At 37.9% G+C, this 72,089-nt stretch overlaps 2 protein-coding genes across 2 annotated transcripts; one reads left to right on the top strand and one right to left on the bottom strand.

Annotated features, from left to right (window-relative positions):
- Nucleotides 1–4,174: 4,174 nt before the first annotated feature.
- On the top strand, nt 4,175–6,534 carry dpm3 (dolichyl-phosphate mannosyltransferase subunit 3, regulatory). The gene is made up of 2 exons (XM_056479992.1): nt 4,175–4,233; nt 5,582–6,534. Exon 2 carries the CDS (start codon nt 5,625–5,627, stop codon nt 5,901–5,903), a length of 279 nt encoding a protein of 92 aa, XP_056335967.1. The 5' UTR covers nt 4,175–4,233; nt 5,582–5,624; the 3' UTR covers nt 5,904–6,534.
- Nucleotides 6,535–25,193: 18,659 nt separating this feature from the next.
- Nucleotides 25,194–47,565, bottom strand: efna1a (ephrin-A1a). The gene is made up of 5 exons (XM_056480001.1): nt 47,291–47,565; nt 31,432–31,727; nt 30,620–30,685; nt 30,454–30,537; nt 25,194–28,482 (listed from the first exon to the last, which is right to left on the bottom strand). The coding sequence occupies exons 1-5, from the start codon at nt 47,386–47,388 to the stop codon at nt 28,358–28,360; spliced, it is 669 nt and encodes a 222-aa protein (XP_056335976.1). The 5' UTR covers nt 47,389–47,565; the 3' UTR covers nt 25,194–28,357.
- Nucleotides 47,566–72,089: the final 24,524 nt, after the last annotated feature.

The raw sequence follows: 72,089 nt of genomic DNA, 5'->3' as shown, positions 1-72,089 counted from the left end.
TTTTTTCTTATCCATTTTATGTGTAATAAATGTTTAATGCCTTCCATAGAACTATTCAACACAACATTTTTAGATTAGATAGATTATTTGTTTTTTTTCCAAATGATGCCCTTGGATGTCCCCCAAATGAGTCGTTGTCCAATTTAGTTCACACCTGGTGACATTTTTGGACCCAAAGCTAAGTAAACCTACACACACTCACACACACGCAGATCTCATCTCGCTGGGTGGTGGCAGGGGACCAGAGTTTAAGCATGTAAGCTATTTAAGCATCTGGATTTAATGCACCATTAAGGTCAACGGCTGACCAGTCTGCACCTGTAGCCTCTCCACTAAACCCAGCAGCCCCTCCTCTCAATCTGCTGCCAGTCTTCTCTGCTTTCTCTCATACATTTCACAAAAAAAAGCTTAATGTTCTAACTACAAAGATTCCTGTTAAACAAAAAAGTGCAGATAGTTTACTTTAAAGGAACGCTCCACTTTCTTTTTCTTTTTTTGAAAACAGGCTAATTTTTAAACTCCCCTAGTGTTAAAATGTTGATGTTTACCATTTTTTAAATTCATTTAGTCAATCTTCGGGTCGGAGCACTTTTTGCTTAGCTTAACATAGATAGCTAATGAGACTGAATCAGATTAGACCATTAGCATCTCGCTCAAAAATGACCAGAGTTTCATATTTAAAGCCTAACTATTCTATGGTTACATCGTATACCGACAAACAATGAAAAGTTGTTGTTTTGTAGGCTGACATGTCTAGGAACTATACTCTCATATCAGCGTAATAATCAAGGAACTTTGTTGCTGTACCATGGCTGCAGTAGGCGCAACGATATTATGCAGTACTTGAAATCTGCAAATTTCCATCAATATAACCAGCGTTAACATCTTCTTGCACAGAGAGTGTGCTTTGCAGCCATGGAGACATTTGTTAAAGACGATTCAGAACATATTTATTTTGGTGCAGATCCAGAACCATATGTATTTAAAATGGAATACGTCGAAGTTTGCAGATTTCAGGGACTGTGTAACATTGTACATACTGCAGCCATGGTACTGTAGCAAAGTTCCATGATTATTACACCAGAATAAGAGTATAGATCCTAGCCATGTTAGCCTAAACAGTGTTGGCTGAAGTTACTTTTGAAAGTAATGCATTACAATATTGAGTTGCTACTCAAAAAAGTATCTAGTTGCATTGCCTGGTTTATTTTTATGGTAAGTAATGTGCTATAATACTTTTGAGTTTCTTTTGCATAACTCATTGAGTGTTATGATACTTTTGAGTTACTTTTACGTAACTCTCATTAAGTGTTACGATACTTTTGAGTTACTTTTGCGTAACTCATTAAGTGTGACGATACTTTTCAGTTACTTTCACATAACTCATTGAGTTTAACAATACTTTTGTGTTACTTTTGCGTAACTCTCATTGAGTGTTACGATACTTTTGAGTTACTTTTGCGTAACTCTCATTGAGTTTAATGATACTTTTGAGTTATTTTTACGTAACTCATTGAGTTTAACGATACGTTTGAGTTACTTTTGCGTAGCTCTCATTGAGTGTTACGATACTTTTGAGTTATTTTTGTGAAACTCCCATTGAGTGTTACGATACTTTTGAGTTACTTTTGCGTAACTCTCATTGAGTTTAATGATACTTTTGAGTTATTTTTACGTAACTCATTGAGTTTAACGATACGTTTGAGTTACTTTTGCGTAGCTCTCATTGAGTGTTACGATACTTTTGAGTTACTTTTGTGAAACTCTCATTGAGTGAGAGATTCAATGTAACTATGTTAATTTTATTTCAGCAATTTAAAAAAAAGATAATTAATTCAAGTAAAAATTAACTCGTGTTACATTTTTTAAAAAGTTACTCAAATATTATTACTTAATTTTAACACTGAGCCTAGATAATAGCAACTTTAAATTTTCTGTTGACCTTAATACATGATGTAACTATAGAAGTGTCAACCTTTAAATAAGAAAATTATTTAAACTCGTTTGTCTTTTTTGAGCAAGATGCTAATGCTCTATTCTGATTCAATGATCTATGCTAAACTAAGATAAAAGCAGCTCTGTCTAGAGATCAGCTGAATAGATTTCAAAATGGTAAAACTTAACTGTTTAGGGAAATAGTAAAATTAGTCCATTTTAAAAAAAGTCACCATGTCCCAGCTTCAAACCATTCTATTTCCCTTTTGACCTTCATGTTCTGGTCTCGTTCTTTAAGTTGTGGGTGTTGTTCTGCTCCATCGCCCCCTCTATCTCAGTGCAGCCTGTTCTGTTGTGTCTGCCAACTGCTCTCTGCTGGATCACAGGTTTCCTGAGCTGGAGAGCAGGGACTGGCAGTCTCAAACACTGTGAACGGCCAACTTGCTTTTTTCCCACTGCGCTTCGTGTATGTTCTGTTCACTGAACACACACTCCTACGCAAACACCCCGGCAGAAGAGAATCACACTGATTATGAAGAGAATCACAGCAATCACTGACAGACATAGACAGACAGATAGACAGACAGATAGACAAATGGAGATTAAATGATAGATAGATAGATAGATAGATAGATAGATAGATAGATAGATAGATAGATAGATAGATAGATAGATAGATAGATAGATAGATAGATAGATAGATAGATAGATAAAATAAATGATAAACAATTGAACAATAGCTAGAATGATAGATAGAACGATAGATGGATTAAAAGAATGATAGATAGAATGATCAAAAGATAGATAGAATGATAGATGGATAAAATGAACAATAAAACAATAGATAGAACAAAAGATAGACAGACAGATAGATAGATAGATAGATAGATAGATAGATAGATAGATAGATAGATAGATAGATAGATAGATAGATAGATAGATGGATGGATAGATAGATAGATAGATAGATAGATAGATAGATAGATAGATAGATAGATAGATAGATAGATAGATAGATAGATAGATAGATAGATAGATAGATAGATAGATAGATAGATAGATAGATAGATAGATAGATAGATAGATAGATAGATAGAGCAGTCCCACACAAATGCCACACTTGCTACACTTTTCTTTTACAGCCGCTCTCTGTACTGAAAGAAGCAGTCGCTGACAAGTGTAAACACCACTAAGAATAACCTCGCGGTGATCTCAGCGCTGTCTGAGTGATGTTTATACCCTCTCGGCGGGTGAGGAGGTGTGATGGGTCACGGACGCGCTCAATGGGCGGATGTTCGCCCGCGGCATCCAAAACACAACACTGTCCACCACCGCCAGCAGGACAGAGACAGAGAAAACAGCTTCAGACTGTTGCAGCGCAGGCGTTTCATTTCCTGCCATCTTTACTGATAAAAAATGACTGAATATCGGACTTGAGGGAAACGTGGCTCAGTGGATCTTATATATTTTAACTCTATTCAAAAAGCTAAATCAGATAATGAAATATAGGTTAATTTCAGTTTCGAATATACAAAATTTTTACTGTTGCGTTTATATACTTAAAAAAATTCTGTTTTATTTTCTCATACACTCTAAAAAACGTTGTTATTTATTTAACCCAATGGTTGAGTTAAACATATTTGGTGCTTTGCTGGTTTTTTTAAAAACCTTTATTAGGTTATTTATTTAATAACTCAACTCAATTATTTAATAACTCAGTTGGGTTAAATATTTGGTGCATTGTTTGGTTATTTACTTAATAACTCAACCAGTTGGGTTAAAATTTTAGAATTTTAACAGTCAACTGTTTTAACTGACACAGAACTGTATTAATATGCCTACGTAATGTTGTTTTTGCGTTATAAACGTTATTTAAGCTCTAACACAATAATATTGCAGATATTTAGACTATAGCCTACATTTAAGATGATGGAGTAAAAAAAAAAAAAACAAAATGCAAATTTTCCGTTCTCTTTTAAAGTTCAGCAGGGTTTAATATGTGAGATAAACAAACCATTATAAAATACTAAAACATTACGTTTTAAAACAAACAGACAGACAAAGCTTCCAGTATATAATAAAACATATTGATTTTGCCTTTACATATGATTCCGTTTTTTAAGTTGTTAAGTAGTTTTGTGTTTTTTTTTTCGTTTTTATAAACACTTGAGAGCATGTACAGGCCGTTTAAAAAACAACCGTGAAGACGTGCACTACATTTCCCATAATGACTTTCGGCACCTACGTCATCAACCTGCGTCAGTAATCCGAAAACAGTGAGCTGGCATTGAATAGTAGGTAAGAGAGAGAGAGAGTTTATTAATAACTTTACATTTTAAGTCCAATTTCATTACTTACGTTTCATATTTATTCGCTAACCATTGACCCTAAGTTAACAGATTTCCTCCGTTTAGCGCTGACTGTCAGATTTCATTGTAACCACCTGTAATCATTAGCAGTCGTGCTAGCTTTAATACGTGTGAAGATTAAAGCGAATTTAAAAAGCAGTATATGTATTTATAGCTTTTTTTAGTCATATTTATGCTATCTTTATCTTCTGAATTCGCCTCTGTCAAACACTAGTCACAGAAACTAAGCCTCGAGGGTTTTAATCTAATGTTTTGCATAGTTTAATAGAAATAAGTAACCTGTATTCCTATTTTATTAGTGAAATTACTATGCTTATGTGTTTAACTAAATATCCAATATGAAACGACTAAAAGCCATTCAGTTTCATTTAAATAAAATTAAGTCAAATATTACAGCCTAACCATATTGAGGTAAAGCTAGTTTTACATTCGCACATTCAGACTTTCTCCTCAATAATATAACTTCAGAAAAGTATTCTTTGCCAATTCTAAATGGTGTAATCGTATTAGCAGCCAATAACCATCAAAGTACAACATTGTTCACAGTCAATTTAATAGAGCTAATGTTGTTTTGAAGTCTTGAAGTTAAGTCTTGACGTCCAAACAAGATGTATGGAGGGGTCAGCCCTTTGAAACTGAGAGAAAGTTCACTCTGATCTGTATTTTAAATAATAATGTTAATAATTAAAACAATAGATATCCATTTGACCACCCCATAACAGTTCATACCATTGTGAATGCGTAATTGCGCCCATCAGTCTATGCCAGAAAGTCATTCAACAGTCTGAAACAGATGGCAGATTCAGAGCACTGATAGACACCGTAAGAGTTCACAAGGCTCTTTTCTCATAAAATATGTGTTTGTTTCTACATGTAGCCTAAAAGTAAACTCAAATTAGATGCATAGTCTGTATAGTTTGACCAAAAATAAGGCGAAATAGTTAATCAGGTCAGAATACACTAAACAGCCTATCCAACTAAAAACTTAAATACATTTATTTATTCATAATTCATTATAATACATTAATTTCTGAATAAATTAGGTGTAATTTAAAGAAATACATACATTCGATTCACTGAAGCATGTATTGCACAAACATTACCGAAAAAGTTGAGCCCCCACTCCAATCGTCAATGGATAATTCACACACAGACCGAATATTCAAAGTAGCGTGGTTACCATGTCACTGTTAAAAAAATTTATATCAACAAATATGAGAACATAAAACCAACTTTACCTCATTTTTAACCTTATATACTCCTATTTATCCTCATAGCTGGATTCTCGGTGTCGTCTATCATCTCTCAATCCTCCAAACCATGACCAAGCTTCTGCAGTGGCTTCTTGCGGTGTCTGTGATTGGCATTGCATGGGGACTGGTTACCTTTGACCTCCTCGATTTGCATTTGCCACCCCAGTATAAAGAGCTGGCATGGCCGATGCCCGTGTACCTGCTGGTGGTGTTCGGGTGTTATTCTCTGGCCACTGTTGGCTACCGTGTGGCTACATTTAATGACTGCGAGGACGCGGCCAAAGAGCTGCAAACGCAAATAAAAGAAGCCAAAGAGGACTTGAAGAAGAAAGGACTGAAGATGTGATTTTGTGATTCATTATTTCTCTGTGCACATTTCCTCCACAGTGACTTTAGTCTGGTTCTATGGATGTTTGCACTGTAATATGGACTGAAAAAGAAAACAGGTCAGCTTAGTTCATGTGTTTATTTCAACATGGTGTAAACTCCTGCACACCTGTGAATCTATTTCCAGCTACCGGACAGTTTTATTTAAAACATTACAGACACATCGTGCACATATTGTCAGTGCAGAGAAGTGCTATTTTTGTATGACCTCAAGTCCAGAATGTGTGTATTTGCATTGGCCTAGGAATGAATATGGATTTTTTCTGTTTTTAGTGGATTCTGTTTCAGATTTACACACAAACCCTGCTTGTGAAAGAAATGATTTGGTCAATTAAATTCCATTGAGGTACATATTAAATAGCATTTTATGAGTCAGAATGTTTAATTTGAACATTATGCTGTATTTGATTGTCTGAATAGATGAAAAAAGGTAATTTTCCATTGCATTTGCTCCAGGACATTCCACATTATAAAACTTGTGTTTGATGCAAAATGTGTGAATCACATGTCAATCAAAATACAGACTGATTCATTTTCAACTGCACTGTAAATGTGATTTTTGAAGCTGTAAATAAAACAAAGATGTATGTTTTACAAAAAAAAAAAAAATGGCTTCAGTCTTACTGATTTAACACTTCACACCAGGAATAACTAAAGAGATTTAAAAAAATAAAAAGTAAAAATAACGGAAATATCCGCAACTCAAATAATTACATTATTACTGGACCAACTTTGAGAATTATTTATTTATTTTTTACAGCTGATGAACAAAATCATTGATAGCCAGTGGTGGAAAGAGTACCGAAAAATCATACTTAAGTACCATTACTTGCCTAAAAATGTAGTGCAGGTAGAATAAAAGTATCTGTTTTAAATATTACTCAAAGCATGAGTAAGAAATAAACCTTTTAAAAGTACTCAGCAGTTGTGAGTATTACACTGTAAAAAGCTGAGACATTTATATGTAATTTGTGAATGTGTGTAAACATAACATTCTGTACTGTATCAAGTTAGCCAGGGCCAGATAGAAACTGCAGACATATTTTGCTATTTCTGTGCAGAATATTGTAAAAAAATCTGTAGACTTATGTAGAATCATTTTGGGTGTATAGTGACTAAAAACTTAATATATTAAATAAAAAAATATATATATTTTAACTGTATTGTAGGTAATATTTATTGAAATTAATTTAAAAACTGAATAAATATAAGTTTACACACATTTACACACAACTAAATAAATAGACTCAGTGATGGCCTAAAAATCTGTGGATTTCTGCATGCGCAGATTCCGTGTGGGCCTAGTTATAGCCCAGCAGGCACACAACGTCATAAGACGTTAATCTTAAGTTCGATTTAGGTAGTGATGTCAGGTGACCAAAATTCAATGTCTAGCCAGCGTCTAGGGTCAACGTTATTTTGATGTCCAATAACCTCATCAAATTTCGTTGCTATTTTGTTGAGATTAGGTTGTGTTAGAAAGTTACCAAAAAATCCAATGTGACATTGACGTCAAATACTGACATTTATTTGTCAGGTATGGCAACCAAAATTCGACGTCTGATATACGTCATATTGGTAACATCCACACAACATTAACCTGTAACATCATTAGACGTTGATATTTGGTTGATTTTAGGTTGGACGTTGGCCTGATGTTGAGTTCTGACTTTAACCCGATTTTCATTTCCAAACTAAATGCATCGTCTCCACGATGTTGGGGTACAACTTCAATCTGATGTCATGCTGATGTCTTGTGCCTGCTGGGTGTTTAAGGCCCTTTTGTTCATCATACAGTACACATTGGTCTTCTCATCAGTGACATGCATCAGTATCATAAACAGTCTCTGGGTCAATGCGTGTAAAGATTTTGGACATCATCTTGGACACTTTTAATGCTTCCAAACAGTTTGCTGCAATTATAAATCACCCATGTCTTGAGGTAGTTCATTATGATGCGATTTACCTCTTTATTTTTATGCGTGATTCGATTAGACAGGCATCACAGAACTGAATTTTCTAATCCTCATAGACAAGAAAAAATAAAGTAGATACTGCAGGTTGAAGGAAAGTAGTGGAGTAAAAGTACAGATACTGCACTAAAAATGTACTCAAGGGAAAGTAAAAGTACACACCTTTAAAACTAGCTAGTAAATTACAATTCCTGAGATAAACTACTCAATTACAGTAATTTGTGTATTTGTAATTAGTTACTTTACACCATTGTTTATAGCTAGCACTGTACAAAAAAAAAATATCTGTAAACCCCCCAAAAATGTATTTTTTTTTACATAAATACAAAAGTTAAAGTTTATAGTAATACTTAATTCAAGCTTGTAGAAATTCTACTTTGAACTTCTAAGTGTATTTTGTCTAGAGAGGTTTATATTTACAAAATTAGTTTTGTTCGGAAATCAAAGAAATTAAAATGAAGTAAAAGCTACTGAATTCTCTGATACGGGTGTTTCATCATGTATATTTTTCTAACTTTTTTCCTGTTGTATTTACACAATTTTAATAGTTTTTATATTTATTGGTGGGAACAAGCCTTCACTTGCCTATTCTTGTCTTTGCGCAAATTCACAAGCAATTTCTGAGTGAAAAGTTCTACCTATTTTTCTTTCCCCATCACAATTCATTAACACTCTGCTATTCTCAGGGTTGCCAACTCCACAGTTTTCCCACAGAATTGGGTTACTTTTAACCACAGGTTGTTGTTTTTTTATTTCATGGGTTTAAGATTTGACATATTGAATCAATTATATTTTAATGGTTGCAGTGAAATATTTCACTCTACCAAATTTATATTCTACCTATCATAAAAACTGTGCTATGACAATGAAATGGAGTAAGCACAATTTTGTGAGGTGCAGGGAGATTAATAAAGGAGAGACTGTGTGTGGCTCTTTCTATGGTAACAGATAGGCAGGACTTACCTTAAAGGACTTACCTTTGCTAAATAACAACTACAAAGTATATGTAATCGACAGAATAAAAGTCAATTGATTTACAATTGTATTAATATCTTGAATGTATGACACCATGCTAGCTATGCTATGAATTTAACGTCAATTTAAAGCAACTTTTTATGATTTAAAAATCTTTATAATTACTAATATACAGTAATTTCAAAGAAGAAACCATTTATGATCCATACACTGATATGTATTATACAAACGGATTCATGTTCAACTGCACTGTAAAACATTATTTTTTTGAAGCTGTGAATAAAGCAAAGCTGTATGTTTATGTCAGCATGTTTAATTCACACCAAGAATAAAAACAATGCAAGTATCCACGATCAAAATAATTGGCAGTGATGGCATATTTTGAGATATTATTGGGTTATTTTGGACTAGTTTTGTTGTGAAAACCTGGCAACCTCTTACATCAAGTTATAGAGTCAACTAAAATGAAGTTCTGTGCACATAAATTCTGAAATGTGACCCACGTCCATGTGGTGACTCTTTAAACACTAATCCCAAAGCCACTAAGTGCACACGGGCGCTGCATATAGAGCTGAATTAATCTGGTGTTTTTGGCAAGCAAAGCTCATTCGTCCTCTTCAGGCTTAATGTAGACTGCTTCATTTTTTAGGCCCCTTATAGACCCCGTGAACAGGCCTATACCTGTCTGTGGAACTAGGGCTTTTGTTTTTGTTAGCAGTTTTCTCATTGGACGAGGCTCCGCCCGACTGCCGATTGGCTCGTGTTCAAAGCTGTCACCCCCTGCAGACTCTTACAAGCTGTTGTTAGTTAAAGTCTGTTTTTCACAAGGCATAGTAGCATATCAGAGAACCGCATCAGCGTTTTTCTCCGCTGAAACCACAGTATGATTAACACCATGTTTATGCTTTGAGATGCAGTTTAAACAGCTGAGAAACCAAGCAAAATAACAACGAAAAGCAGTTTTGAAGAGGGACATAAGTTTCAAGCTCAATCCCAAATTAAAATTGGTCATTACTTACCCTCATGTCATTCCAAATTTTTTTATAAAATCTAAATGATTTCTGTTAGATTTAAAGCTTATTGACTTAAAATTGTGACTCTGCAAAACATTCGCAGAGAGACCAAAATATAAATCCAGATGAATCAAGCATTTTAATTTTCTGTCTTCTTATAAAAGACAATAACTTTGAATCAGAAAAAGTTTAATTTAGGCTCCTAATAATGTATTCAAGAGTTCACACTTAGCCGATGATTGATTATAACGCTTGCTGTCCCGGGAGAGAGCCCTGAGCTCATAAGATCCTCGAGCCCGGGGCACCCTCCCGTTTGCTAGGCGAGAGGGGAGTTTGAGCTCAGGTAGATCGAGAACTCCCTTGCTGTGGTAGCTAATGAACAGATAGAGATTGCTCTTAAGAGATAACTACTTTGAAGCATGTCTATGGTGCCGATTTGGATTAGTCAATTAATTTAAGTTGCATGTTTTTGGATGATGGGAAGAAACCGGGAAACCCGGGGGAAACCACGTGAGCACAGGAAAAACGTGTAAACTCCACACAGAAACGTCGGCTGGCTTGGTAAGGACTAAAAACAGTGACGTTGTTGCTGTGAGGCAACAGTGCTAACCACTGGGCTGCCATGCCACCCATCTAGAAAAAGAGGAGGAGTAGGGGTGGAAGAGAGGATTCTTCAAAACGAAGATGCGTCCGAAACCCCCTATTACTCAGTAGGTACTGCATTTGAATTTAAATGTACTACTCGGCCGTTAGAAAAGTACATTCAATACAGTATGAATACGAAAAGTATGAATGGAATTCGGACGTACTACATCCACCATTTTGTCATGGTCACATGACCTACCTGCGTCAGTTGCGTCGCTTTACTCCCATTCATGAATTTACTCGTGGGGCATCATGGGATAGCGCAGCATGCATGGGATGCGCACTTCAGAATCTCGCCGGAAGTAGTGAGTCATCTGGGTACTTCTCGCATACCGATTTTAGAATTCTATGAATTCAGACATACTACTCGCCTCGCAAACTGATTTTAGTGTACTGTATAGTATGGAAGAATACGGTTTCAGATGCAGCCAGAGGCTTAGGAATCGTCTGATTGGTGATTCATTAATTGAATAATGCGGGCCAGTTGCAAGCAATCATAAGCACGTGATCCTCTTGAAATTAGTTTATAAATAAACTTCACTTAAACATTCACATTTGGTCAAGACTTGATTGATCTAGAACCAATTAGTGTTCTCGTGCCTCAAGCAGGCATGGTTGTGTTTCTGTTCATATTCACACAAAAAAATTATATCTGAACTAAAGATTCTTGCTGGCACATATTGCCAATGTATAATGTCTTGTGACTAAACAGAGGGTATCAATGTGAGTGAGAGCCGTAAATAGCGGCATTTTTAAAAATAAAAATGTTATTTTTTTGGTTTGATGCAACAAACGAGAATGCTGAAGTTACATTCATTCATTCATTCATTCATTTTCCTTCGACTTAGTCCCTTATTTATATGGAGTTGCCACAGCGGAATGAACCACCAACTAGTCTGGCATATGTTTAATTTGTCGCATTTGAAAATCAGGGCTAGTTCACTAATTTTTGCCTTTGCCTTTCTGAAGTTAAGCATTGTGAATCTCTACCTTACTCTAACAGGTCAGTGTTATTTGAATTCTCCTGATGTTGTAAATGCAACTTCTAAACTTGTAAATACAAGCTTTCCAGACTTGAACTCACCAAAGAAAAGAAAAGAAAAATCAATGATCTGATTAAAAAGGTCCATTACTGAAAAACAAGAAAGAAAATTGCAGGCTTCGTTTTTGACTCCATGGCAATTTTCAGGTCCTGATCAATAAATCATTCTGAAATTCAGACATCTTCAGCCCGGGCTTGTTTAAAAGCAAACAAGAGAAAAACAAACATTACCTAAAGATCCCCTTTGTGTTTTCCAATGAACAATGAAGACACAGATTCAGAACGACAAAAGGTAAATCTTCTAATTTCATTAAATAAAATGCATAAAGTCCAACCCCCCTTAATATTTATTATACTAGCAATCTGAAGTAGTGGTATTTGTTTTGATTCCTGATTTTCTGAGACTGATTGAAAGCAACATTTTGTTCAACATGCCTAAAAAACAAGCACATTTGTCTCAGCTGACCTGTTTCAGTTGCCTTTAGGGGTTAGAGACGCCACATTTTGTGAAATGCAAGACAGGTCAAGTTCTGTTGTACGTCAAGAGACCTTTATGCCCCATACTTCACATTTGTCTGTAATGCAACATGATACTTCTTCATCTGTTCTGTTATTGTTGGAAGAATGAACTATATGTGCTTCATTTAGACTGAATACATGGTTACAATTCAAAGCAACAGTGACCCAAATAGGGATCTGTGCATTTAGCCGCACTGAAAAATCTGTGAATGTTATTATGTTAGATATAATGGTGATTAATTTAAGGAAAGAAAACACATGGATGTTTATGCATGCAAGAATCATAATTGAAAAGGGGTAAAATATGCTAAAGCAACCCAAAATATTATGTACTTAATAATACGTGCATATTTATTGAGAGGGTCTGGATGCAGACCTAATGCAGTGCAATCTGAGCTGCATCCAATGCTTTTTAATGGGCTCGCCTAACCCCACCTCTAACCCTACCCCTCACAGTGACATCACTCACTCCATTGATTGCATTGTGTCTGACATTGCATCGCTGATTGATCTCAGCTTGCATCATAAAAGCTGCATTCAGATACTGTTGGATTTACTAATATATACACTCACCGGCCACTTTATTAGGTACACCTGTCCAACTGCTCGTTAACTCAAGTTTCTTATCAGCCAATAACATGACAGCAACTCAATTCATTTAGGCATGTAGACATGGTCAAGACGACCTGCTGCAGTTCAAACCGAGCATCAGAATGGAGAAGAAAGGTGACTAAGTGACTTTGAACGTGGCATGGTTGTTGGTGCCAGATGGGCTAGTCTGAGTATTTCAGAAACTGCTGATCTACTGGGAAGACCACACCGGGTGTCACTCCTGTAAGCTAAGAACAGGAAACTGAGGCTACAATTCGCACAGGCTCACCAAAATTTGACAATAAAAGATTGGAAAAACAATGCCTAGTCTGATGAGTCTCAATTTCTGCTGCAACATTCGGCTGGTTGGGTCAGAACTTGGCGTCGTCAACATGAAAACATGGATCCATCTTGCCTTGTATCAATAGTTTAGGCTGGGGGTGGTGGTGTAATGATGTGGGAGTATTTTGTTGGCACTCTTTGGGCCCATTAGTACCAATTGAACATCGTGTCAACGCCACACCCTACCTGAGTATTGTTGCTGACCATGTCCATCCCTTTATGACCACAGAGTCCCCATTTTCTGATGGCTACTTCCAGCAGGATAACACACCATGTCAAAGCGCAAATCCTCTCTTGGTTTCTTGAACATGACAATGAGTTCACTGTACACAAATGGCCTCCACAGTCACCAGAACTCAATCCAAAAGAGCACCTATGAACGGGAGATTCGCATCATGGATGTGCAGCCGACAAATCTGCAGCAATCGCTGAGGAATATTTCCAGTACCTTGTTAAATCTATTCCACAAAGAAATAAAGCAGTTCTGAAGGCAAAAGTGGGTCCAACCAACTACCTGTAAGGTGTACCTAATAAAGTGGCCGGTGAGTGTATACTATAATACACATATTTCTTTCAGATACACTGTGTGCACATTTGCATATTTTCTGAATGGCTATTAAAAACAGATCTTTGGCAATCGGTTAACTCTCTTGAGCCAAAAAGACGTTAGGCGAAAAAGGAAATTTTATGTTATTACATTCGGATGAAAGATTACAAAGACAAACATTATTTTTCCTCAGGAATAACATGCACTGATGGATCATACACAATAAAACCAAGACTGTTTATCAATAAAGTAAATAGCGGCGTTTTGATTTACTTTCTACGTCAATTGACATTCAGTAAAGTCGACCAAATGACTGAATGGCCTAAAATGTCTAAAAATGTCTGAGCGTTGCTGCCAACATATGAACAAAGAGTAATACTATCTGGTGTGCCAGCTGCCAAACTTTCTCCAGAGCCTTGTTAAAATAAATATGAATGTAAAACGACGGATAATTGAGTGGAAGTGTAGCGTAATGCCTGAAAAACTTACCTCCTCTGATGCCATGCACGTCAGTGAATGTAAACCTTATTGTTTAAGCTAATTAGCTCACTCTTTTAGCAACCAACATGTGCTAGCAAGGTGTGTTTGTCAAAGAATCCAAGAGTTTGGAACGATTCCAGCTTTCATTCTTTGCGACCCAGAAGTCACTATCCAAATATGCCTTTATTAGGACAGAAACCATCCGAGAGCATGTGGAAGATTTTGGCTACACTCAAACTGTCGGCGTTTGGGATTTACTACCACATTTTCTTTGGTATGTGTCTCGATGTGTTCTCACAACACTTACAACAGACGGTTGAATCAGATGCATTAGTTATTATATAGGCAAACTGGTCCCTCTCTAAAACTGAATGAGCTACACATACTGAACTCATTTTACAATGATGAAACTTCATACCTGATTTTCAATCATTACCTGTTTTCATTGCAAAGCTGCTATGACATATTTAATGAAGCACTATTGAAGTAAAGGGAGCTGACTATTTTCTGGTGTCTGCTAAATGAAAGTCATCTCTCATATTGGATTGTTCGAAGCCACGGTCGAAGGGCGCTGTCTATATTTCTGCAAATCTGTAATATGTTACTTAGGGTATATATTGTTGTACATTTTGGATAGATGTGCTTCATTTAGACCACCTAGCAAACCACTGACCTAAACCCAACCAATAGTGTTTTTAAAAATAAATGCAAGATAGTGAAAGACAGATAAAAGTGCACTGTAACCATAAAACTTTATGTAGATTTCACATTGGCTGCATCTGAAATTGCATACTTCCATACTATATAATACGTTATAAACAGCATGTGAGCTGAGTAGCATGTTCGAATTCATAGTATTTGAAAAACAGTATACGAGAAGTACCCAGATGACCTATACTTCCAGTCAGATGGACACGATCCGATAATGCTATGTGAATGGGAGTGAAGAGACGCATGCACTGTAGGTCATGTGATAATAACAAATTACAGATGTAGTATGAGTTCCATTCATTCTACTCACATTCATACTACTGTATATAGGACATACTTTTCTAATGGTGGTGTAGTAAATTCAAATTTAGTACATGGAGTAGTAGGCGATTTGGATGTTTCAACGCTTCCCTAGCAAGAAAACAGTTAAAGAGACTATAGCGTGAGGATAAAGAATGAGACTCCTTCATTCAGCTTCTTTACTTAGTCTTTCACTTCACTTACTCCTTCACTTTCGTGGATAAGGAAATGGTGTTGTACTCACTCCACTGAAGACATCTATTAGCCTACATATTTAATTTCGTTTGTTAAGTGCAAAGATTTGTTTAAAAACTATTTCTATATTCAGTTCTAATTTCCAGCAAATGAATAAATGAACAATAGTAACAAAGTGTGGTCCAAATTCTGAGTTATATCCAAACACACATGCTATGCCCCATATGGTCCAAAAATTGACAGGTGGACAAATCTAAGCTTTTTTTTTTTTTTATTAAAACATATAAATATGCATATAATAATAATAATAATAATAATAATAATAATAATAATAATAACAACAATAATAACAACAACAACAACAAAAACAACAACATTATACAAAAGCAAGATGCCATGAATAAACTGAAAAAAAGTCCCCCGAGGTGAAGGCATGTAGGCAGTGGTTTTTATATTTATGTAGAAAATAATCATTTTTGTAATATTTTAATCCTTTAAATTTTTTCAGTTGTAAAAATATTTGCGTATTGCTGTGCATCCTCTGTGCATCCAATGTGTAAGTGTTTAAGGCACACAATTAACACGCTGGACTTTAGACCTGCTTTCAGCTGGTCAATTGCGAAGTCTATTTTAGTTCCTCAAAATAGCAACGCGCCAACAATGCTCCTTAACAAACCTCTATTATAGACCAGTACACCCATGAGTCCACAAAGTGGTGTAAATGGATTTGCTATTTAAACAACTTAGCGCAAAATGGGAAAATTAGGGTTGCGCTGGTCTCAAAATAGCAACACATCGCGCCATGCACGTCTTGCGCCTTATTGCACCTAAGGCCCAAGGTGATAACCCAGTACGGTTTGACATTATGAAGATGTGTCCAAGGTTTTACAAACCAGCATGTAAAACCAACACAGTCTCACGGTAATTCGTAACTTTTTGATTTTGTGGCTAATTCGTACGATCTAATTCATACAATTTAGTACGATTTGCTCATCACACAATGACGGTTGGGTTTAAGGGTGGAGTTAGGTGGGACGCCTCGGTTTTAATATCGTACAGTTTCATACAACTGAACTCGTATGAGTAGCCACTAAACTGACAAAACGTAAAATACTTTATTTTCTCGTGAGATCAGGCTGTGTAAAACAGTCTTGTGAAAAGGGTCCATTGTTTTTGTAGTGTAAACACTAAGGCGATCAAATGAGTTCAACACTTAGAAAAGACCATCGATTCCTTGCCTATTGACCTTACACATGATCACTATGGGACCAAAAACTTGCAGCCATCCACATTTATTTCATTCATCTGCTTTCCCACTTGCTCATAATCCAAATGACATGGGTTCATGTACTGTACTCATTTGTTGCTGTCCTGGGAATGTGATGTAGAGTGTGACAAATAAGAGTCTCTATAAAAATACAAATGTAAGTGGTCACAAAAGACACATTTGGACACGACTGGATGAAAACAGGGCCTGTTACATCATATAGAACTGTTTGTCCAGTATGGTTCTTTCACACAGCGTGGTTGTGTGTTCTGAAAATGCATGGGTATGAGCTAAACTACATATTGCAGTTGTCACTCTTGTAAATAAACAAGATGTGTGACAATGCGACTGTATTAATGACTCAAAACAGGACTGACGACCCATTGTTTTTTCCCCTTTAAAAAAATTTGTTAACCACAAAGGTTTGTGTTGCATGTTTATTCAATGACTTATTACATTGTCCAATCAAACTCTTGGTAGTGATTAGGTTTTGGCTTGAGTGAGTCTTATTTTCAGCAATTCATCAAAGCTTTTTGCTTTATTTTCTTTAGCCAGCAAAGTTGCTGATTGAACGGTTGAACAGATGTCCGAGATGTGTAAATTAACTGTATCAAACTCAGCAGTTTGGTCTGTGCCCTCAGAAGTAGTTTCTTGGTTGATTTCTTTTGAAATTTATGTCAACCATTGCTTGAAATTCAATCACATTTTCATTGTCTGAACAAGAATTTATGCCCGATCCTTCAAGCTGCGCTCAAATCAAAATTCAACAGCCCACGACCCCATTCTGAGAAGCTGCTTGACTGTCTTTGTTTTTTAAATGGCTTGATAGTAATTATGGGGTTTATGCATTCATTTTTCTGATATTGTTGGACTGGTGTAGTATTTCTCTGGGTTTGGCTCTTCTGTGTCTTTGAAATAGGATAACCCATTCAACAGTTAAAAAGAATTCATTATATCAGTATATTTGCTTACTCTCAGTCCCATGGAAATTCAAACAAAAGCTAAGAAATGTAGATGATACTCAACGCTCACAAAGACATCATACTTTATTGATTTTTTTTGTTTTGTTTTGAGAACCTTATCTTGCTGGAACTGTACTGCGTTCACTTGGGGTTCACTGATGTGTCTGAATTTAATGCCAGATGCAGTCAGTCATGATTTCCCAGCATCTCCAGCCATCTTAACTTCATCTAAAGATTGAACGATTGTGGTTAGATGATGTTTAGTTGTAACCCAGTGCTTGCTTTTGACTGACACTGAAGCTAAAATAACAGCAATCTTATTGCATGTGTTATTGATAATGTTTTTCAGGATTAGTAATTGTTATATATTTTCCCATGTTTGCTCAAATGCAAGTGGATAACATTCAGTCAGAAATTATTGATAAAAAAAGGTAATTTGATTATATGTTGGCTTGACAAAAGCATGCAGCATAATGAAATCCTGTATGTGAGAAACTAAAAATAAAATTACATCCAATGAAACCAAGTCAGGTCATTAAGATGTTATGCTATGCTACAAAATGATCAGCGTTTAGGTTTTCATTAAAAAAGATACCTAAATCTATGCAAAATCCTACAGACTTTCATTCCGGGTTGAAAACTTTCAGGCATTAAATTGTACAAAGAATTGATTCTATATGTAACCCACCTAATTCTAGACCTAGCTGTCTAGCTAATACTGGTAAAGCCTTGCAACTAGCTTAGTATAAGCTAGCAACATGCCACTTCATGCTAATAACATCCACCTGACTAGAAACATGATGATTCATACTCAAAACATGCTAATTCACTCTAACAACATGGTAACCATACTAGAAACATGCTAGCAATATGGTAACTCATGCTAGAAATAACTAGCTTCATATGTAACAACGTCCTAATTAAAGCAATTACATACCAGTTCTAATCAAATTTGAGAAACATGGTCATTAAAGCTAGAAACATGATAATACATTCTAACAACATGGTACTGGAAACATGCTAGCAAAATTGCAACATTTGATGGAAATAACTAGCTTTAATTCCAGCTAGCAACATGCAAAGACATCATGCTATTAACCTGTCAACCTGGCTAGAAACATGCTGATTCATGCTACAATCATACAACAACTTAGAAATGCTAGAAATATGCTAGGCATGTGGCAAAACTGGTGGTTAATTGTGGCTAATTAAGATTAACAAAATGTTAAAGATGCTTGAAACATGAACACAACATGCAACATGAACACAGAACAACATTCTAATTCATACTAGCCACATGCTAATTTGTGTTATTTAAACTGTGAGACAATTTTAAATGACAACAAATAAACCCTGGTCAAGTCAGTAAGATGTTATGACTATGAAATGAGTCGAGGTTTTCATAAAAAAAGATACTTAAATATATGCAAAGTCCTACACACTTTCATTCAGGGTTTGAAAACTTTGTAAGGATTATCTAACTTATATCTAACCCAGTTCCAGACCTAGCTGTCTAGCTATCACCGGTGAATCCTTGCAATTAGCCTAATTCAAGCCAGAAACAAACCAGTTCATGCTAATAATATCCAACAACTAGAAACATGGTGATTCATGCTCAAAACATGCCAATTCATTCTAACAAGTGGTAACCATTAAAGAAACATTTTAGCTACATGGTAACTCATGCTAGAAACAACTAGCCTTGAACAGAACTTCCCAATTCCACCTTGCAATATTCCAGACCCTGCTGAAAAATCCAGCTTAAACCAGCCTAGGCTGGTTGGCTGGTTTTAGCTGGTTGACCAGCCTGGTTTTAGAGGGGTTTTGGCCATTTCCAGGCTGGTTTCCAGCCATTTCTAACCTGGTCTTAGCTGGTCAAGCTGGAAAATGACCCACAAAATCCAGTTAAACCAGCTTGACCAGCCTGGTTTAAGCTGGACATAGTTGGTTTTGGCTGGTCAAGCTGGTTTTAGCTGGTTTTAGCTGGTCATTTTCCAGCCTGACCAGCTAAGACCAGGCTGGAAATGGCTGGAAACCAGCCTGGAAATGGCCAAAACCCCTCTAAAACCAGGCTGGTCAACCAGCTAAAACCAGCCAACCAGCCTAGGCTGGTTTAAGCTGGATTTTTCAGTAGGGGAAACATACAAATACTATTAAAATGTGAGAAACATGTTGATTAAAGCTAGAAGCTTTCTAACAACATGGTAACCATACTAGAAATGTCAACCCAGGCTAAAAACAACTAGCCTTAATTCCAGGTAACAACGTGCTAAGAATGTCATGCTAATAACTTGTCCACCTTGCTAGAAACATGCTGATTCATGCTACAGTCATGCTAATTCATGCTAGGCATGTGGCAAAACATGTTAAGGTTAGGAAAACGTTAAAGATGCTTGAAACATGAATACAACATGCAACATGACCACTGAACAACATTCTAATTCACACTAGCCACATGCTAGTTATTTAAAGTACTAAATTTGTCAATCCACCATCGAAGTTTGTTATTCCATTCATCAGCGAATCATTATTGCGCAATATAAATCAACAACACTGAAAATAAATACATTTTACAACACTTTTTTTAAGAATTACATGACACTTGCTGAAAATTAAGTGTTGCTATCCCAGAAATAAATAATTAACATTATATTTAAATAGGAAAACTGTTTTTATAAATTGTAAAAAATTCAGGAATTTTGTTTTAGACATTTGATTAAATAAATACAACCTCACAAAGCAAAATTTGAATGGTTGTGCATATCATACATTTAAGATATGCACACATTTATCATAGTCACATATCACATATTTAACACTCTCATCACACACACTCTATTTCATGCTAGAAAATGCATATGCTTTATGACAAATGCATGAGCTCATTCTTTCAGCCTGTACATTTATGTCATCCTTCATGTTGGATAACATTATGAAACATATGCTGTCTGAGGAAGACTGTGTCATATTTCTCTCCCCATGATGCCATGCTGCGTCCAGACAAGAAGCCGCTGTTCTCCAACCTGCTTCTGCCATCAGTGACTGAATAGGAGCAAATGTGATATTACACATAACACCTACATGTCTGGATTTCAACATATACTTCCTGTTACATGTTGTGGCTTCCATCAAAGCATCCTGTTGCGGTTTTATTCATTTATATAAGAATAAATGAAGTGCGTTATCATCTAATGTGGTCTTTGACTTATGAAATAAATAACAGAAATGGAATAAAAAGCCACAGTATTTGCTGCAACTTGCACAAGGTAAAATGTACTAATCATATTTTTTGATCAAAGTCTGTGTGTGGGTGTGTGTGTGCATGTGTGTGTGTGTAGATGCTGCTTTCAAGTAGCTCAAGGACAAAAGCTTCTAATATTTATCATAAGGAAACAGAAACAGATGTGCAGGACCGACTTCATGCATCATCTTGCAAATAGAAAAATACCATAGAAACATTCTCAATCTTCAGGAGACATTAAAAGCTGATAAGAGAGAGCCAACATTTTTCCCAGATGTGAGATGAATAATATGCAGGAAGGAGGGAGAAAGAGTCACCCTGATGGTTTTTTTTTGTGTTTCTTTGACTTGAGTCGAAATTCATTGCGATTAAGTGCAGTTCATTTTTTAAAATGCAAAATATGTGGAACTGCATGTTGCCCATTAGCACGGAATACTAATATGATATCTGTTAGGTTCGTGGAATGAAAAATGCAGTTACAGTAAATAGACTTACAATAGAAGCAGTGTAATTTTGTTATCACGGAAACACTATTGGAATTATTTTATTTTTAAATAATAATAAAAAAAAAAAAATTTATTGTTATTTTAGTGCATCATTCATAAAAAAAGATACATAAACATTTGAGAAAAAAAATCCTACATATTTTTGCAGCGGATGCCCTTCCAGCCACACACCCATACAGTTTCGCATTCACGCACATACACTAGGGCCAATTTATCTTATTCAATTCACCTATACCAGTCACAGTGGCGCCCGTGGTTAGCACAATCGCCTCATAGCAAGAAGGTCGCTGGTTCGAGCCTCAGCTGGATCAGTTGGCATTTCTGTGTGGAGTTCCTGTGGGTTTCCTCCGGGTGTTTCGGTTTACCCCACAAGTCCAAAGACATGTGAATTAGGTGAGCTAAATTGTCTGTAGTTTATGAGTGTGTATGGATGTTTCCCTGTGATGAGTTGCAGCTGGAAGGGCATTCGCTGCGTAAAACATAAGCTGAATAAGTTGCCAGTTCATTCCGCTGTGGTGACCCCAGGTTAATAAAGGGACTAAGCCGAAAAGTAAATAAATGAATGAATTCACCTATAGCGCGTGTCTTTGGACTGTGGGGGAAACCGGAGCACCCGGAGGAAACCTATGCGAACATGGGGAGAACATGCAAACTCCACACAGAAATGCCTACTGACCCAGCCGGGGCTCAAACCAGCAACCTTCTTGCTGTGAGGCGATCGTGCTACCCACTGTGCCACCGTGAAACCCTGATCTACACTCAATTTATTAATTTTTTAAATAAGCTGAAACAACACAATTCTTGAGATTTTTGGGGGGTTAACTTAAATGTTTTATGTTCAATCCACTTATATTTGTAAAAGCAATTAAGTTAACTTAATCGATTTGTGCTGGGACAACATGAATGAATTATGTGAAACCCTCCATTTTTTTACAGTGCAGCTTTGATTAGTTATTTTTAGTAAATATAACTAATATATAACTATATGACTTTTTAATTACCACTTTAGTTTAATACTTACTTAATATTTTTATATTTTATTTTATGTTTTATTTTGTACTGAATTAAAATGATAAATTTTTTCAGCTACTTTATAAGAAGTTCAGCTGAACTATAATAACTCAGTCTCTGCCTAAACAGATGTCTCTTTTCCACATCCTACTGAGCTCTTTGTCTCCAAAGCTAATTTTTCATATGGACTCCTGTTGTTCTTTTGTCACTCTCTCGACCGCCTCGGCAGTTTCTCTTTAGCAATAATGACTATTTAAAGCAAAAGTCCTCCAGTGAAGTGCTACTCCTTGCCTTTAAACTCCTTAAACTCTTGAGAGCGGGTCAAACGGTGAAGAGAAGGCCTGATTTACAGTCGCAGGGTCAAAGCTCTGAAAACACACGGTCAGGGTGTGAGCTGCGAAACCCGTCTGCAGTGGGACAGCTGCTTTTACGGTCACAGTCATAAAAAAAAGGAAGAAAAAAAGAAAAGAAGGCCTCTGGAGATGAGCAGGAGGAAGGGAGAAACAATAGTGAAGGAGACAGAGACACAGACAGAGAGAAAAACACTGAGCTTTATAGGGAAGGTAAACGAAGAGCTGAGGCTGAAAGAAACAAAGAGAAACACTGAGAAATATTGAGACAAAAATAAGTGAAAGAAAGAGGACAGGGTTAAGATGAAAAAAATATGTAACCAAATAAGTAAACCTGGCTAATCTTTGCAATATATCAATCAACCATATAAAGATAAAACTCAGGTCTTTTTTTTGTGTGTCAATTTGCACGTTGAGCATCAAAAATGAATATTATCTTGGGGAAATAAACCATAATTTCTTAAAGTAAAAGTAGCCATTTTAAGTGAAGTTCTTCGAGAGGAGCATGTGATATAATTGATCGCGGCTGGTTTCTCTTAAGCAATCATCGATAAACCAATCAGATTAATCCAAAGCTACAATAAAAAGCCAATTTTATCTTACTTCCCTAATCTTCATTTTTGAAGAATCCCCCCATTCACTCCATCTCCCTCTTTCCCTCCTGTACCAGGGGGAGCTGTCGAAAACTACCTGATCTTGGACCCTCAAATATGCTAAATGACCAGGCAGGAGCCCTGGGCTCAATTATCTCTGAGCTCAGGGTTCTCTCCCAGGACAGCATGTCAAAACCTGCTAATAGCATTAAGAAATATGTAAGTGTGAACTCTTGAACCATTTTTGATCATATACACATTTATATAACCACATGTTTACTACACACTAATTAATACCTAAAAAGTACAAATGTGTGGTTAGCACTGTTGCCTCACAGCAAGAAAGCTGCTGGTTTGAGTCGCGGCTGGGTCAGTTGGGATTTCTGTGTGGAGTTTGCATGTTCTCACTGTGCAGGCATGGGTTTCATCCGGTTGCTCCAGTTTCCCCCACAGTCCAAAGACATGCCAGCCTGATCTCACGAGAAAACGTAAGTATTTTACGTTTTGTCAGTTTAGTGGCTAATTCGTACGAAATCGTACGAGTTCAGTCGTATGAAATTGTACGATTTTAAAAAGGAGGCGTGGCACCTAACCCCACCCCTAAACCCAAGCGTCATTGGGAGATGAGCAAATCGTACTAAATTGTACGAATTAGATTGTATGAATTCGTACGAATTAGCCACTAAATCAAAAAGTTACGAATTGCCGTGAGATTGTGTTGGACATACACCATAGGTGAACTGAATAAACTAAATTGGCTGCTGTGTATGTGAGTGAATGAGGGTGTATGGACGCTTCCCATTAATAGGTTGCAGCTAGAAGGGCATCCGCTGTGTAAAACATGCTAAATAAGTTGGCGGTTCATTCCACTGTGGCAACCACTGATGAATAAAGGGACTAAGCCGAAGGAAAATGAATAAAGGAATGAATATTTTTACCTTGGATGGATGCAAGCCTAGTTTAGAAGATGATGAACCTTAAAATTAGCATAATGTGGGCACTTTAATATATCTTTTTAAATTTTAAAACAAATTTATTAATACCTCAAGCTTGACTTACTCAGTCACCAAAGCATTAAAATAACCCATACAAATGAAGAGAATGAGATGATCTAAAATGGAGAGCAGTAACAGAGTAGATGTGTGTGTGTGTTTACTAAGCATCTGGCAAACTCCCAACTTCAGGCAGAATACAAAGGGAAGAGTCACACCTGTGCGTTATCCTTCTCAAACACACACACGGTCAAACCGATGCCTCTAACCTCCGACCATTGTGACTTTTTCCTGTCACCAGTGAAACATAAACCCTGAGAGACAAAATACTCCATCCTATTGACACACAGACGGGACAATATGTGATTTCGCTCGCCTTGGGAATTGTCATTGTTCTAAATGAGTTTAGAGAGAAGTTTGGACTTGTTGAATCAAAATACAGAGAACAGTTTACTGACTGACACCTGATTTCACCCCCAAAATAATTTTATCCTCACCATTCCAAATTAGAAGGAATTTTATCTAGTTGAATCAGGAGTTTTTGATAAACATTTGCATTCAGTCTGCCATGCAAAGGCCACAGTCTGCTGAAGAAAACATCTTCCAAAATTTGCCTCTACCTTAATACATTTCAGGTTCAATCTTCTTCAATCTGAGGATTGTTTCTCATCGAACCCAAAGACATTAAACTGGCCTCTGTCAATAACCATTTAAAGGTGCTATAGGAAATCAAGAAGCATTTCAAAGATGGCCGCCAAGTGAAATGACTTGCCTTAAAGAGACTCTTTTTTTTTTTTTGTGAACGTTGAAAATATTCATTTTACATTAAGATGTAAGCCATACAGTTTATAGTAAGAAACATTGTTAGTACAAGCCAAAATGATTAAGAAATTTATTTACAGTTTTACTAGAGCATGTTTTAAAATTTTAAGGAAAAGGAAATGGCTTCACACATATCTTCGAAAAACAAAACACAATGTAGGCGACAATAGCATTTTCCAAAAATATCTTTTATTTTCACATAAGAATCTTCACATTAACTGTTTGTTTTTTTATTTACTTTTTTATTATCAAAGGTCTCTTTTTTATATAATACTCTTTATATACATATTATACAATTTACACAATACATGTACAAAATAAAAGAACAAAAATCAAAAACAAAAAGAACAGAAGTTGGAGTGAACTAACGTTAGTCGTAAAGAGCTGCGTCAGTCGTGCGAACACGCCAACATGATTTCACCAAGTAGGACATGTTGCTGAATTAACATCTATGTTGATCTTGTAACAACATTCCAATCAGAATTAAGGGATACGTTTACCAATCATGTTAAGTTTAAACTTACAGGTAGGGTTATGCACTACATGATTGTTATCCAAGTGTTATTCCCCTCTGATTTTGGGAATAATGTACAGCTATGGTTGGGTTTAGGGGTAGGGAATTGGTGTGTATTACATTTTTGATCAAAAATGATGTTCCAGGATCAACATATTAATCCAGGATCGCATCGTACTTGGCAAAAGCATGACGTGCGTACAAACAACTGCCACGAGTTGAGCTTAAACCGCTACATCATGTCAGAATCAGTGTTTGTGGAGTTTTGTTCATAGTGCTTTAGCTGATTAGCGTTATAAATATGTGTTTCTTTCTCAAAGTGTAAATCTGCTCCAGTTTCCCCATAATAGCCGATCCAAGTGATATATATATATAGCAAAATAGGTACTTATGTTGATGTGACAAACCGAAATGATCAGCATTTGGGCTTTTTGAGTATATATACTGTATATCCAATGCTATCTCATGGCAATTCGTAACTTTTTGATTTAGTGGTTAATTCGTATCAATTCGTACGATTTCATTCCTACAATTTAATATGATTTACTCATCACCCAATGACAGTTGGATTTAGGGGTGGGGTTGGGTGCCACGCCTCCTTTTTAAAATTTTAAATTTTTGTAAGACTGAACTCGTACGAATTCTAACTGTTTAGATTTGCAACTAAACTGACAAAACGTAAAATACTTATGATTTCTTATGAGATCAGACTGATATATCTATTTTCAGATTCTGCCAATGACTGGATTTTGTCATTTTCATTAAATATTACATAAAATAAAAATGTTTATTCAGTCTCGAATATCTTAGTTGCCTATTTTATGTGGTCTGCTTTTAAAATGCAATGCAATTAACGCAATAGCAATTTAGATACTGGAGATTAAATCAATATTCATTTTAGAAATATATTCCAGTCATAAATTATAACAAAAGCTCAAATTATTTGCCCAGGTACCAAAACAAATTAGATGATTATTTTCTTGATTTACCTTATAGGAGTTTTCTGTGCTCATATTGAATAAAGGAAATTGTCATACGTGTTCAATTGACTTTTTCCTTCTGCCCAGAGAACACATTAGATAAACGCAAATGTAGGAATAAATCCAACCCAGGCTCATTATTGATACGTACCACTATAAAAATTTCAGGGAGATCATGAAATTCGTTCCACGAGCTTCGCTTTTTTGCAGTTTTTGCTTTTGCTAATCCACCAGAGGTCGCTGTTTAGGCTTTTTCAGATCTCAAATTTGTCTGGCGAGTGCCATTTGTGCCTGCTGTTCTCTTGTAAATCCACCAGAGGCCGCTGTCGACTGACCGACCTATCGATAACCACCACCCACCCCCTTCCCTATACCCAACTGATAGTGTTTTTAAAAGCACTGATTGACCTGATCACCCCCTTTCCTAAATCCAACCGATGGGTTGCTTTTCAAAAGCAACCCAGAAAAAGAAAAGCCCTCATGGCCACCTGATTTTTCCCACATTTCTTACCACGTTCTCACCCTGTTATTTACTTGTTTATTTTATGTTTTGTCTTTTGTTTTAGTATGATCTGCTTTCTGGAATGGTTTTTCACCGGACTCGAATCCTGTCATTGCGGTCAATTCCTCTCTGCTTCTGAAGTCTGCCGACGTACACGCCAAGCCCCTGGGCAATCGAGTAACAATGGAGGTAAGTGGTCAGCTGGTAGCACGAAGAGAAACAGAAGCCATCAGCACCGTCATACCACCCAATACCACCCCGCTCTCCAGAAATGTATACAGGGGTACGTTTTCACAATGAGCCTGTGTTACAACAAATCCCTCATGTTGCCTTCCAGTTGTCCTCTAGTGTTTTATATTGTGATTGTGTGCTTCTCAATGATTGTGCTTGGCAGTTTAAATGCTGATCTCAGGTCAGACCATCACAGTTCCTCTGCTAACACACACGCTCTTGAGCTTTTCCTCTTGTCTTTCATCTGCAGACTCTCTCTCTCTCTTTCAAACACACACACATACACACACGGTAAACTTTGTTGCTCACTATATATACAGTATTTTGTTCTGCAGTAAATCTAATAACTTACTAATTCTTTAAACAATGCATGTACAAAAACAACACAGCATTTCTGAAAGGAAGTGTGTCAGTGGGTTTGGTAAACAGTATCGGATGACCCTTGTTTTCCTCCAATATGCTGCCAAATCTGAATCAGCACCGTTTCAGTGGAAATTGGGTGAGTGTGTGTTCTGTGCTGTATTTCCAGGGTTAAATCGAGGTACAGCACACAGTCATGTAAAATCAACAGAAAGTGAGAATAAGATCCATTGATTAGATGCTACATAAATTAATATGTAAAAACGAAACTCAGTTATTTTGAGGAAACATGAGAAAAGAATGAAAAATTGGAGTGTTGGACTTCTCTGTGAGAAGCTCTTTGGCTCATTCTTGGCTTGTGTCCCTTCATTTTGAGAGGCTGTCCATATTTGAAGTACATGCTAATTCAAATTCCTCATCACTGTTGGTTTGAGTTCGTTCTTATCCAGGTTGTGTGTAGTCGGATGCTTATATATATTAAAAAACATGTAAAAGGAAGAAAAAACTCCTTTTGCGTGGACAAAATTTCCAGAAAAATACTGACGTCTCGTTTTTGTTTCATTAGAAGTGTCCGAAAGTTCAAAGCTCTCTTCATTCCAGTTTTTCAATTCAGCACCGGTGCCGGCGGCGTGAGATTCAACTTCTTGTTCGCTTCTCCCGATGACCAGCACCGGGAGGCAAAGAGCTACCGCTGTGCTCTTCAACACAGGCCAATGTCCTTACAGTCTTATAAGTCCAATGTTCCAATCCTACTGTAAGAGCAGCAATAATAAAAGAGGGAGTAATGTTGTAAGAACAGTCCAGGATGCTAATGAAATGGCAGAGTTCGTCCGCGTGCTTTTCTGCACTTCGGGAAGAGCCACAACAGGATCATCTGTAGTGGGGGAAATAACAGATATGAAAGATTTAGATGTTGCAGATGCACAAAGATAATTCCAGAAATGCAGGTGCATATGTCTGAGTGCTTGGCTTGCAAGTAGTCCTATTGTATGTACTTAAAGGGATAATTCACGCAAAAATGAAAATTTACACACCATTTACTCAACCTTAAGTGGTTCCAAACCTTTGTTTATTTCTTTATTTTGGTAAACACTAAAAAAGATAGCTGAAAACCTATAACCATTAGCTATGTATAGCAGAGGCCAGCTAGTGAAGTGCTATGTAGGTAAACCTCACTCCTCTGACCTCTAAAAGGTGCTCTGGCGACAGGGACTAGAGGCCATGGACTTTAGCCTCCTTGTTAGACCAACTGACTTCCGTGTAGAAAGTCATTGGTGCCGTCACTCAGATGGGAGTGAGGTTTAGGGGGTTTAGTGTAGCTGAGGCCAGCTAGTGAAGTGCTGTGCAGGTAAACCTCACTCCTCTGTCCTCTAAAAGGTGCTCTATTGACTGACGCCAGAGGACATGGTCTTTAGCCTCCTTGTTAGAGCAACCAACTCCCATGCGGAAAGTCACCAGTTGGATCCCAGCTTGGAGCGGGTTGGGTGGTGTAGGACTGGTGGGGTTAAACTAGTGCTGTGACACAGATGGGAGTTAAGTTTAGGGGGTTGAATGTAGCGGAGGCCAGCTAGTGAAGTGCTGTGCGGGTAAACCTCACTTCTCTGACTTTTAAAAAGGTGCTCTAGCAACAGACGCTAGAGGCCATAATCTTTAGCCTCCTTATTAGAGCAACCGACTCCCATGTGGACAGTTGCCAGTTTGAGCCCAGCTTGGAGCGGGTTGGGTGGTGTAGGACTGGTGGAGTTGCATATGCTTCCATCCAAAGACGCAAATTCAATTTATTTGCAAAACTGGACTATCGCTTAAAACATTTGAGGATGGAAACATAGCTATGGACTTTCATGCTAGAAAAAACTCATTCTATGGAAGTTAATGGTTTCAGGTTTCCAGCTTTCTTTAAAATATTTTCTTTTGTGTCAAACAGTCAAAGTCAAATAGGGGTTCATTCTTCGTACCTCGCTTAAACGATGTAAGATGATTTGGCAGATCCTGAATCGTTTAGTCTTGACAATTGATCTCTTGCTAATTTGATTCTTCAAACAAGTTTAAACAATCAGCAATGCTAAGAATGGGTGACGGCACAGCAGTGTAATGATATTTAGTTTTACTTTTAGAGTGGATTTTCTTTAATTATAAGTCTATTTAAGTTTCTTAATCATGTGGTATAAAGCATAACTGGCTGTTTAGGTTAATTCTGCATCAAAAAAACCTTTATAGTAAAGGTGTCTGCAACTTTTGCGAAGCATCAAATCACAGGCATATTAGCTGTTAAAACGTGCGTATGACTCCCATAAGTTATTATTCCTTTAAAAACACAGAAATACTGGCCATGTCTATTATCACAGAAATTGTACTAAAGCTGGGTCTGTACCTTTAAATTGTGCATGTTTGTATCTAAAAAGGCCATAAATGTTCTCTTTGAATCCCTAGGGAAGGACCAGCCTCAAGATTTATTTCGAGGAGATGATTACATAACAGTTTTATTTATATATTTTCAGTAGAATATCACCTGTTGGTAGATACTTTCAGAAATACTTTTGCTTGAAATGACCCAATCTAATCCTGTTTATAAGAAATAAGCCTCCTCCCGAGCAGATTTGAGCTACCAGACCTGTTGCTATGACAGATGAGTTTTGAAAAAACAAAACGATCCTGAATCAAATCGTCAGTAACCAAATCCAGCTAAATTAGTAATCTCCATACAAAAAATGGACCCCTGGTTTAAAACAAGTAAAGGGTGAGTAAATGAAAACAGGATTTGTAGATTTGTCCCTCAGAACTATCCTTTTTAATCTGGGTATAATTGAATAGGCTATTAAATGGAATGAACTGAGTGTGACCGTACCTGCTGGTAACCGATTAGATGGTGTGTGAGCTCCTCCCCCAGTACCCACTTTAGTTCCTGTCCCAACCCTTGCTTCTTGAGAACCTGAAAGCCATAAAAATAGCAGTGAATCAGCTTGAAATGCAAAGCATGTGCATTTTTAAAATCTGTCAGTTCACCTACTCACCATCATTGGCAATAACGTCCACTCTGAGTCTCAGGCATTCCTGTCCGTGATGGTGCAGTGGTTTGGCTGTAGGGCAAAAAAAAGAAGGCCCGTCAGGACGGAGGAACATAAAAGGATAATGTAGGAAGGTAAATAAGTTAATGGGTAGCAGACAGGTTAATTACAAAGGAGGCTAATAGTGTTAGACGTGTAGTGGCTAAGCCAATTCTCCTTAGCGGCCATCTGGACCTGTGACCCGTGTGTGATCTCTTTTATTACAGTGGCAGAATTGTACTCTAATTCTTAAGGCGCCTATGTGCAAGAGCTTACACTGTGTCGGAGATACAAATCCATTGAAAAAAGCTGTCTGTAAAATTGTCTGTATTCCCTGTCAACATGGATCCTCTGCATTTTTATCAATGAAAACACTCCTCGTTTAACTGCACAATGTTTTAACAATGCACATGCTTTATGGGAATGGTCTAAATTGGGTCTTCACATTTCACCATTGTTAATTCTAGACCTCCATATTCCAGCCTGAATTGGGCTTCTTGTGTTTCCTACTGCCCAAACTCCCCAAGGATAACCTGCGGGGTTGCCAAAAAGACACGTAGCGGTTTTGCTGCCAGTTTAGCAGCGCATAGCAGGAATTGAAATGTATTCATTACTGTGGTGCTAAAGGAGGGCTCGAATATGACTCACAGACTTAGCATTCAGCGTATGGTTTGTGGGACAATAAATCTATAACTGGTTTTTGGAAAGTTCAAAAGCATCTCTACCCCTACAAAACGATCCGCCATAAATGTTACATTCAAAGCTTAAGTGTAACTCACAGATGTAGTAGTAGCTCTCGCCCTGTCGAAACTCCTTTCCCAGGGTGAATGGTGTGAAGCGCTGGAACTTCTCAGAGAACTTTTCGGGAGCATGAGGAGCGAAAGGGTGGCCACATTCCCAACGCATTTGGTCATAGGATTGTGGTCGACAGGTGTCGTAGTCTTCACGTTCCACCATGTAGAGCACGTATCGCTCTGCGTCCTGGGATGGCACTTCGCCTAGTGGATAGTGAGGGCAGACGATATCCAGGTAGTCATTGAGGCGTACCTCAACCGCATAGTCATCCCATCTGAACCTGAAAAAAAGTAAATGATATACGTTAGCCGAGCTCATCTAACATTAGAGATCGACAAAACAACCCAAAAAGCAAAAAAAAAACAAGAATAACTCCAGCGATGTCACTCTCAGAGGTGAGAATTCTGCATTTAGAGAACTTTCACAGAGCGACTGACTTGAATGCCAAACCTGATGCAATCACATTTTCAATTGCCCTCGCATTGATCTACAATAGCATCTCAAAGACGACCAGACGGCAAATCACAAAGGGATGGCGGCAAGGAAGACAAGACAAAAAATTGTGAACAATGGAAAGACAGATGAGTATGTTGATTTCTTCGCAGACAGATGCATGAATATAGATTATTCTAAACATCAGTCCATTGATTGTACCGCACGCGGTCCGTACTCAGAGAATAGGTCAGAGCTGGTGGAAATGGCAGGAACATGTTCGTCTTGGCGTGAATGTGTGCACCATATTGATCTTCCTTGCCTCATGAGGACAGTCTTATTTGTGCAAAGGCATTAGTAATCTGTCAAGTTGCATCAGCAAGTGATGACTATTGACTATCTGCTGAAACACACACAAACGCAAAGAGAGAAATAAATCTGTATTTCGTCAACACTCCCTTACTCATTCATTACAGATAAACACACGCACTCGGGCTGACGGAGTCATACACACCCTGTCTACGCCACACTTCTCCCTTTCATTTGACACATGGAGGGAGGCGACGGAGACAGTCTGCCTGTCTGCTCCTCTCCGCTTTCTGCATTTGCTTCATTCTTGGTTCTGCTCCTCTAGCTCCTCTGGCAGTTTGCTATCTCTGTTTATGTGCAGCCCACTGATAGAAGAACGCCAGAGGTAGAAAGAATGCCCTGGTTTATTTATTCAACCATCCATCATCGGATGCCACTTTAACTTCCATATGTTTGCTTCGGAGCTCAGCTCAGGTTCACACATTCGCATTATGAGTTCGATATCAGCCAAATTAGAAAATCTAATGTAGGCTCCCCAGGTACGACTTTTTGGATGGTGATTAGGTTAAATTCTTGCACTTTCAAAAGTGTCTTTCTATTGCGTAGTCTACAGTTTTTGCAGTCTATAAAAGGTGTAATAGTATTTGTGATGTTTGAAAATGCTTGGACGGCCTAACAATCTGAATGAAACAAAAGTTGCAAAAAGCGTTGTAAATGTTTTTATGTCGTGATACACTACTGAACAAGACTGATTAATCATTAGACTAGATGGCATCATTGGATGTATCTAACCCAGGTTCATTTGGAAAACGTACCTCTATATACATTCCTGGAGATTACCAATATATCCCAGGAGTAATGCTTTTTCGCATTTTTTGTTTTCGTGAATCCGCCAGAGGCGAATGACTGACTGACTAACCCATCCTCCTCCTTCCTTGAACCCAACCAATAGTGTTTTCAAAAGCACAGATTTACCCACTTACCCACTTCCCTAAACCCAACTGACAATTTTAAAAAGAAATCCAGAAAAAGAAATGCCCTTGCCTGATTTTTACCACGTTTTCAAATTTGATCACATTCTCACCCTGTTATTTACAAATTAGATTTTTTGGATTCTGTTTGTGTTTGACCCGCTTTCTGGAACCGTTCCTCACCAGACTCGAACCCTGTCATCGTTGTGAACTCCTCTCTGCGTCTCAAGTTCGACATACATGGCGAGCTACTGGACAAACTGGTTACATCGGTAAAACCGTCCACAGGAAGGTAGGCGGTCAACTGGTAAGTGCAAAAAGGAACATTCGTTTAAAAGACAAAATGCAGCCATACCTACTCCTGGCTAAATAATTCGCGTTCTCCAGAAACGTAAATAGCGGTATGTTTTCATCAGCTAAAATGTCAAAGACTGGTGGACTTGAGCTACTGAGTAAAAAACCACTAGAACCCCCATTGCAACCACATAGAAACACCCTGGTCTTGCACAGCCAATCACCGCTTACATGCTCTTCAGAAGAATTACAGATTTTGCTATCATAATAATAAATATTCGGTTGATGCTGAAATCCTGGATCGTAAACCTCTTAAGGGTTCACACAGACACTAACTGGAATCCTCCTAATTTCTGGAGAATTTCAGCTTTCCTCCCTGTCTGGCGGAAATGGCAGTAGCATTATTTTATACTCGGGAGTGGGTGTTTCTGTCGGCGTGTGACAACATCCACACGTCTGCGCTATGATCAAAGTCTGCAGTCTCTCCTGCTCTCTCTTTTTCTTGTTTGTTGATGAGGGGGGGGGACTCTTGGTCTAAGGACAGACGATCTGGCTCCAGACCACTTCTAGTCTTACACACACAAACCTTTTAATTGGCCTGCTGCTTTCACTCACTGCGGACCCAAACACACACAGCTCCACAAAGCCAAACTTAGCACTCCTAGTCACACACTTCAATTCTCTGGTGGCCTCTGATGGCAGTCACACACCGATGCATCTTTGTTTGATGAATGAAGCAGATTTACCTCACCACCAATAATAATTTACATGTCTCACATTCTTGAACTGCTGTCACCAGATGCTCGTGAGCAGTCATCTGGCACAGCAGCACACACACACACCCCGTTAAAGCCCTGATTAAAATCTGTTTGTGGTATGGCCCCAATGTGTTCATCAAAAGGGGGTCGGGAGGGGGGGCAATTAAAACACAAAGACTGGAATTAAAGTGGTCCCAGAGGGGGGCAATTATGCTGCTCCCCCCCTCAGCCCCTGGGGGCTGGGAGTCAGTGGGATGGATGGGAGAAAGCAGTGGGGGATGGACTCCGTCTCAATGCAGGGGTCAGCGGGTACTCCCCACGCCAGTGTCCTTTCAAGCGCTACAGTTACTTTATCAATGCCTTTATTCATACAGTAATGCTATTTGCTCATTCAAGCGTCATTCATTTCACATACTAAGCTAAACTTCATCTTGAGTATCTGTATCTTAACCTATATTCTACATGTCTTGTGTTCTGTCTTATGGTTTTGTTTCTGGGGTTTAAAAGTCAAAACAAAGAGACAATGTTAAATGTTTTTTTTTTTCATCTGAGTTTTAATATTACAAATAATAATGTTGCCAAATCTATGCACATAAATCCCCCAGAATTAGTTTACACTAAGAATTAACAATACAAATTATATATGTTCATCCATACAAAGAACAAACACTTAAAATCCAAACAAATGCTAAAAAAATCTATCTACTCTCACCATCATCTACTTCTACAGACTGAAAAACAGAATGAATGTGTTTGATTAATGAATGCTGAGACCTGGCAGATGAATGCGGGTGCTTGTGAGTCACGTCCACACTTACCGTCAAACCTGAGTAGCTAAAATTTTCTATCCTAGACTCATTTTCCGGTAAATATCAGTGGAATGCGCACAGTTGATAGACCCGCATCAGTGCCAAATGGGCAACTGTAGGGTTAATCTCAGATCTTTTAATCTTTAGTTCAAAGTTTAGTTGTTGTTGTTCTTTTTAACCCCCTCTAAGTCTGTCTATCAGTCGGTCTCTCCTCCCTCTCGCTCTCTCATTTCAACACTCTATCACTCACTGGAATGCTGGAGCTCAGGGAAAGGGGGGATGATCAGTAGGGGGGCGAGAGGTTGAGGAAATACTCGGAGTCAGCAGTGCACACTCACACACACACAGAGATTGAGGGAAGTTGGGTAATAGTCTAGAAAACGCACAAGTTAACATTCTTTCCACATTCACCTGTTTAAAAGAGAAGGGTATTTAAACACCCACCCACATACACACACACACTCTGACAATGGGCCCGCCGACATCTCTGTCATTCGATCTGTGATCTTTTGTAGCTTTCACCACCTGATACTACAGTCTAAACAGTAATTAATGAAATTCTGACCCGGGATCTGTTCAAATATCCATCCATCACTTTTTGCCCACACACCTGCGTTCGCTGACTGAAATGACTATGTCATTAGCCTCTGAAACCTCTGTCGTTTTAATTCAGTGCTAATGCAAGCGCTGTTGTTCCGGGTGACTGGTTCGGAATGCAGTGTGGCAGGATCATCGGGTGCTCTGTGCTCCGGGATTACCCGGACTAGGTTGCTGAGGGGCCAGGGGCCTCATTCAGTTTAATGCAAGCAGAAAGAGAGAGTAAGATGAGGGGCCCATAGCGAGCTCTTTTATTGTTCAGAAACACAGTTGGAGCGTTACAGTGGAGTGGTTCGGGTTGGAAATGCAACAAAGGCTTGCAGGAGATAGAAAGAGGCCGATGGATGAACAAAAAAAAAAAAAAGAAATTGGTTTGGAAAGATTTTGTCTATATTTTAGCAAAAAACACCCTGCTTTGTACTGTGCAGGTGGAAGAGAGATTAAGAATGTGAAGAAAAAAAAAAAGCAGAGACTCCTTTGATACACTCGATTGGGCAGCCCTTGTGCTTGTCCTCGCCCCAACTCGGACCAGTCTTGCTCTTTCATGTTTTCTTCTATCCATCCATCTCTGTCCACTCACTCGGTTCATCTCTCAGCGCTCAATAAGCCTGTTTGATCCCCCATTCATTCTCCCTCTGACCCCGCCCCCAGGCATTCTCAACCTATCAGAGACCAGTTTGCTGGAATTTGAGGTATTTTGGTTAGTGACCTATGTCTGTGGACACTAACTCTGACCCTTTGGGATTGCCATGGAAACCAAATCTGACCAGTTCCTCCATTTGAGACAATATTCCACACCAGGGCTTTTTCAATCCATCATGTTTACATACATCTTTTCCTCATCAATCTTTTTTCGTTCCCTTTAAATCCCTCAAACTTTTGTCTCCCGGCATCATTGATCAAGTTGTCAGATTGGCTTTCTCAAATGATTGAACTTTTCCATCTTTTGTGAAGAAATGGCTCAGTGGGGTGTGATAAAGATCTACTAAAAATGTTTTGTGTGCCTTTAAATTCACAGAAAAAATTGTTACACTATCTTTAAAATAGTGGTGGTCCGTTATTGGCAATAACATGCTGTGTTGATGCGAGACTCTTACCGGGCGATAACAAAATATCGCCATTAATCTATTCTCAAAGTTGGGTTGGGAGCTGGGTCTATTCTATGCAAGCTACAATGACTTTCACCTTGATATTTTAGCGCGGATGTATACCTGGCCGAATTGCACTGTAGGTGGCGAGAACGAGTCTTCGAACCTGTGTGTATTTCTTCTGTGAAATTACCATATCAAACGTGACGTGCTAACATGGATGCAGTTCACTAGAGTGAATCTGATTAATGTTAGCTACGCATCTAACTATCAGGCACCTGTAGAGTTTATGCGTTTGAGTAAAACATATACAAATAAAATAGACCGGGTGCTTTGAAAGAAAACTGGTGAGCGGTCTGACAAAAAAGTGCCCTTCTAAATCAAATCAGTAGGATGCCCTTCTGGATCTTTCACTTACTTCGAAGACACTACTGACTACGCTTACATGGACATCTGTAATCTAGTTATTTGCCTTAATAGACAATAATATAATTAAGATGTTTACATGACGTGCTTTCTTGTAAGAGTTTCCTGTAATTTTCGGTGACTTTAACTGCAGTCCGGCAGTTTCATTTTTTCTCATGAACATTTCATTCATGCCCCCGTGACAAACTGGGGTATTAGACGCAAATAAGGAGTAAGGACTGGAGAAAGTGTTATGGAATTTAATAACGCACACTGAATGGAAAGAAAAAATCTTCCGCATTTCACGATGTGTGTGTGTGTGTGTGTGTTGCAAGGTCCTTGACAGCCGCGTGTGTCGATCTTGTCAGAAAATATGGCGAAAAGTCCTACATGAAGGTAATAGTTTGATTGCTGTGTTTACTTCAATAATGCCACTAATATATGCATACTCCACATCTTAATTCCATTTCTGTTTAGTTCAGTTATGACATAGTCAGATTAAGGTCATCAAAAATCGCTGTTTGGAGCTCATGTCGGCCTACAGTTCAAAATTCATGATTAACTGAATAAACAGTTAGTAAAGACAAGTACATCTTATTGAACATAATTTATTTTCATCACCAATTATCATAGTAGAACAGTTTCTCAAGCAGTTTGTAATGCATTTTGGAAACAGGACATGAGCCCCTGGTCTAATGCGCCACCTGGCTTGAGAGACCCATTCTCAAAGACTTACATTTAGTCATTATTTGGGTAGCACACATATTCTGAATGCCTTCGACAGAATTCAAATGAGCTATTTTAATCTAGATTAATTCCAAGATTACAGTGGGAGATTTAAAAAATAATATATGCCCACCTACTGTATACTTTTAAACCAATCATAACCATAGTTGCATTTCCAAACTTATATGGTGTCTTTAAAGGTCCTGTGAATTGAGAAAAAAAGTAGTAGGTTATTCTTAAGGATATCTATAAACTGGTGTGCTCCAAAAACAGTGACAAAATTCACATGTTAAAGATACAAACATCCAAAGCTTGTAGTTTGTCACTTCCACCTAAATGGATCAACGATTTGTTCCAAATCTTATCAAATCTTCTGACCAATCAAATCCTATCTAGTATCTGCCATTTCCCGCCCCTTCAAGATACTTGTCATTCTATACTGGTCAACTGTAGTAATAGGCACTGATATCCTCTCATAGATCAATAAATGACACAACTAAATACAAACACGGTGGTACTCAGTGGGACAGGAATGAGTAGTACTCATATTGCAGTGAAAATGGAGTTCCTAGCATTGTTCAGGCATTAGCCATTCTACAGGGGGCGTGGCCTCTCACACCATGCCATAAAATACATGCAATGCGTCGTGGGAATGGACCTTCATCTCAAAAACCATTCCATTCAAGAACAGTACAAACAACAAGAGTGTGGAGACAAAAACCGCATGGGGTTTGAGATTGTAACAAGATCCTAAGACAACAAACATTCAAATACCCTCATATTACCTTAACAGCATGTTCCTGTCAAATACTTAGTGCACTACTGTGAAATGCTGTCAAATACACTGTAAAAAAGACATTCGGCTGGATATGTGTTCTTAAACAGGAAGAATGAATCAAAGACGTTCAGGAGTAAGGTAAGAGGGAGGAATGACCGTGAGAAGGAAGAACAATTCTGGGAATTCTGAGGGAGTTAAAAGACTTTGACGGCAGCTCTATGATCAAACATAAAGATAACAGCATTTACTACAGGTGAAACAAACGACTCTTCTTCACAGTAAAGCGTGCCAGATTGTAATAAGAGCAAAAATAAGAGCAAAACAGACATATAGTCATGTGCTTTCTCGATATTGAGCTGTACACTAAACTATCACTTTCTCAAGCCCCTCAACTCGTGTGATTAGTAAATCACAAGAGTATTCATGCGTACAAGGAAGTTTGTATCTAAGACTTGTGTAAGAAGCGGGCCGCTTGCGTGCGCGAGTGTGTGAGAAAGGTATTGTTTATTGTACGCGCAGGATGTGCCATTTTCCCGGGAAAACATTTGGCCAGGAAACTCATGCTTAACGAGGGAAAAGGCCGTCTCCTCAACCTTTGAGCACTCGCTGCACTCGTCTCAAGATTTGACAAATATCACATCATTTGCATGTTATACAAGTAATTACATCAACAAAAGAACTTGTGGCCAATGAGGACTTGTATGTAGGAGTTAATTGGAGAAGACTTTCATGGGTCAGTAATCAATGATACGAAGGCAGATTCAATTTATAAGATTATAAGAAGCAAAACAAAGAGGAAATGGAGGACGTTACTTACATGGAATGCTTTTACAAGTTTTAAAGTGATAGTTCTCACAAAATCTCATTCATGTTCTTTCAAATCCATAAGACTTTTTTATTAGATGAGGATGAAGTCCAATCCATGAATGTGGTATGTTTTTTCTTCCTCCAAACACCAACGTTCAATGAAATACAAGAGATTTCTGTCATTCCATTGAAAGTCCAAAACCGTGCCCATCCAAAAAGTCCATAAAATGTATGCAAATGCTGAATGTTATAGATTTTAGCACTAAAAAGTAGCCAGATGAAATTTGATTTTGGCCGGGAAACTCATGCTTAATAAGGGAAAGGTCGTCTTCTAAACCTTTGAGCACTCGCTGCACTCGTCTCAAGATTTGACAAATATCACATCATTTGCATGTTATACAAGTAATTACATCAACAAAACACGTGGCCAATGAGGACTTGTATGTAGGAATTAATTGGAGAAGACTTTCATGGAGTAGTAATCAATGATAAGAAGACAGATTCAATTTATAAGATGACAGATTAAGAGCAATATGGAGAAGGAATGGAGGACGTTACTTACATGGAATGCTTTTACAAGTTTTAAAGAGATAGTTCTCACAAAATGACATTCATGTTCCTTCAAATCTATAAGACTTTTTTAATGTGATTGAAGTCCAATCCATAAATGTGATATGTTTTTTCTTCTTTCAATGAAATACAAGAGACTTTCAGTAAAATACAGGATATTTCTGTCATTCCATTGAAAGTCCAAACTGTGCCCATCCAAAAAGTCCATAAAACGTATGCAAATGCTGTATGTTATGGATTTTAGCCCTAAAAAGTAGCCAGACGAAATTTGATTTTATTTCAACACAATCAAAATAACATACTGATGTACATATATACTCTACCTGACAAAAGTCTTGTCGCTTATTCAAGTTTTAGGAATAACAAATAATAGCATGACTTCTAGTTGATCATTTGGTATCAGAAGTGGCTTATATAAGAGACAAATGCCTCTAGATTACGCTTATTTTATCAAAATAAAATAGGATAATGCCTTGATTTTTAATTAATTAATTAGGACAGTAAGGTCTGACTTTGCTTAGACAGAAGTCTTGTCACTTAACAGAAATAATGTACAGCATAGAATATAAAGTCATGGTGCAGTGGAAAATAAATTAATATTGTGTATGACTCCCATGAGCTTGGAGGATTGCATCCTTACATCTTTGCAATGACTCAAATAACTTATTAATAAAGTCATCTGGAATGGCAAAGAAAGTGTTCTTGCAGGACTCCCAGAGTTCATCAAGATTCTTTAGATTAATCTTCAACGCCTCCTCCTTCATCTTATCCCAGACATGCTCAATAATGTTCATGTCTGGTGAGTGGGCTGGCCAATGCTGGAGCACCTTGACCTTCTTTACTTGCAGGAACTTTGATGTGGAGGCTGAAGTATAAGAAGCAGCGCTGTCCTGCTGACAAACGTCTTGATGGCTCAGGTTATTAATGTGGCCATCCACATATGCCCCCATACTCAATGTAACCCCAAACCATGATTTTTCCTTCAGCAAACTTGACTGATTTCTGTGAGAATCTTAGTTAATGTGGGTTCCAATAGGTCTTCTGCAGTATTTGTGATGATTGGGATGCAGTTCAACAGATGATTCATCAGAAAAATCGACCTAGCATGTCAAAAATGGTAAACAGAAACTCAACTATGCTATTTGTTTGTGTTTTAGAGATGAAAAAAAACCCCATTGTGGTTTAGAATGACATAAGTGTGACTAAATAATACATTTTTTAAGGTGAACTAACCCTTTAAACTAGCTTGGAAAACAAATACGCAATGGGCGGGAATCTGTGGAGGTTTGTGAATGACGGCCATCTGAATTCTGCGCATACAGCCAGTATTCAGAGTCAGGGAATGGACAGAATAGGCATGAAGAAGGTGAAAGGGAGGAGAAAAGCAGAGCGAGACAGGCTCTGGTGGTTATGGCTGCCAAAACCGATAAAGAAAAGCAAAGGGAGGAGAAAAAATTCAACACCTCCTTTTTCTTCCTTCTTTCACACAGGGAAAGGAAATAAGGACAGGAACTGAATAAAAGGATGAAAAGCGCTGGCGTGTATGGCTGAGATAAAAGGTAGAGGGAACGAGGGAGAAGCCAGACAGAAGATCAGGAGAGAGGTGGGCTCGAGTACCGGCCTCCCTATTTGAAGACCACCATAGAGAGTGACAGGCTACAGCGAATGAATGGCACTTCATCACTCACTCTCTCACTGTCAATCTACCACGCACACACACGGATCTGATGAGTTTAATGCTAAGTGACGCGGAGACAAAAGCAAAATGGCACTTTATCACCGGTTTCTATCTCCACTTCTCGTCTCCGCACATTTACAGACGCGCACTGTGACAGACACCCCGGCATGAATGCCACTTCATTTCGGCGGCGAACTCTGGCCCACAATTGGTCACACTAGCCCCTGGTTTTGTTCCACTGCAGATCTGCGGTGGGAGCGCGCTAATTTGGCTGGAACGTATAACAAAAAAGCACTTAGCTGGCAAAACCCCACGAGCAAAAAAAAAAAGAGCTCCGTTCGCTGGAAAAAAACACCAGTGAATGGGGCATTTTGGGTAGAAGACCCAAGAAAGCCCCCATTTCTGGCTGAATTAAACCATGTAAAAGGCCTTTATACAGGGTGAAACAGTAACACAATGGGGTGATGGTGGACAAGCGGAAGATAAAAAAAATGTGAGGAGGTCAGAGAGTTTTTTTGGGGGGTACTGATGGTATTTGGATTCAGCGGACTGATTGAGGGAAAGAGTTAAAGAAAAAGGAGCAGAGGAGAGGTTGAACTTTGTGCCAGTTAACCATGCGGTACGGGGCACGCAGCCAGGGGAAAGGGAGGGAGGTTTGGGAAGGACAGGTAGGAGAGAGAGGATAAGGAAAGAGAAAAAGAAAGACAGAAGAAAGAGAAGAAATCTCTATAAGCCTTTGAGTGCTCATTAAACAACAAAAGCTATTACTGAAAAAGGTTTAGCATCCATGAGCGAGATTAAAAGATTACTTCAACAAACTAAATTATTAGTTACTCTTATTGCGAAAACAAAAACCGTGTTTTCTTTTTACGTGGACATAGGAGATATCGTGAATGGTGTATAGCATGAGACGATAACCGCTTTTATGGTTTACGGCGGTTTGGAAAACTCAAGGTTTTAAAATCGACAACATTTTCTGTTATACAGTTCCTACAGTATATGTAAGATTTTTAATGTTTATTTTTTATAATTTTTTTGTTTTGTTTTTTAGGACAACAGTATCTCCAGCAGAAAAGATATCCAAAGATGCCATTTTAAATTGTAAAAAAATCTGTGTTTTTGAAACTAGGAAGACAGAAGTCAATAGCTATGTTTCCATCCGAAAATACGAATTAACTGGATTATTGCACAAAAGATATGCGAGTAAAAAGCAGCGTTTCCATCCAACGAGTCAAAGAGAATCACTTCCTGATTAACTGGCGCCAAATGTCATCGGTAAAAACTGAACTTGCTGAGGTAAGAGAAGCTGCGTGAATCTTTTCCTTATTTAATAAATGACTTGCGCCTCAGAAGCCAATGCTGACACGCAATGAACGAGGGGTGGTGTTTGAAGGCGTTAGACGCAGAGCACAGACGCTCTTGACAGTTCTGGAGGTAATAAACAATATAATAACATAAATACTAAAACGGTTAAGGCGTTTTAGAATGACCAAAACATTATTTCAGATGTTTTACAATGTGCTCCGTCTGCTGATTTGTCCATTCACACACATTTTTATAGTCACATGATCTCTTATAACAAAATCACATGACTTTTTTAATGTGCACACTGGAATTTGTTCGGTAAAAGTGTTTCCATTGTAGTTTTTGCACATCTTTTCTTATCGAATAAAAAGTTTTGTCCTACTCAGTTATGCGCATACGTTTTTTTATGCACATTTTCAAAATGTATGCTTATCTTGGCTATTTTTTATATCCAAAATGCACATAAAAATAGGTGGATGGAAACATAGCTAGTGATTCCTTTAAATTATCTAGCCTCACATGTTTACTGTTCCAACATATTTTAAACATTTCTCTAAAATAAAATATATTGTGTTCAAAATGGGAAGAAAGATTTAGTTTTTTTTACCCAGACATTTAAAACGAACAGATTTTAGAGCAGTGATCACAATACTGTAAAACCGTGATGATTTTATCCAAGGTTATCATACCATCAGAATCATACATGTATACCATATGGTGTAGTAGTTGCTAATATAGTACAAATACAAAAAAATGGAGTTGAGATTAAAAAAATTAAAAAATTAAAAATCCCACAAAATTATAGAGATATTCCAATATTCCAAAGTCATGCAGCAGCTTGAGTGACAAACAGCAATTTTTTAAATGTTGATAACCAAAAATATGACATTCACTCAAAAATGAGTTTTGCATTTTGTTCAAACAACATAAAATGTGCTGAAACAACACAATTCTTGAGTTTTTATTTTTGGCACAGCTTAATTGTTTTTATGTTCAATCCACTTATATTTGTCAAAACTAATAAGTTAACTTATAATAGGTTAATTCCTTCAAGTTGTCCCAACACAAATTGATTGTGTGGAACCAATTGTGTTATTACCACACCATTTCTTCACAAAAATCCACAAAATTCAGTTTTCAGCATCGAGTCAACTGATTTATTGAAAAGAATTGGCTTATAAACAATTATTCAATAAAGAATTGAGCTTTAACCACATCTCATAAACTTTTATGAACATGTTAGAGAAAGCCAAATGTTATAAATGTTATAAATGTTTGCCCAAATTAAAACATATTGTGTTCAAAGGGGAAAAAATTTGTTGTTTTTACCCAGACATTTAAAATGAACATATTTTAGAGCAGTGATACAGTGAAACTGAAATATTTTTTATCCAAGATTATCATCTAATCAGAATCATATACCAGTCCATGTCTTATGGTGTAGGAGTTGCTAATATAGTAAAAATACATCACACAAAACCATTTTCCAGACAATTTCTACACAAAAATCCACAAAATTCAGATTTCAGCATTGAATTAACTGATTTATTAAAAAGAGTTGGCTTAAAAACAATTAATTCAATCATAAATTGAGCTTCAACTGCATCTCATAAACTTTTATGATCATGTCAAAGAAAGCCAGGGTAGATATTCAATGATTAATGACTCAGTCATGTGACTTCTTGAAATCTTGGAATATAGTCATCTGGAGCTCTTTTATGACACTTACTAATATGATAATAGTGTACTGCCTTCTGTTGCTTTCAGTGAGTAAAAACATTTTTAACGTTGGGTGAACTATTCGTTAGATTAATTCTAATGAATAATGTTAAATAATCACTGAAAAGGCTAAACAGAGAAAACAACTCTACAGGAGAGCACAGAGAATTTAAAAGAGGAAGTTTGGTTAATAAATATACGAGTGAGTCAGTCAAGTGCTGAATTACTGCTCACCAAGACACTCCTTAATCAGCTCAGAAACACAGAAAAACACACCTTCCACTTGATCAACTATTGACTGCGAGCAACACTACAACAGCAGGGTTTCAGCAAGCAGCTGCAAGCACAACGAGAACACGCACCAACAAATTCAATCATGCACACTACACGAGCTAACTTCACCTCTCAAGCAGAAAAAAAAAACAAGTTCAGCTGCAATGGTCTGTCGACTCTGGAGTCAACCTTCCCCTAAGACATATACACACATCTGCATACATGCACACACTGTTGACCATGTGCGTCAGACACATGAACGCATAGAAAAGCAATCACGATAGTATTTTTCTTGGACGGTTTTTCATTTATAGAATGAAATGAAAATAAAATATGCAGGAAGAAATTAAGAAAGAGCTGCAGAAAAAAAGCAGAATGAAAAAAAGGGGGAAATGAAGCATCTCCTCTAGCCCAGCCCATCTAGAATTTCAATGAAAATGGGATTAGATCACATAGAAAGAGGGCAAGATTAAGACGGGGAATAAAAATAGTACGTATGTGGATTACGCAGGCGATAAAATGATCACTGTTGTTTGGACTTTGACGTAATCATCACATCTGCTAAAGCAAATGCTTGTTGTTCTAAGAAGAGTGGATGGGGTAAATATGTCTGCACGAAGGGGCAGATGTCCTATTTTTTCCAGCTTTCTGTCTGTTATCAGGGTTTCTCTGTATGACTAATTCAATCTCACTGCCTTTGGGCTATTGGAATATTAACACCAACTGTTTAAAGATGATAAAATCATTACGGTAATTCAGCATGACCCTGCAATTTATTTGCCAGCCTTTAGCTTTAGGAAATTTGATTCATCTGAACAAATTCAATTTTCATTCAATGTTTATTTCAATGAACCAGTTCAAACTCAAGAGCTCACCGCTCATACTCCAGAAGAGATTCATGTGATAAAATTTATATTTTGTTTTTGGTTTAACATGTGGATAAATACTGCCAAATCAACCTCAAACTGATAACTTGTTTACATTTATGGCTTTGGTTTATTTTGCGGGTTTAGAGTAAAACTTTTGGAGTTTTGGAAACTATTTTATTTCAGCATTAAAAATAACATTTCAGGGCAATTTTTAACAGGAAAATAACTCTATTTACATCTTCTTGGTAAAGAGTCTTCTCTACCAAAATCATTTAATATTAAACACATTTTAGGAAAGACATTTCATTTTCAGATATATGGATGAATTCATTCATTCATTTTCAGCTTAGTCTCTTTATTTATATAAATGTAATATGAATTTATGTAATTTGCCAACTTAAACTTAACTACATGTTAATTAAATGCTAAATAGGCTACTAAAAACGTAATTAGATAGTATTTTGACAGACTACGTCATACATTATTACGCTGAAACAACGTTCTCATCGCAAAACACTCGCTGAGTCGGTTCAACAGAATCACTATAAAAATCTAAATTGATTCACTCGCGTCTGACTTGTATCGGCAATTTGAGTTTAGCAGTCCGAGCTTCAGTCATCTGCTTTGCGTTTATCTGTCATCGGAAAAGTCACTCAGCACCTATTTCAACACCTTACCGACTTGTGCGTCAAAAAACAAAACATTCCTGTGAGTTTCCTCTTCATTTCCAATTCAGTCGGAAATAATCAACCAAATAATTGACCAAATGCATAGCCTAATCTATGGTGAATGTACTATACAACTGTGAATGTATATAGCTTAACTAGTTATATATATATATATATATATATATATATATATATATATATATATATATATATATATATATATATATATATATATATATAGTCACGTCTATACTTCTGTTTGCTGTTAGCCTACACTTATTCTTGTTAAGGTGTGTTGTAGAAGAACGTAGACAGCACACACCCAGCAAATCAGTTCTCCAAAGAAGCTTATTTTTTGATCACATGCACAAATGTAAAAAAACACACACACGACATATTCAGGTGACTGGTAGTAGACAGATTATGACGCGAATAAGAGTGCGTGGATTATGTAATCTGTTACAGGTAAAGATGTAACACTGCAACGTCAAAATGCTTCCACAGTGTAAACAAACACGAGACTCCAACTCTGGTGGACCTACCAAATGCACTGACCATTAAAACAAAATTACGATGCAAATTAATAATCACACATAGATATTATGTGTTATGTTAACATTATATGATATGTTAACAAATAACATTGTAATTTGCAAATATATATATAAGTAGAAGTAAAAAATAAAATTATTAGCCGTCCTATCAGAGTAATTATAACATATTAAAGCAAAATTACAATATGAAATGCACTGCAAAAGAAAATGTGGTACAAATGACATGTACTTACTTAGAGTTGGTACTATTCCAGAAAACAGTGTGTCTCTCAGCTGAGGCGAACACAGCGCAGATACTCGCTGCAATGTGTAAAAGCCACACCAGATCCATTATAGACCTGTGAATCAATCCAAAATGAAGAAAATAACCAGCAACTGGTAAAGTTTCCTCTAAATCTCTGTGCAGTGGATGCAAACTACTTTCAAGTTAGTTAATATGCGGTTTGTAGCGACTCGGCTCTGCAAACGCAAACAATAAATCAAGAGATCCGAGTCTATTATCTATCTAGTCAGTACTGAATGAAACTTTCTGCGCATCGCAGTTTGGTTTTGTGGAAACGCCTCCGCACAAGCCACGCCTTGCAGCCAATCAGAACACAGGCTTCCTTCTTTATGAAGGAGAGGCAGTCGATCGCCCTCTACAGATACTGTAGCTCAGTCTGAGGTTGGAAATCGATTGTTAACATGTTTTTCGATTAGACTGTGACAAAGTGTTCTTAGAATTTCGACAGCGTTATGGAACATAATATGATATGGAAAAAAATAAACGTTTTGTATCGATTCAACCCCAGACATTCAGTCTGACTGGATAAGTGTTAATAGTTCGTAAGGGCTTTTTAACACATAGGGCATACATGCTTTCATCTTCCCAATCAACAGTTCGGATAAAAACAAGCCATTAACACTTTCACACATACTCGAAATGCAAGTTAGACTAGTCTTTGGTCAAACCAATTTGGTCTGACTGTATTTGATCTCCTATTCAACTGATATTTAATCCACTGAATAGGCTACAATTGATAAGCTCCCACATGAAACCAAATTATTGTATTACATATCACATATACACTGTAAAAAAATCCTGGTTGCCTTAAATTTTTAAACTGTATTAAATTAAACTTATGAGTCCATTGAACTTATATTATTATTATATTATTCATTCATTCATTCATTTTCTTTTCGGCTTAGCCCCTTTATTAATCTGGGGTCGCCACCGTGGAATGAACCGGCAACTTATCCAGCATATGTTTTATGCAGCGGATGCCCTTCCAGCTGCAACCCATCACTGGGAAACACCCATTTTAGCTTAGCCAATTCACCTGTACCACATGTCTTTGGACTTGGGGAAACTGGAGCACCCGGAAAAACCCATGTAAATATGGGGAGAATATGCAAACTCCACACAGAAATGCCAACTGACCCACCTGAGGCTCGAACCAGCGACCTTCTTGCTGTGAGGCGACAGCACTGCCTAATGTGCCACTGCGTCGCCCAACTTACATTATGTTAAACAGATTTATAACAGCTTGGGTAACCTATAAAATTAAGTTAGAACATGATTAACTTAGTTTAAATAGTTACAATGACCTAAAAACATGTTGTAGGGACTAACTGATCATATTTTTTTACAGCGTAGGGATCATTTTCTTGTTTATATTCTACTCAGTTAGTTGGATATTCAGATACTGTTTAATAATAATAATCTGTATTAAAAATTGTATATCTAAAACTGAACATGGCTTTGGGTTTGTTCATACTTTACCCAAACTTAGCTTAAAACAGCCTAGCATTTTTAGTGTATAGTTTGCTGTCAACAAATATCTAAGAAGTAATTTTGATTTAGTAAAATGTCCAGTGTGCACCTCACATTTTCAGCCTAGTTTCACTATCACACACAAACACTTGTGTTTGTGTATTGCACAATACACACTGTCTGTTGACAGATTCAAGAAGAGCCAGCAGGCGTTTTAGCACTCTTGTCAAAACAGCAGTTACTTCTGCTGAATGCTAATACATAATTCAAGCACCACTCATAAAGCAAATCATGGGGCTCAAATCTCCTCTACCTCCCCTTGTAATAATGAGCCTGATATGTGCAGTGTTGGCTGTAAGTATTACAAAGTAACTACTGTAATTAGATTACTTTTTCTCAAAAAAGATATTACTTTTTTTTGTTAATTACAGTTACTTAGAAAGTACTTACCTTAAATACTGTAAATAAATTCAACAGGTCTGGATTAATCAATCCAGAGAAGCAGAGTAAATATATTTTGCAGAATAATTATATTTTTCAGCGAAAGATTGTTGCATTTTTAAGATGATTGAACATGCTTATGAATTGTATTGAATTGTATTGTATTCAGGGACGTAGCAACCGTCTCTAAAAGTGATTAAGAGACTAAGCCGATAAGAAAATCAATGAATGAATGTATTGTTTACAAATGTTTATTTTTTTTACTTATATTTTAGATTATATTATAAGTGTAAATATATTTATTGTCATTTCTTTTTAAAATTCTACTTTTTGTATTAATATTGTATGTTAGACACCTAGGGTCTGAGAGTAACGCTATTTTGATTCTCTGTATGTCCTGTACAAGTGGTTGAATTGACAATAAAGCTGACTTTGACATTGGATTGAGTTTGAAATATGGTGTCATTACTTCGAAATAATTTTTTTATAATCATATAAATATATATAACAGTTATTATTCCTTAAGCAGTTTTACAATTTTAAAATGTTTAATAAAGCTAAAATGTCCTTTTTGGCTCAATTGTAAAGAATTAAAATAGTTTAATTTATATATGCTGTGTATTTACTGTAGGGATTTACAGGGATTTTAAACAGTATTGAGTAAAGTAAATAAAATTACTTAATGAGCAATTGAGTTATTTTCACCCATAGTAATTAAATTACTCGATTGACAGAGAATCGTCAGTCTATATAATGATCAACGATTGGCTCCTTTGTTAGACGGCGGGGCTTCCTTGACTATACTCAAATAATGACATTTGCTGTCATTTCGCTGTAATTTAAATACAATTTTAATGATGTAATTAGTAGTGCATTACTTTTTGGAGCTTACCAAACAATGGATACACTAAACCCACAGACATACAGAAATATTTTAGGAAACACCATAGTTTTCTGAATTAAAGAAAGATCTTTAAACTTTACTTTTTGATACAAAGAATTTTTTCTGCTTTTATTTCAGGTTTTGTTTATGGTGTGTCAGTGTGGCAATAGTAAAACGCACAGGATTTACATTGCTCTTATAACCTTACAAATACGGGTATAAACCCATTCAGTTGTCTCTTTTTGATGTTTACTACTAGTGAACTAGTCGTGTTTTATAAAATACTTGCTGGATTTGACATCATTATAGATCAGTGTTATTTATGTGAAAAAAACTACCTTACAATCAAACTAATTGTTCTTTTTCACAGTAATTAACTAACAGGAATATTCCTTTTCGGGTGAAATAACCCTTTAAAGGGATAGTTCACCCAAAAATGAAAACATGATGGGCTATATTTTGACGATCCATCCTCAAAGTGCAAAGCTCAGGGCACAAAAGCATTAAGGGTGTGTCAGTATCCACTTTTGCTATTTTAAGGACGGCTTTGCGCCATGGCGCATGGTCTTACAGGGTTGAGCTTATTCTCTTAATGAGTTATAGGTGTGTTTTGAGAATAAACCAATCAGAGTCTCATCTCCCATTCCCTTTATGTGTCAGTTGCGTCGCGCCGTGGTGCATTTGATATTTACATGGCGGACTTTGTAGGTGGAAAAACTGAGCGCTTCACTAGAGCATCTGCAGCGCGTGAATGAGAGATGAGCCTCCCCATTATTTAATTTCACTTTCACTCTCGAGGATAGGGAAAGGTGTTGTACGCACAGACATCTATTAGTCTATACATAATTAATTTTGTTTGTTAAGCGCAAAGATTTGTTTCAAAACTATTTCTAAATTCAGTTCTAATTTCCAGCAAACGAATAAATGAACAATAATAACAAAGTGTGCTCAAATAACTGAGTTATTTCCAAATACACATGCTATGCCCCATAGGGTCCAAAACCTGACAGGAGAACAAATCTAAGCTTGCTTTTAATAAAACAAATATAATTATGCATATAATAAATAATACTGCTAATAATAATAACATTATACAAAAGCAAATTGTTATGAATGAATTGAAAAAGCCCCCCCCCCCGAGATGAAGAATGCATGAAAATATGGTTTTTATATTTATGTAGGCTACAAAATATTTTTTGTAATATTTTAATCCTTTATATTTATATATATATATATATATATATATATATATATATATATATATATATATATATATATATATATATATATATATATATCCTTATTATATCCTAAATATATCCTTAATATTTTAATTCTTTTTCATTTGTAAAGATATTTGCGTATTGCTGTACACCCTGTGTGTATTAAGCAATGTGTCAGCCAGGCGCACAACTAACGCGCTCTGCGCTGGACTATAGACCTAATTTGATCTGGTCTATTTAAGTTCCTCAAAATAGCAACGCGCCAGCAATGCGCCTCAACAATTTTTTAGACCAGAATGCCTATGGGTGCACATATAAGCGCAATGCATTTGCTATTTAAATAGCGTGGCGCAAAACGTCAAAACGACTCTTGCGCCAAGCTGAAACTAACAAACAACAATTGAGTCGCGCCTTGCGCCGCATTGCGCCGGGTGTATGATAGGGCCCAAGGTCACTAGTTACTTACCCTCAAATGGTTTATGAGTTTCTTTATTCTGTTGAACTCTAAATAAGTTATTTTGAAGAGGTTTTCAGCATTCTTCAAAATATATTATTTTGCGTTCAAAAGAAAAAAAAAGTCAAACAGGTTTGGAACAAGTGAATGAAAAAAATAGTTTTGGGTGAAATATCTTAACTTTTAATAACTTTTAATTCTTGATTTCTGAGTTCACGACATAATGAAAGATTCCAACTTCCATAGACTCCAATATGTGTATTACATAAACACTCTGTTTTGAAACTGCTGTATGAGACATATCCTTCACTGGATGTTGTTGACCTTTTTTTTTCTTCTAGCTCAATCCTGTTTTGTCCTGAAAGCGAGGCACGTGATGTCTGCAACAGCTGTGTGTCTTAACAGGTAAACCAGACGGGACAGGTATACGGTAACAACAACAATATATCTTCATCAAAACCGACCACTTCCTTATGACTATTCAACATTGCGCAATATCAAGCTAATGAATCAGGCTCCTGACGTCAACCTCATAATTAGTCAGTGTTGTTCTTGGAAAATTAACAATCTCTGAGACTTTCTGTATGGTTATTACTTCTTAATATGCAAGTTTATACACATTTAACCCAATATTTGTAGTCCTAAATGCACTTTTCCAGAGGAAGACTCATTTGTGAGAGGTTTGTTCTGCTTTTTGTCCCGAGAAGCATTCCAGATCTGTCATTTGTGAGGTTAAAATGCTGGCTATATAGGAAGTTCACTAGGTTTTGGGACGGAGCCACTGTAAGCTTGCTGTAACGTGTTTATTTCTTGGGTCTTGTCCTGGTCTTGGCATCATAAAGTTGAACAAGGCTGAAAATGTTATGAGGAACTGATCTGCCTTTCCTCTTCTTCTCTCAGACAGATATGGGGACAGAGGACTGAAACAATACCATGGCAGGCGTACACACAGACACTGGAAACTGGCGAAGGTGGCAAAAACATTTTAATATGGATCACATTACAGTGTAAATTGAGTATTTATGTTGTTACATAATAAGAAAGTGAATAGAGAACACTTTGAATACACGTTGTGTGCATGTAGAATTATTTAAGGGACAACTTGTAATAGTTCAGCAAAATGGTAATTTCCTGAATTGGTCACGGCGACGCAGTGGCGCAGTGGGTAGTCTCGGCTGGGTCAGTTGGCATTTCTGTGTGGAGTTTGCATGTTGTCCCCACATTCATGTGGGTTTCCTCCAGGTGCTCTGGTTTCCCCCACAAGTCCAAAGACATGTGGTATAGGTGAATTGGGTAAGCCAAATTGTTCGTAGTGTATGTGCGTGAATGAGAGTGTATGGGTGTTTCCCAGTGATGGGTTGCAGCTGGAAGGGCATCCGCTGCGTAAAACATATGGTGGATAAGTTGGTGTTTCGTTCCGCTGTGGCGACCCCGGATTAATAAAGGGACTAAGCCGAAAAGAATTCTGAATATGTAGTCCCGTAGATGTTTTTGGAGACTGCGAAATACGTCCCGGGAGGTACGTATTTTTGCAGTTTTTGTTTCCACGAATCCACAAGAGGCCACTGCGTGCGCTGTTTTGTATCTCAAATTTCTCTCGCAAGTGCCGTTTGCGCTCACGCTGTTCTCGCGTAAACCCACCAGAGGCTGCTGTCAACCAAGCATCTGTCTGACTGGCTGAATTACTAGATGACTGACTGGCCGGCCGACTAATCGACAGACCCACCCTCGTCCTTCCCTAAACCCAACCAATTTTACCGATTGACCCGCCCACCCACTTACTTCCATAAAACCCAACCACGATTTGCAAAAGCAGTCCAGAAAAGAAAAGCCCTCGTCTGATTTTTACCACGTTTTTGGATTTTACCACATTCTCACCCTGTTATTCACATCGTCGTGGTCATCTCCTCTCTGCGTCTCAAGTCCAGAATTGACAATAAAGCTGACTTTGACATTGGATTGAGTATGAAATATGGTGTCATTACTTGAAATTATTTTTTTATAACCATATAAATATATATAACAGTGATTATTCCTTAAGCATTTTTACAATTTCAAAATGTTTAATGAAGCTAAAATGTCCTTTTTGGCTCAATTGTAAAGAATTAAAATAGTTTAATTTATAAATGCTGTGTATTTACTGTAGGGATTTACAGGGATTTTAAACAGTATTGAGTAAAGTAAATAAAATTACTTAATGAGCAATTGAGTTATTTTCACCCATAGTAATTAAATTACTCGATTGACAGAGAATCATCAGTCTATATAATGATCAAGGATTGGCTCCTTTATTAGACGGCAGGGCTTTCTTGCCTATACTCAAAAAATCAATCAACTTAAATTTGTAAAAAAACTATTAAGTTAACTCAATTCCTTTACAAATCAGTTGTGTGGAACCCAGCATTTTTTTACAGTATAGAGTGTCCATATTAACTGTTGCATTTTCCCCCATTCATAAATATACGTCTTGTATATTCTAGAATCTTTGGTTCTAAAGAGACTGAAACCATACATCTAGGTGAAGGCCAAAGGGATGGAGACCTTTTTAAACATAGAATGAGATGTTGGTCAACCCAAACCTGAAATTTCTACACTTAAAAAAAGACGTTTGCTGTTTGTTCAAACTACTTAATTCAAATGAGCTGAATCAACACAATTCTTGAGTTTTTGAGAGAACAACATAAGTGTTTTATGTTCAATCCACTTAAATTTGTAAAAACTAATACATTAACTTAATTCATGCTGTCCCAACACAAATCAACTGTGTGGAACCCAGCATATTTTACAGTGTAGAATATTTTTAGAATATTTCAATGTCACTAACTCATTCAAGTCCCCCCCAAAAACTCATCCTCCCTGAAAGACAAATGCACAAGAGGACAGGATAATGTGGAGAATCTCAATAGCCAATCAGTTCAACACAGTTAGAATTGTTCAGCAGTTATTGTCCTTTTTGGACAGTAAAGTTACATTACAATTATGAAAACCTCAACTGTACATCTTGACTGCCCTGGGGGTGAGTAAAAAACCAGGACATTTTCATTTATTGGGTGAACTGTTCCTTTAATATTCTGACATATATAAAGGTAATACACACTAGGGCAAAAAAAATTCCCAACTTTTTTTTTATTCCAAGGTCTTGTTTCCTAGTAACAGATTTCTGGACTATAAAAGGTATTCAGAGGAGAGGAGAATCAGTGTCAACGGTGACCTTTAGCCCTGGGCAAAGTTTAATATATGAATGGAAAACTTTTATAAGTTGCCACAATGTGCTGTATCTTTTCCCAAGCTGACAAAGTGTGTAAAAAACACTTGTATAAAAGTTTCTTGGACCAAATCTGACACAAAATCTACATTTCCCACTCTACGAATAAGGAAGCACATTTTCCCTCCTCCACACAAAAAGTGTACGAGCTTAATCTAGCTGCAGAAAAAATAAAAACACAAATAGACAAGCTTTGTCAACATTAAACTGACCACCGATGAGCCTCTAAACAGCTTCTCCTGGTAGAGTCTTTTTATGGTTTATGCATAAGAGTATTAGTTTAGATGGCCAGCTGTAAACCGCAAATATCCGGAGTCAGGAGCATTGGTTGGACAGCGTAGAATTAAATCCAGGAATGGATCCTAATGAGGCTTATTTAAACCTTGCCCACAGGTGAACTTCTTTGGAATGATCTTTGACTTTAATCCTCTACAATACAAACACTGCATCCTTAAAGAGACAGTTCACTCATTTTTTTTTTCCTTTCACAGAGACAGATTTTTTGAAGAATGCTTTTGCCCATGCAGTCTTAAGCAAAAGTTTGGCCACCCCTGATAATTTTTGTAATTGCAGGCCATAGCCTGCTGGCCTTTCAAATCAGCAATTTCTTTTGCAGGGATGGCCAGTATATATGATGCAATTATTTCAAATACGTAATTCAAATACAAAGTAGTATTTTGTCATTCACTGTAAAAAATGGCAGTGATTTTAATGCTAAAAAAACTGTAAAAATACCACAGAAAAAATCCATAACCTGGTTAACAGTATGTTACCTTAATATATACGGTAAATAACTGTGAATTGACTTTCCCAGAATTTCCTGCATGGCACATCACTTTTTATGCTTCTTGTTGACATTACTATGGATCTTTTTAGTTGTTTCTCCATCAGTTTTGTACATTAGAGATTTATGCTACATCTAATGTTGATAAACAATGTTTATTTCATGACTTTAATTTTATGCGTGTTACCATACTGGTCTTTAGTAGCTGTGTGAATGACAACGAGCACCTTCATTGGTTCATTATGTAACTTCCTCATCACCACCTGCATATGGCTGTGTTAATGTGTCTAACTGTGTAACAAAAGATGTGTAAATGTTGGTAATTAAAAATACAAACATATAACATCTATAAATTAATGAAATACGGTGTTTTACTGTAAAAATTAGAAATTACTTTTATGGTTTGTAAACCGTATTTTTTACGGTAAAATACTGGCAACCACAGCTGCCGTTTTTTTACCGTAAATTTTACAGATTTATTTTTTAGTGTTTGTATTCGATGAGGTTTTTGAAAATGGCTTAACTTTGAATCAAAATACTTTAGTGTCTTGTATTTTTAAGATACTGTAAAATACTTTGTAAGTCAACATGATGACATCATAAAATTCGGCCTCTGATTGGTGTTTTCTCAGTTATTTGCCTAGGCTTGAGATCAGAACTGAAAATTTATTAAGAAGATGGTCATTGATTGGAGTATGGATGAAAATTATGCAACACACATAAAGAAAATAACAGACAAATGGCAACAAATGGTGCTGAGTGTGAACGGTCCTTTTCAAATTAATCCACAGATTTTCAATAATGTTTAAGTCTGGGGACTGGGATGGCCATTCTAGAACATTAAATCATGTCTCAGCATGAATTCCTTGATAGATCTGGAACTGTGATTTGGGTCATTGACCTGCTCAAATATCCAACCCTGTCGTAACTTCAGCCTGATTCCTGAACATTGTTCTGCAAGAATCTGCTGATACTGGGTGGAATCCATGCAACCTCTAACTCTGACAAGGTTTCCAGTACTTTGCCACACAGCCCCTCAGAATGATGGAGCCTCCACCATATTTTACAGTAGGGAGCATGCTCTTCCCCTGTAATGCTGTGTTCTTTTTCTGCCATGCAAAGCGCCTTCTCGTTGGCAGAATGCAGAAAAGGCTTATTTTGCAACACCTTCCATTAAGCTGTTCTTTGTGAAGAGTGTGCTGAACTGTGGAACGATCAATGACATTATCAGCAGCAAGATGTTCCTGGAGCTCTTTGGTGGTGGCCTTTGTCTTTCACATTTTTTTGTCCTTCCACACCTTTCCTTCACAAGAACTGTTCCTGTGGCCTTCCATTTTCTTACTATATTTCTGACTGTGGAGATAGAGACTTTAAACCTTTGTGATAGCTTTATGCATCCTTCTCCTAATACATGTTGGTGAATTATCCAATTTTTTTAGCTCATTAGGAAGTTCTTTTGAGGTTCCCATGTTGCTACTTTTAGGTTCACAACAAGGAGAAGCACAACTAGCCATTAACATGGCTAAAATATACTTTTTCATAATTGGTTAAACCTGTGTTAGGATAGTTAAGGTTTACTAAGTCCCTCAAATCAATGTTGTGTTGTAATCAATCGGCATTAAGTGACTACAGGTTGTGAAATCCACATAAAAGTGCCCAAATTTTGCATAGCCTATTTTTCCATTTCAATGTAATTTCACACACCTCAATAATCTGAAAAACACAATATCATCTAGCTTTCTCAAGAAACCAAATGGCATTTCACTGCGATCTTCTCTTATAAAGAATGAGCACATTATTATGCAGCCACAGAGAAGTGCTCAAATTTTTGCATAAGACATGTTCAGAATGACATGAGATTACAGTAAGGTAATAACAGAATTACTTAATTTGTGTACATATGGTGTTAAATACAACAAGAGGCCTTTTTGAGCAGTGCAACATTGCACAATGTTTTCTTTTTGCTGTTCTTTTATTTTCTTGCAACATTGAAAATCCATGCCAGGTACTTTCTGATATCGTATAGCTGTGGTCAGGAGAGTTGTTGTTTGATGGGACCTGCTTTCTCATTTCTCAAAACACTGTTGCTTCATTCAGATTCTGTATGAAATTATATCATGCACAAAATAAAAATAATCATGTTTCCCAGCATCACTTGACCCAATGACTTGTGCACTCATGAACAGCTGCGGATGGATGGATGGATATATAGATTGATGGATGGATAGATAGATGTATAGATATATGGATGAATGGATGGAGGGGGACGTTAAATTTGATTGACAAACTTACAATGACTAAAGGGTAAATTAAATTATATTTGTATTCTGCCTTTCATACGCTACAGGATTTTTCAACTTTGAAATACTTTAAAGCTGAAACACCATTGGGCCAGCCTTCAATCTGAGTGTGGCAGTGGCCCTTATGCAGTCTCGCCACTGGCACACGCACACCTAAAGGGATCAAATTCACCACATCAACCTTATTTATGGATTTTTTTGATCAGACATAATCCTGTCAATCAAACTATGTACCTACTGTAGGAATCAATAAATGATATGTTACACAATATCATACTTTGAACAATCTCTATGGATCAATGGATCAATGAGATAGATGGATGGGTGGATGAATGGATGGATTTATGGACAAGAGTGATGGTTGGATGGATTGATTATTGGACCAGAGCGATTGATGGATGGATGGATGGATGGATGGATGGATGGATGGATAGATGGATGGATGGATGGATGGATGGATGGATGGATTTATAGACCAGAACGATGAATAGTTGGATGGATGGATGGATTTATGAACCAAAGCAATGGATGGATGGATGGATGGATGGATGGATAGATAGATAGATAGATAGATAGATAGATAGATAGATAGATAGATAGATAGATAGATAGATAGATAGATAGATAGATAGATAGATAGATAGATAGATAGATAGATAGATAGATAGATAGATGAATGGATGGATGGATGAGTAGATGGATGAGTAGATGGATGGATTAATAGATAGATGGATAGATAGATAGATAGACAGACAGACAGACAGACAGACAGACAGACAGATAGATAGATAGATAGATAGATAGATAGATAGATAGATAGATAGATAGATAGATAGATAGATAGATAGATAGATAGATAGATAGATAGATAGATAGAAAGAAAGATGAATGGATGGATGGATGGATGGATAAGTAGATGGATGAGTAGATGGATGGATTAATAGATAGATAGATAGATAGATAGATAGATAGATAGATAGATAGATAGATAGATAGATAGATAGATAGATAGATAGATAGATAGATAGATAGATAGATAGATAGATAGATAGATAGATAGATAGATAGATAGATAGATAGATAGATTTATAGACCAGAAAAACGAATAGATGGACAGATGGATGGATAGACGAGTGGACGGACAGAAGAGTAAACAGAAGGATGGATGGATGGATGAATAGAAAGATGGATGGATGGATGGATGGATGGATGAATAGATAGATGGATGGACGGACAGACGAGTGGACGGATGGGTGAATGAATAGAAATATGGATGGATGGATGGATGGATGAGTAGATGGATGGATGGATAGATAGATGTATGGACACAGACAGATGAGTGGAGGGATGGATGGATGGATGGATGGATGAATAGAAATATGGATGGATGGATGACTCTAGAGCAAAGCCTCTTTAGCAGTGAACAAGATGAAATTCTCTAGGAGAAATGTCATTTAAATGTGACCACAAAATGCGACCACAGAACTCAAAGCTTTAACCAAAAGCATGTGCAATTAGTCCCTCACATAATGACTTTTTTGTTTTTTAGTATCGTCCTGTAAATGTAATTTTGGTCTGATGTGAGTCTAAAAAAAAAAACTATCACACAACCACAGCTAATTTCTGTTGCTTCTGGAAAAAAAGAGTTGAGAGATCCCGCTGATAACAGCATTAAAGTGAAGCGCAGAGGAAGTGGCCGAGGAAGCGGGGTATTATGCAGTGGTCTTTATGGACACATAAAGAACCCACGCGCGTTGTGTTCCACAGACAAATGAAACAGAGGCAGGACCACCCGGACAGATACACTGCGCAATCACAGAGCAAACACTGAGCAATACCAGCGGCCTGTCGGAAATCACAGCAGCTCCTGTGCACTGTTGCCATGCGCACACACATACACACAAAAACATACACACATAAAGACAAATTCAAGCACACACAAAGTTAACTTGCACAAACAAATAGACACATGCACACAAGTGCACACACACTCACACAAGCACAAACAGGCTCAAAGACACATAGAGAGATACTTGCACACACATAAATAGCACACACATGCACATACACATACATGCACACAGACACACATACATACATACACACACACACATATGCAGGCTCGGACACACAGAAAGATACACACACAAACACCACACATACATAGAGACACATGCACAAATATAGAGACGCATGCACACACAGACTTACACACGTGCACACACACTCACACACGCACATACATACACATACAGGCTCAAACACACATAGAGTAATACACACACACATATAAACAGCACACACACACACAGACACAAACACACATGCACAAACAAAATCACATAGACACACTCACACACACACACAGGCACACACACCCACACACACACACACACACACAGTACTACTCGTCTCCAGCAGCAGAGGCCAGATGTCAGAGATAAGTGGGGATGTTCCTCACTGCTGTGCCTAAACTCAGTGTCCTCATTAACCCAAACACTTCATCCACACACACACACTCTGTTCATCCGCACAGAGTTCTGGAAACCTGTCACAACCTTCGTCCTCGTATGCAGGCAAGAAACTGTCAGGATTTCCAGGGCAGGACGAGCTGCATTATTTCCCATACATAAACTTTTACTGACATACATTTGATCTGTTCGGTCGTGGCTTCTAAAAATGATCTGATATGCTGTGATTATGTCAAAAAATAATCTATGTTCAAATTATATATATATATATATATATATATTCTAAATATATTATTATTATTATTCACATACAAATGTCCTATGATAGTGTTTGCATCATATTAAATGTACAAATGTGATTTTTTGTATGCACAGAAAGCTTAATAAATCAAGTAAAGTGTCTATATTTTAAATAACTTTTGTGAAAATGCCAAAATATAGCTGAAATAATGATAATCGTAATTGTAACGGATATATTTTTGCAAAAATACAAACTTTATTTTGACTTGAATTTGATATAGATATAATGTACAACCCCAAATCCGAAAAAGTTGGAACAGTATAGAAAACACACACACAAAAAGAAGAAATTAGTGATTTCCAAATTTACTTTGACTTGTATTTCATCGCAGACAATATGAACACAAAATATTTCATGTTTTGTCTGGTCAACTTAATTTCATTTGTAAATATACATCCATGCAGCACATTCCAAAAACGTTGGGACAGGAGCAGTTTAGGGCGAGTAATCAGGTAAGTTAGTTAAATAATGATGTGGTTTGAAACAGGTGATGTCAACAGGTGATTGTAATTATGGTACAAAAGCACCATCCAAGAAAGGTCTAGTCCTTTAGGAGCAAAGATGGGCAGAGTATCTTCAATTTGCTAATACATGAGAAAATTATTGAAATGTTTAAAAGCAATGTTCCTCAAAGAAAGATAGGCCAACATTTGGATATTTCACCTTCAACAGTGCATTACATCATTAAAAGATTCAAGAAATCTGGAGGAATTTCAATGCATTAAGCCTAAGTTGAACAACCCCTCCGATCCCTCAGGCAGCACTACATCACGAATCGTCATTCATCTATGAGCCATATCACGACATGGGCTCAGGACTACTTTGGCATACCTTTGACAAGTACCACAATACGTAGTTATATCCCCAAATGCCAGTTAAAACTGTACTGTGTCAAAAGGAAGCCCTATGTTAACATTGTCCAGAAGCGCCGTCGACTTCTCTGGGCTCAGAGGCATCTGGGATGGGCCATCATTCAGTGGAAACATGTACTGTGGTCAGATGAATCAATATTTCAGATTTTTTTTTTTTTGGGAGATATGGATGCTGTGTGCTCCGGACCAAAGAAGAAGGAAGCTGCGGAGGAAAAGGATATGGGTACTTGACTGGCCTGCCTGGAGTCCTGACCAGTTGACAACATTACTAAGTGGTAAATGTTTTAGTGTTCCAACTTTTTTTGAAATGCTTTGCAAGAACCAAAATTGGAATACGTGTTTATTAAAAAAAAAAAAAAAGAAATCCTGAGGAAACGATTAAATAATGTGCTGTTGTATTGTCTGCAATGAAATACAAGTTTAGAAATCGCTTCTCTCTTTTTTATTTGCTTTTTTTCCATACTGTATACATATTGTAACGCGGGGAGTGACAGAGACAACTGAGGTAGGATCCACGTGCAGGTTTATTCGTTGTCAGAGGAGCAATGGTCAACACAGGTGCAAACAGATGTATATAGGCAGTCCAGAATCGTAAACAGTCACAGGCGAGAGGTCGGAAGGCAGGCGGCAGACAAGGATAACTCAGTAAACAAGGCTAGGGTAAATACACGGAGAAACAAGACAAAGGGAAACGCGTTGTAATGTCACTATACAGTTTAACAAGACTCGGCCAAGGCATGGAGTGAGTGAGATGTATAAATAGTGTGTGTAATCAGTCTTGGAAGTTGCAACAGCTGTGGGAGTCTAATCAATGGAAATGGGGAAGCATGTGTGTGTGTGTGAACAGAGTGCATGTGTGAATATGTAGTCCATGAATGGCGGATTTGTAGTCCATGTGTGAGAGAACCAGCGACCTGGGAGTATGATCGCTGGTGATCGTGACAGAGCCCCCCCTCTAAGAGTGGCTTCCAGACACTCCTAAAACTGATCAGGCGGGAGGTGGAGCGGAGGCGGAAGAGGGGGAGGGATGGAGGGCCAGGACCATGTAGAGGAGGAGGACCTGGAGCATGGAGCTGAGGAGGGCCTGGAGCATGGAGCTGAAGTGGCCCTGGAGAGTGGAGCTGCGGAGGGCCTGGAGAGTGGAGCTGCGGAGGGCCTGGAGAGTGGAGCTGCGGAGGGCCTGGAGAGTGGAGCTGCGGAGGGCCTGGAGAGTGGAGCTGCGGAGGGCCTGGAGCATGGAGCTGAGGAAGGCCTGGAGCATGGAGCTGAGGAGGGCCTGGAGCATGGAGCTGAGGAAGGCCTGGAGAGTGAAGCTGCGGAATGCCTGGGGCACAGAGCTGCGGAGGGTCTGGGGCATGGAGCTGCAGAGAGCCTGGAGCCTTACTTTCAGCAGACATCGGCGGGTCATATGAACCTGGTGGCCATTCAGGGAGCGCAGGCGGCGGCCATTCAGAAAGCTCAGGCGGAGTTGGCGGCCATTCAGGAAACTCAGGCGTCAGCGGCCATTCAGGAAGCGCAGGCGGCGGCGGCCATTCAGGAAGCGCAGGCGGCGGCCATTCAGGAAGCGCAGGCGGCGGCGGCCATTCAGGGAGCTCAGGCGGCGGCGGCCATTCAGGGAGCTTAGGCGGCGGCGGCCATTCAGGGAGCTCAGGCGGCGGCGGCGGCCATTCAGGAAGCTCAGGCGGCGGCGGCGGCCATTCAGGAAGCTCAGGCGGCAGCCATTCAGGAAGCGCAGGCGGCGGCCATTCAGGAAACTCAGGCGGCGGTGGCAGCCATTCAAGAAGCTCAGGCGGCGGTCGCGGCCATTCAGGAAGCTCAGGCGTCGGCCATTCAGGAAGCTCAGGCGGCAGCGGCCATTCAAGAAGTTCAGGCGGCAGCGGCCATTCAAGAAGTTCAGGCGGCGGTGGTAGCCATTCAGGAAACTCAGGCGGCGGTGGCAGCCATTCAAGAAGCTCAGGCGGCAGTGGCAGCCATTCAGGAAACTCAGGCGGCGGTGGCAGCCATTCAGGAAACTCAGGCGGCGGTGGCAGCCATTCAGGAAACTCAGGCGGCGGTGGCAGCCATTCAGGAATCTCAGGCGGCGGTGGCAGCCATTCAGGAAACTCAGGCGGCGGTGGCAGCCATTCAGGAAGCTCAGGTGGCAGTGGCGGCAGTGGTTCTGGCAGCAGCTCTGGCAGCTCTGTCGGCAGTGGCTCTGGCAGCTCTGGCAGTACTGGCAGCAGTGGCTCTGGCAGCTCTGGAGGTGACGGAGGATCTGGCAGCTCTGGAGGATTTGGCAGCTCTGGCAGTGACTGAGGATCTGGCAGCTCTGGAGGATTTGACAGCTCTGGCAGTGACTGAGGATCTGGCAGCTCTGGAGGATTTGGCAGCTCTGGCAGTGACTGAGGATCTGGCAGCTCTGGCGGATCTGGCAGCTCTGGAGGATTTGGCAGCTCTGGAGGATCTGGCAGCTCTGGAGGATCTGGCAGCTCTGGAGGATCTGGCAGCTCTGGAGGATCTGGCAGCTCTGGAGGATCTGGCAGCTCTGGCAGTGACTGAGGATCTGGGAGCTCTGGAGGATCTGGCAGCTCTGGTAGTACTGGTGGCAGTGGCTCTGGCAGTGGTTCTGGCAGCTCTGGTAGCAGTGGCTCAGGCAGTGGCTCTGGCAGTAGTGGCTCTGGCGATGGTTTTTCAGGAACTGGAACTATGGCAGGAACAAAGGCAGGAACAGACTCGGAACAGGAAACCATCTTGTGAGCCGGAGAACTGGAAGCAGCCATCTTGTGAGCTGGAGGACTAGAAGCGGCCATCTTGTGAGCTGGAGGACTAGAAGCGGCCATCTTGTGAGTTGGAGGACTAGAAGCGGCCATCTTGTCAGCTGGAGACAGGAGTATGGGTGTTGCCAGCATTAATGTGTCCGTGGGATGTACAGCAAGCCCTGTTGTCCTCTGGTCCTGCTGTACATTGCCCCCTCCCAAAAAATATTTAGGGGTCTCCTCCACCTCGCCCACGGTGAAGGGGGACCCACTCAGTTGCAGTGCAAGATCAATGTATTTTTCTAAAGTCCCTTGGGGTTCATGCAAAGGCATCGTGGAATAAAGGGGCTCTGAAAGTCCTCCACGAAAGAAAATCATCAAACACAACTCACTCATAGATGTTAGGTGTGCCAGTTCGATGAATTCCTCCACGTACTCCTCAATAGACCGGGCTTCCTGACGAAGACGCATTATTGCGATACCCGCTGGATCCATGTCTTGGCCGAGTCTTGTTAAACTGTATAGTGACATTACAACGCGTTTCCCTTTGTCTTGTTTCTCCGTGTATTTACCCTAGCCTTGTTTACTGAGTTATCCTTGTCTGCCGCCTGCCTTCCGACCTCTCGCCTGTGACTGTTTACGATTCTGGACTGCCTATATACATCTGTTTGCACCTGTGTTGACCATTGCTCCTCTGACAACGAATAAACCTGCACGTGGATCCTACCTCAGTTGTCTCTGTCACTCCCCGCGTTACAGAAGACTCGGCCAAGGCATGGAGTGAGTGAGATGTATAAATAGTGTGTGTAATCAGTCTTGGAAGTTGCAACAGCTGTGGGAGTCTAATCAATGGAAATGGGGAAGCATGTGTGTGTGTGTGAACAGAGTGCATGTGTGAATATGTAGTCCATGAATGGCGGATTTGTAGTCCATGTGTGAGAGAACCAGCGACCTGGGAGTATGATCGCTGGTGATCGTGACACATATGCTGTATATACACCACATTTTTATTGTATCTTAAATAAATATTTAATATTAAATAATAATTTAATTAAAAAGTTATAACTTCTTGCTGACAAAGACCTAGCGGTTGAAAAAAGAGTGGCAAGAAAATAATGATTTAAAATGATAATTAATTTTAAACAAAGTTTTAAATACTTTATAAAGTTCTATAAAGTATGTGTGTGAATGAGTGTGTATGGATGTTTCCTAGTACTGGGTTGCAGCTGGAAGGGCATCCGCTGTGTAAAACATATGCTGGATAAGTTGGTGGTTCATTCCACTGTGGCGACCCCTAATAAATATGCCGAAGGAAATTGAAGAAAAAACTATTGATTATAGATGATTAATTAATAAATTATTGTAATTAATAAACAAAAAATATGAGTAGAAATTTCGTTAATAATATGTATTAACAATATTTTCTGCTAATACTTTTGTTTTATTAATTGATTGATTGACTGATTTCTTATTTTTCTGTTTGAATTTCCACCAATCTCTGATGAACTGACATCGCGACAGGTTCTTGTGTTGGTTTTATTGTTTCTCCAGTTCATCCCGCAGGTCAGAGACAGAACTCTGAGGCAGATTTTGGTGTTTTTATGTTCTAAAAACTGATTTTCTCTCTCCGTGGATGTACAAACAAGTTGTGAGTAAGCAAGAACTTGAGTCATTTAGTGCAATTTGAGGTAGTTTGGGGACAGAACCACAAAGTTCCACCACTGACACAGGATCTGTACTGTAATTAGGCATGAGGCAAATTACATTCGACAGTACTTCCCTCACAAAAATTAAAGAAATGATGTCATAATGGAATCATGAGGCTTGTTTCTGTTGTGATGACAACCAAACTCTGCTGATGTTACCAGGATGGCACCATATGTATTTCTGTTGATGCTTGAATCGTTTCGCACACTGAATTCTGCAGTTATTTACAAGCCAGTTTAGATAAAAACATTTGCTAATTAGCAAACTCATAGCAATTAGCCTAACTCTGTGCATGGTACTAATTTAATTTTGATCAAGAAAATTTAATGGTCAGGACAAATATCACTACTGGATTGACAGAAGCTTATTTGAAAGATAAATACTTACAATTTGATGGACAGACAGACAGACAGACAGACAGACAGACAGACAGACAGACAGACAGACAGACAGACAGACAGACAGACAGATATAATGAAAGAAAGATAAATTGACAGAATGATAGACAGAATGATAGATAAATACAATGGAAGAAAGATAGATAGAAACATAGGTGGAAGTAAAGATAGACAGACAGACAGACAGACAGACAGACAGACAGACAGATATAATGAAAGAAAGATAAATTGACAGAATGATAGACAGAATGATAGATAAATACAATGGAAGAAAGATAGATAGAAACATAGGTGGAAGTAAAGATAGACAGACAGACAGACAGACAGACAGACAGACAGACAGACAGACAGACAGACAGACAGACAGACAGATTTAATGAAAGAAAGATAAATTGACAGAATGATAGACAGAATGATAGATAAATACAATGGAAGAAAGACAGATAGAAACATAGGTGGAAGTAAAGATAGATAGACAGACAGACAGACAGACAGACTGAACGAACAAACGAACGAACGAATGAATAGATTGAGCTATTTAGATAGAATGATAAGCAAACAAAATGGTAGATGGATAGATAGAAGGATAGAATGTTAGATAGAAGAGTAAACAAAAAAGTAGATAGAAGGGTAGATAGAAGGATAAAAAGCCAGACAGACAGACAGATAGACAGAACGAAAGAAAGATCCATAGACAGGACAATAGACAGAATGATAGATAAGATAGAATGGTAGAAGGATAGATAGAAGGATAGTATATAATGATAGAACAATAGATAGACAGAGAGACATACAGACGAATAAATAGATAGAGATATAGATAGATAAAACGATAGAAAGATAAAAATATACAACAATAGATAGAATGATAGATAAATAGAATGGTAGAAGTGTAGATAGAAAGGTAGATACAAGGAAAGAAGGACAGACAGACAGATAGATAGAATGAAATATAGACAGATAGAATGATAGATAAAGAGAATGGTAAAAGGGTAGGTTGAAGTATAGATTGAAGGATAGGATATAATGATAGAACAATAGACAGACAGATAGACTGAACGAACGAACAAACAAGCAAACAAACTAATGAATAGATAGAGATATAAATAGACAGATAGAATGATAGAAGGATAGACAGAATGATAGATAAACAGAATGGTAGAAGGATAGATAGAAGCAGACAGACAGACAGACAGACAGACACTCAGATAGATAGATAGATAGATAGATAGATAGATAGATAGATAGATAGATAGATAGATAGATAGATAGATAGATAGATAGATAGATAGATAGATAGATAGATAGATAGATAGATAGATAGATAGATAGATAGATAGATAGATAGATAGATAGATAGAAAGAAAGATAGATCCAAAGAATGATAGATAAACAGAATGGTAGAAGGATACATAGAAGTACAGGTAGAAGTATAGATTGAAGGATAGGATATAATGATGGAATGATAGAATGATGGACAGACAGACAGCCAGACAGACAGACAGACAGACAGACAGACAGACTGAATGAACAAACAAATGAATAGAGATATAAATAGACAGATAGATTGATAGAAAGATAGAAATATAAAAGGATAGACAGAATGATAGATAAACAGAATGGTTGAAGGATAGATAGACAGACAGACAGACAGACAGACAGACAGACAGACAGACAGACAGACAGACAGACAGACAGACAGACAGACAGACAGATAGATAGATAGATAGATAGATAGATAGATAGATAGATAGATAGATAGATAGATAGATAGATAGATAGATAGATAGATAGATAGATAGATAGATAGATATAAGGACAAAATGAATGAAAGATGGATCAGCAGAAGACAAACAAATGAATGAATAGAAAGATATACAGACAGATAGAATGATAGAAATATAGAACAATAGAATGACAGATAAATAGAATGGTAGAAGGATATATAGAAGGCTAGACAGACAGACAGATAAATAGTTATATTGTTTCTACTGCTTGTGTAAAGGCTAGACAGATAGTGCCTAACACACATTAGTAAATGTTAAGTAAGTTTTTAGGCCTGTAAAGAACAATAGAGTCAGCTCAAGAAGCTGATCCTCTGGGCCCTTTACTAAACCTAAGGTGGAGCTAAAGAACCTTTATTTAGGAGTGTACATACAGGAGAATTCCTCAACAAAGGCACTTGACTCGCATCGCCAGCCAGGTCAAATAAAGCGGGTAAATATACACTTGAGAGGTCACTCCAGTTGTTGTTTTACAGTGTGTGCGTGTGTGTGTGTGGTCTACCCTCCATTATTCCCTGATAAACCGATGGCTGTTGCACTGCTGGCTTCTAGTGTGTGATAATAAAAAGCACTTTAATGGACATTGCTCCTCCCTTTCAGCTTTGCGGCCATTCTTTTCCCATCCGTACTGGCACACTTCAGCATTCACTGCTCCTCGCTACTCAACAGAATGAGAGAATGAATTTTACTGCCCGCATCAATCATGCGTCTGCTCAGCCTCTCCATCTGCCACACTTCTGCTGATCACAAAATCAACTGTACCGTCCTCTCTGCCTCCCGTCACACAACATTACCCTTGTGAAATAGCTAAATCTTTTAAAAAGTGTAGATTTGGGGAAATTCGAACAACTTGACAATCGATGATTTCTATACAAAACTCCTATGTTTAAATAGGTTGTCGACATGATTTTGCAGTTTCACTGTCACACATGACTAGTATTGTATTGTCATCTTTAAAATGCTGTAAATGGTGAAACCTGTTTTTTTAATCTTCCATGAACTTGTTTGCTGTTAACGATTTTTGTAAATGACACAGTATTTAGCTGTAATATGAACTGTATTTCACTGTAGGACATTTATGCAGTATGTTACTGTATTTTAAAGTTGATTGTGGAAATTACTGTATATAATTTACAGTAAATACATACAAACAATTCTGTAAATACACATAGAGCAAGATAGATGGTGCTCTAAATGTAAATACAGTATTTTTGCTGTAAGTGATTTACAGTAAGTTACTGTAGATTTTACAGGATTTTAAAGTTGGAGTTGTGGACAAAAGTAATGAGTGGGTTGGAGGAAGGGGGGAGGGGGGTCCTCTATGCCGCCCCTAGCCAGATCTCAGGGAGATCGTTCACATTGCCCAAGCCTAAATCCGCCACTGAAGATATACATATCCATTCTATAAATACATACTGTATAGAGCCAGATAAATGGTGCTGTGAAAGTAAATACAGTATTTTGCTGTAATTGATTTACATTAAGTTACTGGTGAATTGCTGCCAGTAAGTTACTGTAGATTTTACTAAAAATTGTTAACAGTGTTGTTATAAAAAAGAAATTTTAAACCATTTCTGAGCCAAAACTCAGGATCATTCTGAATATGTACTGCTATATACATTTCTGGAGATCGCCAAATACACCCCAGTAGGTATGTTGTTTTTGGAGTTTTTGTTTTCGTGAATCCACCAGAGGTCGTTGTGTATACTTATTGAGATCTCAAATTTCTCTTGTGAGTGCCATTCGCGCCTGCTGTTCTCCTGTAAATTCCCCAGAGGCCGCTGTCGACTGACTGACTGCTGATCGACTGACCCACCCTCCTCCTTCCCTAAACCCAACCAATAGTGTTTTCAAAAGCACCGACTGACCCGCTCACCCACTTCTCAATGATTACAAGTTTTTGACCCTACTTTATTGTTTTCTATTGTTTTGCTGCCTGTCTGGACCATTTGCCTTGTGCTTTTGGATTTTCTGCATGCTCCTGTTTGTCCCTCTATTGACCATTGCCTGCCTGATGATTCTGTTTAATAAAGCTGCATGTAGTGATGGGAAAAACAAGGCTTCATGAAACACTGAAACAGTCGAAGCAAATGTGTCAACTTCACAATGTTTCGAAACCTGTCTCTACTGTGACCTTCGTGAGTAAAGCGTAAAGTAATTGAATGGATTTTAAGTTTTAGGAAACAATAACAGCGTCAATAGAAATATCTTTTTTTTTTTTAAATGTACATATACTTTAGCTTAAGTGCTGCTTCATTACCTAAATGTTGGTGAACATATAAAGACAGAATGCAAAAATCAATTTTACTGTCGTCCTCTTATTTATGCTAATTTGACTCTGGACCAGAAAATGGTCAAGTTAATTGCACCAGTCTCTCCAGTGGCACACTCACACTTTTTTCTAATACCTCTCTTATTACTTAAGAGGAAACTTTGCATATTATTGCTCTTCAGAGTCCAGCTGCCCCCAGTCTATTATACGGCACACTTCTACAATTACTCCCATTGTCTGCTTTTCTTTATATTAATCAAACGGTGCATATTACCTACCAAGAAATGGAATATTCCTGTAATGACATTTACAAAAAATAGCTCAAATAACATATTTTTAGAGAAATAAAAAGAAGATCTTTTGTTAGGTCAGAATATTAAATATGCATTAATATTCAAACACAAGCAGAACTCAAAATGTTATTCATCCTCAGTTTGTCAGCTCTTTTTCCAACACATGCTCAGTGAAAATATGCGCTTCATCCCTCATTTTGTTTAATCTACCAAAAGGTAATTTAACATACATTTGACTGCAGTCTTAAGGTCAAATGAACACTGTCCAGGCAGCTGTGTTGAAGCAAGCAGACGCTAAACTATGCAGGACACCTGCCCTCCAGGACCGAGTTTGGGCACCACTGGTATATTTAGTAGTCATTTGACTAAGTGAATAAAGTGAATCAACAAGACAAGACTGGGTGTTGTTCAATAGTTTCAGGACAACTTTGATGAAAGGTTTTGATCCACTTCAAATGTTGACTACTGTATATATAAGTTAGAAATGCTTGCCTCAGCCTAAATTTTTGAACATTTGAAATGCGTTACTTATGGGACATTTTGTTATATATTTCAGGGTGTTTTCACACCTGCCTTGTTTAATTTGGTTGAATCGCACTAGAGTTCGTTTTCCCTCTTGGTGCGGTTCGCTTGTGCAGGTGTGAATGTAGCAATCTCACTTGAGTGTGCACCAAAAGTGGACCAAAAAAGCATACTGAGACCTCCTTGAAAAGCTGGCCTCGGTACACTTTCAAACAAACCCTGGAGCAGTTAGTTCGTGGTGAGAACATGATCTGAACTAGAACAGACCCAACCGCAAAAAGTACTGCACCTTTTTGGACTAATCCAGCTGTCGTAGTCCAATGCGCTGTACATTATGGGATGAAGAGAAAAAATATTTGTTGACAGCGCTTTACCAATAATTTTAAACAGAGAGAGAGAGGGAAAAAACATTACCTGATGGATCGCTGGTAATATTTTCGGAAGATGACCAAGTCGCAGTTTAGCTAAATTAATTGACGCCTCCTCCTGAAGTGACTTGCGAAGCGCCTTCACCATTTGTAATGCATTAAAACATTGTTTTTCACCCGCAGCCGCACTTTATTCTCGAAATGTA

Source organism: Danio aesculapii, chromosome 19 (genome assembly GCF_903798145.1).
Source record: "Danio aesculapii chromosome 19, fDanAes4.1, whole genome shotgun sequence".
NCBI classification, from domain to species: Eukaryota; Metazoa; Chordata; class Actinopteri; order Cypriniformes; family Danionidae; genus Danio; species Danio aesculapii.
This window is presented reverse-complemented; position numbering and strand designations above follow the sequence as displayed.

What these genes read in the sequence shown, in the direction of transcription:
- dpm3 (XM_056479992.1), top strand. Translation starts at nt 5,625, where the DNA reads ATGACCAAGCTTCTGCAGTGGCTTCTTGCGGTGTCTGTGATTGGCATT.
- efna1a (XM_056480001.1), bottom strand. Translation starts at nt 47,388, where the DNA reads ATGGATCTGGTGTGGCTTTTACACATTGCAGCGAGTATCTGCGCTGTG. An exon ending in CGAGAGCTACTACTACATCT is followed by an intron (nt 30,686 to 31,431) that starts GTGAGTTACACT and finishes TTTGCCCTACAG; the next exon opens with CCAAACCACTGCACCATCAC. An exon ending in GGACGTTATTGCCAATGATG is followed by an intron (nt 30,538 to 30,619) that starts GTGAGTAGGTGA and finishes TATGGCTTTCAG; the next exon opens with GTTCTCAAGAAGCAAGGGTT.